The 72,089-nt window shown below is 37.2% G+C and overlaps 2 protein-coding genes across 5 annotated transcripts; both read right to left on the bottom strand.

The window, feature by feature from the left end:
• Positions 1-37,779: 37,779 nt before the first annotated feature.
• Positions 37,780-45,639, bottom strand: LOC110872787 (histone-lysine N-methyltransferase, H3 lysine-9 specific SUVH6). Of its 4 annotated transcripts, XM_035976200.1 has the most exons (4): positions 45,393-45,639; positions 45,115-45,269; positions 44,366-44,546; positions 37,780-39,225 (listed from the first exon to the last, which is right to left on the bottom strand). In XM_035976200.1, exons 3-4 carry the CDS (start codon positions 44,530-44,532, stop codon positions 38,007-38,009), a joined length of 1,386 nt encoding a protein of 461 aa, XP_035832093.1. In that variant the 5' UTR covers positions 44,533-44,546; positions 45,115-45,269; positions 45,393-45,639; the 3' UTR covers positions 37,780-38,006. The 4 variants fall into 4 exon arrangements, with proteins under 4 accessions (XP_035832093.1, XP_021977353.1, XP_035832092.1 ...); XM_022121661.2 differs by lacking the exon at positions 37,780-39,225 and having other exon boundaries at positions 42,890-44,546; XM_035976199.1 differs by lacking the exons at positions 37,780-39,225; positions 45,115-45,269 and having other exon boundaries at positions 42,890-44,554.
• A 17,281-nt stretch (positions 45,640-62,920) lies between these two features.
• LOC118479262 (YDG domain-containing protein At5g47150-like) lies at positions 62,921-64,180 on the bottom strand. The gene has a single exon (XM_035975979.1). The coding sequence runs from the start codon at positions 64,178-64,180 to the stop codon at positions 62,921-62,923; it is 1,260 nt and encodes a 419-aa protein (XP_035831872.1).
• Between the last annotated feature and the right edge of the window lie 7,909 nt (positions 64,181-72,089).

The following is a 72,089-nucleotide window of genomic DNA, read 5'->3' as shown; positions in this document are numbered from 1 at the left end:
AATTCGTCAGAAAACCAACGAGCAATTCGCAAAATTCGAAAGTTTGCTAAAACAATTGCATGTCAATATTCCTTTTATCGAAGTCCTAACCCAAATGCCCAAATACTCTAGATTTATGAGGGACTTCCTTACACATAAAAAGAAAATTGAAAATTTGCAATTAGTTAATTTAGGCGAAGAATGCTCTGCCCTCGTACTCAATAAACTACCCCAAAAAAAGATCGATCCCGGAAGTTTCACGATTCCGTGCTCAATAGGGGAATCTCCCGTTCGCAATGCCTTGGCCGACCTAGGAGCTAGCATTAATCTCATGCCCTCTTCAATGTTCAAAAGGCTTGGCTTGGGAACCACAAGCCCCACAAAAATAAGCATACAACTCGCGGATCGATCGGTCAAGTTCCCGCAAGGTGTCATCGAAAATGTCTTGGTAAGGGTAAGCAGATTCGTTTATCCTGTTGACTTTGTCATACTCGACATGGAGGAAGACACCGAGGTCCCTCTTATTCTAGGGAGACCTTTCCTTGCCACCGCACAAGCAGTAGTGGACATGAATGACGGGACACTAACTTTGAGATATGGGGACGATGAGGTAAAGTTCGGAGTTGGGAAAAGAATAGAGGATGACGACCCGGTCCACTACATGAAGGTTATCGACTCAAGCTTGGATGCCGCTCTCCGACGGTGTAACTTGGGAGGCAAGGCACCCCAATCAAAAGACGTGTGACCGGGAATTGGGTCTAGCCAAGGACCCTTATAAACGTGGCGCACCACGGAGGCATTCCGCGGACCTATCCTTAGTTTAGTTTAATCTTTTAGTTTTTGCAGAATAAATCACACTCATGGTGGTAATGGATGAAAAAGGGAACGAGAAAAAATGGAACCACGCAGAAGAACAGAACAAACCGACAAAAATCTCCATAACAGAAGGCTCCACACGGGCCGTGCCCAACCAACACGGCCCCGTGCTGAGCCCCCTGCAGGAAATCACCCAGTTCAGGTAACTGGACACGGGCCGTGTTCAGCGAACACGCCCCCGTGTCCAGGCTTCTGTTTCAATTCTATAATTTTTGTTACTGGCACTTGACCACGGGGCCGTGCCCGGTCAACACGGGGCCGTGTCCAGAGTGCCAGTAACACAAATCTTTGTTTTTAAACACGATTTTACATATTCAAATCAACCAAAAACTTTATTTTTGGACACATTGAGGACAATGTGTAATTTAAGTGTGGGGGGATGCTAAAACCTTGGAATTTTGCAAAATCCTAAAACAAGCCTTACACAAAACTCTATTGGAACCGCTAAACACCCCAAATTTTTTCAAAAAACTTTTTCATTTTTTTTTATTTACTTGTCTTAGTTTAAGTTGGGAATAACAAGTTATAAAAAGGTTATATTTTTACAAACTTACAACCGATAGCGTCGTGATAAAAAGAACTAACATAAGAAAATTATGAAACGGTATAACAAGTCTAGCTAAAATTCGATTATATATGCTTGGTCACATTAAAAACCCATTCCCACAAAAAAGTGAGTTTTGAGCCTTTATTGAGCATAAAAATATACATATTTAGATTAAATGCTCATTTTTCGTTTCTTGTGTGAATAGCCGCTCGGTCTTTACAAATCTAGAACTTGCCACGACGATACATTCCCGGTCCTTACCAACTTAAACCCAAGTAAGTAAATGATGGAGGCATTAGGACTAACTATTTTTCTTTCAAAACCATTATTTTTCATTTTTTTTACCTACCCAAAATCCCCCTAGAAAACCCCTTTGAGCCTAAACCTTTCATTTCATTACCCCAAAACAATTTTTTTTACCCACCAAAAACCTTTTTCATTTTTTCACCTTTATTTTAGTGACAAACTCGGTTTTTCATAAACATACCCTTTACGTGACGAAAAAAAAAAAAAAAAAAAATGAAGTCAAAAACAAACATAAGCTACAAAAAGCTTGTTTGGAGAAATACTTCAAAAATAAATGTCACCAAAAATAAGGTATTTCACGAAAAACCGACACTTGTTACGATTTTCGCCCTTTTTACTAACCACTAACCAACCACCCACCTTTAAACCCAAGCCTTCACCCCAAAAGACCTCTTGATATTTACAAAGGTAAAAAGTTAAAAAGGAGGAGGATTGATCGCTTGGCAAGCATATGGAGAATGTAAATCCGTGCCGCTCTCGAGCGATTCACTTAAATATACACCTTCGGCCGAGTGATTGAGTGATCTCCCGTGAGGTATGTGAACTTGTATATAAATGGAATTTTAATAAGGCATGCTATGCCAAATTAAGTAGTTTATCTTATGAAAAGTTCAAAATAAACCATGACGAATAAGATTGTAAATAAAATAAAAATAGAACCTATACAAACCTTGGATTCCCGACACTCTAGGACAAGTTAAAAAACTTCTCTTCTACCTATTCCATTTGGGAGTGTAAGCCACATTAAAAGAGTTTTGCTTGAGGACAAGCAAAAGTTCAAGTGTGGGGGTATTTGATGTGTGTAAAATGCAACATATAAAACACATCAATTAAGGCATAAAACTAACCATTTTTAAGTACTAATGTTGGAAAAAGAGTGTTTTTGTCTTCCTTTTGTATTTTCAGGATGAAATGAGCTCAAAATCACAAAAGAAGCAAAAAGACCACTAATTCTACCATAAATACAAGAAAAGGAACAAAAGTAAACTGCCCGGACCCTCAACGACACCTCCCAAGACAAAGAGAAGAGAACAGATGTCTGAACACGCCCCGTGTCCAGTGAACACGGGGGCGTGCCCAGGAAGCAGCAGAAAAGACAAACCAGTAGAAGCTTCCATTGCTCACCACGGGGCCGTGCCCAGCGGACACGGGGGCGTGTTGAAAGTACAGCAGGCGCATTAATTGTAATTCGCAATTACAATTAATGAAGAGAGAGAATGTCAGACGGGCACGGGGCCGTGTTCAGCGAACACGGGGCCGTGTCCAGCGTTCTGTTCAGCCTATAAATAGAGGAGCTTGGCTTCATTCTCTCTCATCCCTTGGCACACCACCTCTCTCACACTTCATCCACCACCCACCACCACCATAACACCATCATCCACCACCATCATCCATTGTCCATCATAGAGTGTGTGAGTCGTCTCGGGATCCAAGATTGATCGTAAGAGTTCTTGACAATCAAGGCCATGTTTGCCTAAGTCTCTTACATCACTTGGTGAAGACAAGTGTTTAGTATAATACTTTTTATTTTTAATCTTTTGCACTTTTTATTTGGTTTTGTATTAATGACTTTAATAACTAGTTACTTATGTTGAAGGTGATCTTTCCTTATCGTTTGTCCGTGGTGTCTTGGCATTATTTTACTGTCTATATAAAATAAAAGATTTTCACCATTCATATCTCCACGGTCTATATGGAGGTATGTTGGCTACCTGGTCGGGGGTTAAGGGAACGGTTTGGTAAAGGTCTTGCCCTTGTTCAGCGTTTAGAGGTCCTGCTTGGGACCTGGGTCAAATTTAGTAGGATCTCCTTCAATGCCCATAGGTATTGGATGGCGGGGATCCAAACTCTTTGACCCCCTCATAAGCTAACTACTATTAACACTATAACCCGGCTATTTAGGACTGTATCCCTGCTGACTCAGACTACTTAGCCGAGGGTAACGTCACCGCCGAAAACGGGGCCTACCATAATTTGCATTAATAACTTAATTCATTATCTTTCAATAATCCGACCCTTTAGGATTGTATCCTTGCTGACTCAAACTACTGGGTTGAGGGTAACGTCACCTCCGAAAAAGGGGCCTACTACAATAACTAAGATAATCTCTTAAACAAGTGCAAAAGTGCGAAAATAATCAAAGGTTATACTAATACACGTGTCGGATCCAAGTGATTCATCTTGTCTATCTGTTTTTATTTTATTTTTATTTTTCAGCATTTAGTTAGTTTTTATTTTTCTTAGCTCAAAACATTTTTCTAACTTTTTGATTTGATTAGACGTTGAGGATAAACCGGTATTAAAAGCTCTTGTGTCCTTGGACGACCTCGGTATCTTACCAACACTATACTACGTCCACGATGGGTGCACTTGCCCATATGTGTGTTTAGTGTTAGTAAATATCGTGTTTTATAAATTTAAAACTTGGCTAAAAGTGTAAAAAGGGCTTAAATATATATATAAAAATATAACACACTTCACGCACATCAGTGGACGAACCTAAACAATGATAATCATCACTATTGGGTGAAAGGACCCAATGGTGGTATGACCATAGTCACCAGGGTGTGACACTAGACCAGATAATTGTAAGATAGTGGCAATTGTAATCGCTCTTAATCCTGTAGATTATAACCCTGTGTCGTTTTGTACAAATTGAATGAACTCACCAGTATTTCATGCTGACCAAATCTTTTAAAATGCGTTTCAGGCAATTACGGTAGATGGGAATAAGAGTGATGATACGACATCGAAAAGCTTAAAGAAGTGGCTTATTTTATCAATTAAATTAAATTAAGAAAACATGGTTTCATATATTCGGGTTAATCCCTTATTAAAGCTACCTCTGTAAAACATGGGTTTTATCCCATCTATTTAATAAATAAAAATCTGGTGTTTTCTAAACTCTGATATTTTTCCTAACTCGCGGTCCTGATGAACATTTTCGCTACAATGTTTTTAAAATAACCACCGGTACCACTGGGCTCCTCGCGGCTCCCGTCCAGGGTGTGGTCGGGGGCCGTGACACATACCCCTTATCCAAACTCTTACATACAACTTACATTCTCACATATTCATACTAACAATTCTTAGTCACAAGTTACTATACATATAAGTCTTGTACATACCAACCTACGCGTATGTTCATTTCTATTCGTGTTTACTAATGGGTTCCATCTACTATCATACAATTAATCTATTCATACACTCCTACATATTCATTTCATTCCCACACATACTTGCATACACGCCCCATTCTTACCCAAGCCTCATAAACACACTTTAATGAGTTTGAGGTACATTTCGGGAGCTTAAAAATGAGTACTATAATCACTCGTACCTCACAAAACTATTTGGTAAGGTTGGGGTACATTATGGAAGTTTAACAGGGCTTGGGAATGGGTATATGGGGTCTGGAATGGAAGAAAAACGAAGAAACGGGGCTGTTGGCGTCGGCTAGCGCGTAGACAGCAAGTTAGGGCGTCGGTGTTCATGCTTGCTTCCTCACCTCCTCTTGACCCATTAGCATTCCGTTCTTGAGTCCATGCTAATGTGATCCCTATCCTTTCATGTCATCAGAATCACATTATGGTTAGCACACATGCTCATACATACTAATATTCATTTCTTTCCATTCATACATTACTTGCATTTTTATTAACCAAATACCACATACATAAGGCATAGACTAAAAGTCACGTTGTTCCACATTCACGCAACTCAATTATCATCGTACATGTCATGTAGATCATCTAGTACATAACACATGACTTCTCTACTATTACAATTGTGTCCGAAAGGCTAACCATGCTATTCATTCATTGTTGACTTTAAGAAAGTCAACTGTCCTACTTACATACTTTCAACTTATGAGCATGTATTCATCTTAATATGGAAGACCATGGTATTAACATTATATGCATTTCATAATCGTATTGTATGACATATACAACTACATGATCACCTAATTATATACACATACACATAAACACATATACATACATAATCCATTCCTTCCACACTAGCATTTTCATATCTTCACACCTAACACCTTAACCCATACTTAGCTAACCCAACATCATTTTAACATAATCTCCGCATGAACTATATGTCACACCCTGGCTTTGCGGAAGCGTGATTTATTTGGTATGACTTCTTAATACCATAGCTTAATCATAACCAAGCTATATGAATTAAAAATATGCAAGATCATCCATTAAAATAAAAATACCATAACATTGTCTTAACGGGATAACACCCTAACAACCATAAACTTGTTCACCAAACATTACAAATTCAATCTCAACATAAACATGATTCAAGGACTGTGACTTGTCCAGGAAAGAGTCACATTCCCCGAACCCTGGATGACCTCGGAGACTAATGCAGCGGGAAAAACATGCCATACCGTGCCAGATCTTTAATTCCCTGAAATACATGTAAGTTGAAAAATCAACAATAATGTTGAGCGAGTTCATACGAAAGTGAGTAAATAAACCTTTGTATTTATCAAAAACCCTGGTATGTAGCAAATAAGGAAAAAGAGATCACCAATGGTTTGCAAGGCCATTGATATGTGTGAAGTGCAAGTAGGAAGACTCAAACCTAGCGGATTTATGCGTCGGGCACTAAGTCACCTCGAGGTCCATTATGCTGGACCTGGGGCTGGGCTCGCTACACCTAGATAGATCTACCGCTCCTGTCCCTCGGTCCTACCATGAGGATTAATGGCCTCAAGTTTCCGCCTACCCACTCACATGATCTAAGTAACAAACCTCCTTACGCTAACCATACCATGTATAAAGTATTCATAATCAATGTAACATGTATTTCACCCCCGCAGTTTAGAAAACTGAAAACAGTTAAGAGAAAAGGGGGACATGAACTCACAGTCAGTGCGTCGCTAAACCAAGTACTCCGAATGTCAGGCAGCTGTGCAACGACCTACATGTACTAATTCTATTAGACGGATGGCCGTGCCTTAGCTTTATAGTTTAGGTTTTTGGGAAATAGTTAGACAACTATTTCGTGTTTACATTTTGCATGTACTTGGTAGTTAATCTCCTTCCCAAGGATGGGGGATTTAATACATGTGTTTTTGTATTATATCATTAAGTCCCACTTAATATATTTTTACTTCTCATTCCAAAATATAAATATTTTTCTCAAAAATATTATATTTTCTCTTCACATAATACTTCCAAAAATAATACATTCACAAAATACGCGTTTATGAATATTTCCGTATAATGCGTAAGTTACATTTTAGTAATCGTGTGGTAATAGTAATTACCGTTGTAACTTATATGTTTGTCGTGTAAGCGTTTGTATTACTTTGGATTCGTCAACGTTTGCAAATATTATTTTTACTCTAAAAATAACATTGTGTATTTTCACAAAATAATCATAAACAGTGTTGTGAAAAATTTCGCCAGAGTTTCCCCTGTAACTGGAGGTGGTCACGCTTTCAAGCGTATCATTTTCTTTTACTAAATCATTTCAACACTTCTTTATTCAATCAAACAATTTTCCGACACATCAAACTAGTCGACAAGCATGTAAATCGCACAATCACATGAACTTGTAGTTTTTCCGAAAACTATAGTGTAGATCCCGTTATATTTGGTGGATCTTTGTATAAAATAGTTTAATCTCGTAAAAACCTCGTTTTTAGAATAAATCATCCTTTACAACTTCCCGTCATCTTTCTCAAAGATTGTTATTTGTCGAAACTTTTCATTTCACAAGTGTTTATACACTTGTGGTTTGTAAAAGCATATTTGTTAGTGTGTCGTCCGACTTCTATAAAACATGATTTTTCTCGACACTTGGTCCTTTGAAAATACCACTTGCAGATACGTAGATCCGCTAGTTTTAAACACTATTTTACAAGTAAAAATACTTTTACACAAGTTCATGCTTCTCGTGTGGTAGAGTTTCACCTTTTAACCCTCGTACCGTTCAAGACAAGCTTATGGCAAGACCCATGATCTTAACAAAGTCGGGTTAAACGATGATCCGAGCTACCACAACGTAGATCGGGCCTAAATAATCACATCTTCCAAGTACTACAACTTTTACACAAGTATCAAGCTTTTAACCATCAATCTTCATGTTTTAGTAAACTTTAAAGATTCAAAATGCAAGTTTCCGAGTTTTAACCGTTACAAATCTTATTAACCACTTTAGAATGATCCGAGTATGAGTTTTAAGTGTTATACCTCTAGCTCGGGGCTAGGGAAGATTCTAGGCGAAAAGGTGGTGGATAAAAGCAAGATAACGAGGTCCTTCCGCTTCCGTTTGCTCCAAGACTCCCAATACGTGACCTTGAACACTTGTGTGATGTTGGAATGGATGAACAAGAGCCGAAAATGGTGGTGGTGACCCAAGGGGGGTTCAGCCGAGAGTGAAAGGGAGAGGAGAGGAGAGAGTTTGTGGTGAATGTTGGATGTGATAATCTCATGTGTTTAGTGGTGGTATTTATAGACAAATCAAGTTCCTTAATCCATTGGTCAATGTGTCTACTAGATTTTAAGCACAAGCCAATTAAATAATCAAAATGGTACTACACTTGGTCACAATGTGACCGATCGGCCCAAGGGGGGGGGGGTTATCTAGTTCGATTTCAACCATATAGTTAGAGTTTAGTTATGTTAAACCAAGTTAGGTTTAGGGGTTAACTCGGTTAGTGGTGTGATGCGTTCTAATGCGGGTGTTAGGGTAATCAGGGACCTTAACTGGCTCAGAAAAAGACCAATAATATTTTTGTCAATATTTTCATGTTCCGGGTATAGTCCGGTTGTTCGTTTGGATAGAAATCCGTTAAAGAGCTTAAGTAAGCTTTTAAGCGTCGTTAATAATATTTTTAGTGACACCACTTATTCTATAAAGTGTCAGGAATATTTTCCTTATGTTTTGGCACTTTATCAGTTAGCCCGAAGCTAGTATGTTAATAAAAGTGCTGTGTTTCGTGCTTAGAGTACGTTTTAGGCACATCCAGTCATCATATCTTATTCCTAGAGACGCAGTTCTACAACCCTTGTATCCCTACACTCACTATGGGTGTAGTAAAATATTTCTGGCTCATACAGGCCATTAGAGGCATTGTCTGCCTGATGCTGGCTTTATCAGCTTGTTCAATAGGTTATCCGTTCTAATGCTTCTGTGCTTTAGTGCATCATGTTTGTCACTAAGGTTCAACTTGTAAATAATGTAGTGACGGAAATCAAAGTATGATGCAGGAATATACAAGTACTAGAAATCAAGTAGCAGTTTGTCAGCAATTTCAGTTAAGCACAGTAATTAAGCAGCAATTAATTATTAATTAAATCGTATGGATACCTGGTTTAGTGAGGGTTGTCACATTCTCCCCCCGTTAGAAAAATTTCGTCCCGAAATTTTAAGTTCTGCTTGTAGAAGCAGGGTTCTCAGGAAATAGGTGGGGGTATTTCTCTTTCATTCGGTCCTCACGCACCCAGGTGAATTCAGGACCATGTCTAGCATTCCAACGAACTTTGACGAGCTTGACACTGCTCCGACGGGTCTTGTTAACTTTCCAATCCGTGACCTCGACAGGTTCTTCAACGAAATGGAGCGTGTCGTCAACATGAATTTCGTCGGTAGGAATGGCAACGGTATCTTGAGTTGGACTTCTCTTCAGATTGGATACATGGAATGTATCGTGAACACCATTTAGTTCGGCAGGTAAATCCAACTTGTATGCTACTAACCCGATTCTCTCCAAGATCTTGAACGGTCCAATATACCTCGGATTCAACTTTCCACGCTTCCCAAAGCGTGCCACCCCCTTCCAGGGTGATACCTTCAACAAAACCATCTCACCAACCTCAAACTCTAGAGGTTTCCTGCTTCGATCCGCGTAGGCTTTCTGCCTGTCACGTGCCGCACTGATGCGGTCTCGTATCTGTGCGATCTTATCTGTGGTTTCCTGTACCACTTCAGGACCAACCAATTGTCTATCACCTGCGTCTGCCCAACAAAGCGGTGATCTGCACTTGCGTCCATATAAAGCTTCGAATGGCGCGGCACCAATACTGGTGTGGTAGCTGTTGTTGTATGAGAACTCAACCAAAGGCAAATGCGTATCCCAGCTACCGCCCAAATCCATCACACATGCTCTCAGCATGTCCTCCAATGTCTGAATCGTCCGCTCGCTTTGGCCGTCGGTCTGCGGGTGAAAAGCAGTGCTCAGATTCAACTTTGAGCCAAAAGCTTCCTGGAAGGATTGCCATATCCTTGACACGAACCTTCCGTCTGTATCAGAGATAATCGAGAGAGGTACTCCATGGCGTGTAACAATCCCTCTCATGTAAATTTCAGCCAATTTGCTCGTATTATCTTCTCTCGGATAGGTAGGAAGTGTGCTGACTTCGTTAAGCGATCCACTATTAACCAAATAGTGTCATGGCCTCTTGGCGTTCTTGGCAACTTCGTAATAAAATCCATAGAGATTTGTTCCCACTTCCACTTGGGAATCTCTGGTTGCTGCAGAAGTCCCGAAGGCTTCTGGTATTCCGCCTTAACTTTGGCGCAAGTTAAACATTTGCTCACATAAACAGCAACATCGCCTTTCATCCTAGGCCACCAATAATAATCTTTAAGATCCTGGTACATCTTATCCGCTCCAGGATGGATAGAGTACCGCGACTTGTGAGCTTCATCGAAAATAACCTTCCTTAAACCACCAAACAAAGGAACCCAAATCCTTTTCTCAAAACACAATGTTCCTTCCCTGTTTGGTACCAATAACTTCTCCATCCCACGGAGATACTCTTCCTCAAGATTCCTTTCTTTGAGAGCTTCCTTCTGCGCGGCACGGATGCGCAAAGAAAGATCGGTCTGAATAATCATCTCCAAAGCCCTAACCCTTATGGGCTTGATCCTCTCTTTTCGACTTAGGGCATCGGCGACCACATTCGCCTTCCCTGGATGATACTTAATCTCGCAGTCGTAGTCATTCAACAGTTCTACCCATCGTCTTTGCCTCATATTCAACTCCTTCTGGTTGAATATGTGTTGGAGACTCTTGTGATCTGTGAAGATTGTGCACTTCGTACCATAAAGGTAGTATCTCCAGATCTTTAAAGCAAAAACTACTGCGCCTAGCTCCAAATCGTGTGTGGTATAGTTCTTTTCGTGTACCTTCAGCTGGCGTGATGCGTAGGCAATAACCTTTTGGCATTGCATCAACACACAACCCAATCCTTGCCGCGATGCGTCGCAGTATACCACAAAATCATCTGTACCTTCCGGTAGAGCTAAGATTGGCGCGTTGCAAAGCTTATCCTTCAATATTTGAAATGCTTCTTCCTGTTTGATTCCCCAATCAAACTTCTTGTCCTTCTGCGTGAGGAGCGTTAATGGTTGGGCGATCTTTGAAAAGTTCTCAATGAACCTTCGATAATAGCCAGCCAAACCTAAGAATTGTCGAATCTCGGTTGGCGTCTTTGGCGTTTCCCAATCCTTGATCGCCTCGATCTTGGTGGGATCCACGTGGATTCCATCTCCATTTACCACGTGCCCAAGGAATTGCACTTCCCGTAGCCAAAACTCGCACTTAGAGAACTTGGCGTACAACTGTTCTTTCTTCAGCAGCTCCAGAATGGCTCTAAGATGCTGCTCGTGCTCATCCTTCGTCTTTGAATAAATCAAAATATCATCGATGAATACAATCACGAACTTATCCAGGTACGGCTTGCAAACTCGATTCATCAAGTCCATGAACACTGCAGGTGCGTTTGTCAAACCAAACGGCATAACGAGAAACTCGTAATGTCCATATCGGGTTCTGAAGGCTGTCTTTGGGATACTCTCTTCCTGTATCCGTAACTGATGGTATCCAGATCGAAGATCGATCTTTGAATAAAAGCTTGAACCTTGTAGTTGGTCAAACAGATCATCGATTCTTGGCAGGGGATACCTATTCTTGATCGTCAGCTTGTTCAACTCTCTGTAATCAATGCACATGCGGAAACTACCGTCCTTCTTCTTGACAAACAAAACTGGAGCTCCCCAAGGCGAGAAGCTCGGTCGGATGAATCCCTTGTCTAACAACTCTTGAAGTTGTGTCGACAGTTCCTGCATCTCGGATGGGGCAAGTCTGTAGGGTGCCTTAGCCACAGGCGTGGCGCCTGGAACTAAGTCAATGCGGAACTCCACTTGTCTCTGAGGCGGCAATCCCGGCAAGTCTTCTGGAAAGACTTCTGGATATTCCCTCACGACAGGGATGTCTTCGATCTTTGGCTCAGCAGCCTTCTTATCTACAATGTGTGCCAGAAAGGCAGCACATCCCTTCTGCAAACACTTTCTTGCCTTCAGGCAGCTAATAATCCTCAACGGCGTCTCACGCTTTTCTCCGTGAACAATAATGGTCTCACCATCATCGGTCGGGATACGAACGACCTTCTCATGACAAACTATCTCAGCCTTGTTACTCGATAACCAATCCATCCCTACTACCACGTCGAAGCTTCCCAACTGGACTGGTAGTAGATCTAGAGCGAACTCACGCTCTCCCAATTCGATTACACAACCTCGAATCACTTCGTTAGCTTCTACTAACTTCCCATTCGCCAATTCGATCGAGTATGGAGTATCTAACTTACTAGCGGCTAAACCAAGCATATTCTTAAATTCTAACGACACGAAGCTATAATCGGCGCCAGTATCAAATAAAACGGATGCATAGCGTTGGTTTACAGGGAACGTACCAGTGACAACATTGGGATCCTGGCGCGCTTCCCTTGCTTCTATGTTGAAAACCCTTCCGCGGGCTTGGTTCAATTCCGGGCAATTCCTCTTGTAACGCCCAACATCACCGCAGTTGAAACATCCGGGCCTCTGCCCGTTCCCACCATTGTTTCCAGCTTGATTGTTACCCTGATTTCGATTCATGGCGCCTGCTTGGTTTGCGTTGTTGACTCGGTTCCCATCACCTCCATGGTTTCCTTGGGGGCGGTTCCCATTACCACCACGATTATTCCTATTCCCAGATCCTCCTTGGCCTCCCCGGCCAGCACTAGCCCAACAAAAATCCTTCATATGACCAGACTTCCCACATGATTCACAAACTCTTAGCCCACAACGACCAGAGTGATGTCGTTGGCATGAGTTGCAATTGGGTTGTGCACCCATATATCCCTTACCTTTCTTCCTACCACCAGCTGTATCCTGAGCTGGCGCGTTCTGCTCTCCTTTCTTAACCACCACCCCGGTGCCCTGCTTGAAGTTTGAAAACTTCCTCTTGTTTCCTCCAGAGGACTCCACATGAGTCTCTTTCTTCTTAGGCTCCACTTCATCAAACTTGTTCAAACGAATTGCCTCCTCCGTAAGAGCCACGCTCAAATCAATGGCTTCAGTGATAGTTGCAGGTTTGGAGGAGGTCACCATGCTGATGATTTGAGGAGCTAATCCCCAAATGAAGCGTTCAATTCTCTTGAACTCAGGTGTGACCATGTAGGGTACCACATGCGACAAGTCGTGGAATCTTTGGACGTACTCAGCTATCTTTGAACCTTCCATTTTTAGATGCCAGAACTCGGTCTCCAATCTCTGAATTTCAGCGCGAGAACAGTACTTCTTGCGCATGAGTTCTTTCAGTTCAGCCCAAGTCAGCGCGTAAGCAGCAGCTTCGCCAAGTGTCTGTACTTGTAGATTCCACCATGATAGGGCTCCATCCAAAAATAGCCCAGAGATATAAGTGACTTGTTGATCCAGCGCGCATTTGCTCATGCGAAGTACGGATTCGGTTTTCTCAGCCCAGCGGACAAAAGCGACAGCACCTCCTGTGCCATCAAAGTTTACGGGCTTGCAGTCTAAGAACTGCTTGTAGGTGCACCCTGCACATACATTATAACATATGATTGGCATTAGCACTCTTGCTAAGGGGATCCATTTAGGTCATGGTATGTCTTAATGACTTAGGGTTACCATGAGGTGGATTGTTGTTGTTGCCAGTGTTGCCAGAGTTGCTTCCACTCATTCCTCCTTGAGAGGCAGCATATTGAGCAATGGCAGCAGCAATGACTTGCTGTAGTTCGTCCTGAGTAGTAGGCATTGGCTGAGGTTGACGTCTTGGCGGCATCTTCTAAAGATGTGTACGTCGGTCAGGCCATAGTAAAGCGTACGTATATAGTAATAGTAATAGCACATAACATCTCATGTTATCGATACTTCACAAATACTAATCACACAACATCCCATGTCACAAATATTATACACACAACATCCCATGTCATAAAAATATACACAACATCCCTTGTCATAATAATGTAAATAAGCAATCAAGCGAATCAAATATGATGAGAATACTGCGATTGCCATATATATCGAGACCACAACGTAAGTGTATCAGTACATCACTGTGTCATACAATCATCAATCAACTAGGGGCTACATCACCCCTGTCCAAAAGCTATATCAAATCAGTGTCAAATACATCAAATACATCAAGTATGTGTCAAAAGTCAGTATCGTCATGTAGTCTCCAAAATGCTATGCAACCAAAAGCAATCGCGGTCCTCTCACCAACGTCTACACAAGCAGTACTGATGAGCTCTATACAGATGGCGGCGGAGGAGGGGGAAAGTAAGTGTAAAGCAAGCGACGTAACTGGAGCCAGTCCTCCTCCATAGCTTGCTGAGTACGGATGACAGAAGCAACCTGCTGCTCTAGTGTAAAGAGACGAGCAGCATAATCTGGGGGTAATGATCGACATGGCTGAAGAGGAGAGTGTATCTGACCATGGCATGAACATGGTGGCAGCTGAGCTCTCTCGAGCTCCTGGAGACGCTGCGTGTGTGACTCGTGCTGATGAACGAAGGACATCAAAACGTCCTCTATGGTGTGTCCCACATGAAATGGATGGTAAGGATCAGTAGGTGGCATGACTGCTGGTGTCGACCAAAGCAAAGGCTCACTGGTGGGGTCAAACGGTGCCACATGAATCGGTGAAGTAGAGGGTGGAACAGATGACATCTGGGGCATGAAGGGAATAGACATCGGTACGTGCCCAAAAGGATGGGCCGAGGAGCCCTCTCCAGGCCTCGACGGAGGTACAAACTGAGGAACCTGAAAAGTGAAATCAACAGGTCGTGTAACAGGGATCTAAGGGGGCAAAGGTGGAACATCCTTATCAGCAGGTATCCAACCGTGCTGTGCATGCTCATCCGGTGGATCCATGTGGTCTGCAAATAGTGCGTGCTCAGGCTCAAGTGGAATGGGGTCAAATGGGGGAGCAACAATAGGATCAACTGGTGCAATGTGCTCAACAGGTATATCAACAGGAACAACAGGATCGACAACAATAACATGATCACCCTCCAGATGATCATCAACGGGCGGGTCAGCTAGAACAGGCTCAACTGGGATGCCAGCATGTACGGGGTCATGCTCAGGCATAGGATCTAGAGCAGCTGCCTGCTCAGGAGCCAAGGCAGGCTCAGGGTCATCAAAAGCCATCTCGAAATCAAAATCGGGATCAATAGGCTCAACTGGATCAGCGGGATCCTCCATGGGCTGGTCCATCGGGATAAACTCAATATCATGATCCGGGTCGAATCCCGGAGGAAAAATGGGATCAAAATCCTCTATGTCGTCATGCTCAAATGCAAAGCTCGGGATAGGTGCAGCAGAGGATGCCTGGTCAGGGTCCGAGTCGTGTGCAAAGTGCTGTGCGCTCACCTCGTGAGAAGGTGCGGATGCCACAGACTCAAAGGAGTCTGGGACCGGTGAATGTGCGGGTGTGTCCTCAGCAGGAGCACCAGCGATCATCAGAAGATCGCCAGTGGGAAGAAGGGTTGCATCCGGAATCTCATCCTCAATAGGCTCGTCCTCAAATAGATCAACATCGCTGTCAGCCTTGGCGTCGAGAAGTAAGTCATATGCGGGATAAACGGCTAAAGGTATAGGAGCCGGAATCACTACTAGGGGTAAGTACTCAGCAGGGGGGCCATCCGCAGGCTCATCAGCACCCTCGGGTAGTGCGAAGGGCTGGAAATCGTCGTAGTCCGTGCTGGTGGAATCAGATGTATGCACCTCATGCTCCGAAGATGGAAGGTCATCAGATACAATAGGTAGGGGTCCGGTGGTGTCCGAGTCACCTGTGCCTGGTGAGTCCATGTGTCTGTAACAAACACAAGTATGCACAAATAATCAGTCATACAATCAGGTAATCACATAAGTCACCAAGTAAAAATCACATAATTCTCCTAGTCCCACTAGCCTCCCAGCCTCCCAGACTGCTCTTCCTAGTCCCACTAGCCTCCCAGTCTCTCAGAATGCTCTTCCTAGTCCCACTAGTCAATTCTCCCAGCCTCCCAGACTGACTCCCTAGTCCCACTAGACAATTCTCCCAGCCTCCCAGACTGACTCCCTAGTCCCACTAGTCAATTCTCCCAGCCTCCCAGACTGACTCCCTAGTCCCACTAGACAACTACCTCGATCCATTGGATCGAGCCTCGGCCTCCCAGACCGAGCCTCAGCCTCCCAGACTGAGCCTAAAAATAATAAATAAAATGCGCTCAACATTTGTTTATAAAAAGGTTTTGGATCTGGACTTAAGTGGTATGCAGTAAAAAGGTTTTCGTGAGAGCCCTAGTGATCATAGTCTAGACTCGAGAAGGAATCCTAGTTCGCTATGATCAGAGCTCTGATACCAAGCTGTCACACCCTGGCTTTGCGGAAGCGTGGTTTATTTGGTGTGACTTCTTAATACCATAGCTTAATCATAACCAAGCTATATGAATTAAAAATATGCAAGATCATCCATTAAAATAAAAATACCATAACATTGTCTTAACGGGATAACACCCTAACAACCATAAACTTGTTCACCAAACATTACAAATTCAATCTCAACATAAACATGATTCAAGGACTGTGACTTGTCCAGGAAAGAGTCACATTCCCCGAACCCTGGATGACCTCGGAGACTAATGCAGCGGGAAAAACATGCCATACCATGCCAGATCTTTAATTCCCTGAAATACATGTAAGTTGAAAAATCAACAATAATGTTGAGCGAGTTCATGCGAAAGTGAGTAAATAAACCTTTGTATTTATCAAAAACCCTGGTATGTAGCAAATAAGGAAAAAGAGATCACCAATGGTTTGCAAGGCCATTGATATGTGTGAAGTGCAAGTAGGAAGACTCAAACCTAGCGGATTTATGCGTCGGACACTAAGTCACCTCGAGGTCCGTTATGCTGGACCTGGGGCTGGGCTCGCTACACCCAGATAGATCTACCGCTCCTGTCCCTCGGTCCTACCATGAGGATTAATGGCCTCAAGTTTCCGCCTACCCACTCACATGATCTAAGTAACAAACCTCCTTACGCTAACCATACCATGTATAAAGTATTCATAATCAATGTAACATGTATTTCACCCCCGCAGTTTAGAAAACTGAAAACAGTTAAGAGAAAAGGGGGACATGAACTCACAGTCAGTGCGTCGCTATACCAAGTACTCCGAATGTCAGGCAGCTGTGCAACGACCTACATGTACTAATTCTATTAGACGGATGGCCGTGCCTTAGCTTTATAGTTTAGGTTTTTGGGAAATAGTTAGACAACTATTTCGTGTTTACATTTTGCATGTACTTGGTAGTTAATCTCCTTCCCAAGGATGGGGGATTTAATACATGTGTTTTTGTATTATATCATTAAGTCCCACTTAATATATTTTTACTTCTCATTCCAAAATATAAATATTTTTCTCAAAAATATTATATTTTCTCTTCACATAATACTCCCAAAAATAATACATTGACAAAATACGCGTTTATGAATATTTCCGTATAATGCGTAAGTTACGTTTTAGTAATCGTGTGGTAATAGTAATTACCGTTGTAACTTATATGTTTGTCGTGTAAGCGTTTGTATTACTTTGGATTCGTCAACGTTTGCAAATATTATTTTTACTCTAAAAATAACATTGTGTATTTTCACAAAATAATCATAAACAGTGTTGTGAAAAATTATATTTACCAAATATATATTTATCACGTTTAGTTTTGTGAAAGTCCCACCTCCGAATATTTGTAAATAAAGTCGTGGCGAAATATATTTTGAAAACATATCAAAATAATTCTAGCACTTGTAAATAATTCTAAGTGTTAGGTTTTAGAAAAATTTCGCCAGAGTTTCCCCTGTAACTGGAGGTGGTCACGCTTTCAAGCGTATCATTTTCTTTTACTAAATCATTTCAACACTTCTTTATTCAATCAAACAATTTTCCGACACATCAAACTAGTCGACAAGCATGTAAATCGCACAATCACATGAACTTGTAGTTTTTCCGAAAACTATAGTGTAGATCCCGTTATATTTGGTGGATCTTTGTATAAAATAGTTTAATCTCGTAAAAACCTCGTTTTTAGAATAAATCATCCTTTACAACTTCCCGTCATCTTTCTCAAAGATTGTTATTTGTCGAAACTTTTCATTTCACAAGTGTTTATACACTTGTGGTTTGTAAAAGCATATTTGTTAGTGTGTCGTCCGACTTCTATAAAACATGATTTTTCTCGACACTTGGTCCTTTGAAAATACCACTTGCAGATACGTAGATCCGCTAGTTTTAAACACTATTTTACAAGTAAAAATACTTTTACACAAGTTCATGCTTCTCGTGTGGTAGAGTTTCACCTTTTAACCCTCGTACCGTTCAAGACAAGCTTATGGCAAGACCCATGATCTTAACAAAGTCGGGTTAAACGATGATCCGAGCTACCACAACGTAGATCGGGCCTAAATAATCACATCTTCCAAGTACTACAACTTTTACACAAGTATGAAGCTTTTAACCATCAATCTTCATGTTTTAGTAAACTTTAAAGATTCAAAATGCAAGTTTCCGAGTTTTAACCGTTACAAATCTTATTAACCACTTTAGAATGATCCGAGTATGAGTTTTAAGTGTTATACCTCTAGCTCGGGGCTAGGGAAGATTCTAGGCGAAAAAGTGGTGGATAAAAGCAAGATAACGAGGTCCTTCCGCTTCCGTTTGCTCCAAGACTCCCAATACGTGACCTTGAACACTTGTGTGATGTTGGAATGGATGAACAAGAGCCGAAAATGGTGGTGGTGACCCAAGGGGGGTTCGGCCGAGAGTGAAAGGGAGAGGAGAGGATAGAGTTTGTGGTGAATGTTGGATGTGATAATCTCATGTGTTTAGTGGTGGTATTTATAGACAAATCAAGTTCCTTAATCCATTGGTCAATGTGTCTACTAGATTTTAAGCACAAGCCAATTAAATAATCAAAATGGTACTACACTTGGTCACAATGTGACCGATCGGCCCAAGGGGGGGGGGTTATCTAGTTCGATTTCAACCATATAGTTAGAGTTTAGTTATGTTAAACCAAGTTAGGTTTAGGGGTTAACTCGGTTAGTGGTGTGATGCGTTCTAATGCGGGTGTTAGGGTAATCAGGGACCTTAACTGGCTCAGAAAAAGACCAATAATATTTTTGTCAATATTTTAATGTTCCGGGTATAGTCTGGTTGTTCGTTTGGATAGAAATCCGTTAAAGAGCTTAAGTAAGCTTTTAAGCGTCGTTAATAATATTTTTAGTGACACTACTTATTCTATAAAGTGTCAGGAATATTTTCCTTATGTTTTGGCACTTTATCAGTTAGCCCGAAGCTAGTATGTTAATAAAAGTGCTGTGTTTCGTGCTTAGAGTACGTTTTAGGCACATCCAGTCATCATATCTTATTCCTAGAGACGCAGTTCTACAACCCTTGTATCCCTACACTCACTATGGGTGTAGTAAAATATTTCTGGCTCATACAGGCCATTAGAGGCATTGTCTGCCTGATGCTGGCTTTATCAGCTTGTTCAATAGGTTATCCGTTCTAATGCTTCTGTGCTTTAGTGCATCATGTTTGTCACTAAGGTTCAACTTGTAAATAATGTAGTGACAGGAATATACAAGTACTAGAAATCAAGTAGCAGTTTGTCAGCAATTTCAGTTAAGCACAGTAATTAAGCAGCAATTAATTATTAATTAAATCGTACGGATACCTGGTTTAGTGAGGGTTGTCACACTATATCTAAAATACACTTCTCATGTTAGTTTACTATCAAATACATTATTATCACGTTCTATATATAATTACCTATTACTTGCATACAATTTCTGTAGGATCGCGATCTGACCCGAATGAGTCGTTCAGAGGTGTTCTACTCTGTTTCAGGTGCGGAATAACAAGAAACAAAGCTAGGAAAAGCTGATTCTTCACTTAATCTACTGATTGTATTGATATCACAACGATTACAGCTCAATCTTCACACTGGCAGCACTTCGGTATGGAATACAAGGACTGATCATGATTTCGCCTATAAGACCCCTATATATACTATTCTGATTTCGCCCATATGTACATGTACATATAAGCGAAACCCCTACATGACCATATAAGCGAAATCCCTTCCTAAGACTCTATGAGCGAAATCAGCCCACTAAACACAATACTCTTCCTATTTTCTCGTAAAATGTGCCCTAATCTATACAATGCAATCTAAGACTCGATCCAAGACGAAGTCGACAGATGTAGTGCACCAACAGACTCCCCCTCAGATGTTGACGAGTCGACTATCGAGTCACGACAATGCTGTGTCTTCACATCTTCAGTCTTGATCAGTCTCTGGGCTTCTCTCTCTCTCTATCTTCTTCAACAGACTCCCTTTTAACAATATCTTCTTGAATATCTTCAGACTCCCCCTCTCGATTTGCTGGCATTTCTTTGTTCTTCAGCAATATCTGATACAGGATCGTTGTCTGTCTTTCACAGGTCTAAGATTGATGTTTGGCTTTAACTTTCATCACAGAATCTGAAACCTGGCACTAGCTCTGTTCACAGTGTTTAATTTCCAGGATCGAAACTTGGCTTTCTTCAATCAGAGTCCTCAGGTATTGTAACCTGACTCTTTATCTTTAGGTCCAAGATCGAAACCTGGCGATTCCTGCACATTCTTAACCCAGAAGTAAATTTTCTAAATTTAACATTTCAACTATAAACATATGCACCAACATGCTGAAATAATCAGATGCCTCCCTCTCATAAACATATGCACCAACATCATGTATGCACCAACAACAACTCTCCCTCAGATCACACATACATGATGAACCACTTGTTGATTTAAAAATCATATTTTGACACTCAAAACACACTCTCCCTCACAACAATGTCATCATGTTTAGCACTTGGAATTTTGAAAATCAGCTTTCCAACATCAGTTGTCGAAAATCTTTTTGATTTTTTCAAAAGTCTATGCTAAAACACACACAAAATCTTTTTGGATTTTCTGAAGGAAAGTAAATGACACCACTTATAGAATCAACAGAATGCAGAATTGAAATATTTACAAACAATATTTTTGTGAGTTTGTGTAAGAGGATCATATCAGTTATGAGACATGTCACCAACACCGTTAAGCTGCATTACATTTTAAGTTCTAAACAATTCACCTAGATTGTCAGTATATTTGTCCACTTAAATTTTCACACAAATTTCAACTGATCAGAGATACGATATTAATGTTTTAAGCACTTGAACTTATTCGTGTGTCCTGCTACTTGAATATACTCCTGTATCCAGATCCCAATATTCAGTCTTACAGGTGAGTATACCACAGTTGATATATGTTCAGGGGTTAGATGCGAGGGCCGTGAGAGCTCAGGTTGATACTTCCGTATACGCAAAGAGATGACGACTTCGACTTTTCGGTGTGTCCCCTTTAGAGGATCTTTTGATTACAACAGCAGCGACTATCAATTTTATTGTTTCATCAGCATGCTGAGGGCGAATCTATGTTTCAAGCTTTTGCAGAAAGCATTATCCGAGGACTAGGTCAGTACTTCCATACAGCAGAAGTCCCGGGATAATACCCCAGATATCACTGAGCATAAAGACCTAGTATCTCAGAATAAGGGACCTTTCAAACAAGATTTCAGGGGTTACCTATATATCCAAGAAGTTTGTTAACCCACAGAACAAGCAAGTTTGAAATTTTTATGTTTATATCTCGTCACAATTTACTAAATGTGTAAAAACCTACTGGCATATCCTTAGTGAGATTGTTTATTACATTTTCACATTACAATTCTTTAGCATGTTGTGACAGCCCACTGATGTACTATCATTTCCTCTCTTCACAACAAAACTCGTTTTTGGATTTTATCATGTTTTTGTATTTTTCAAATTTTCTAATGTTTTTGGATTTTCTGAAAATTTTCTACTCCCCCTAAAATGCAAACACATTAAAGAAAAATTTGAAAACACTAAGCTCTTGACCCACTTGCAGGAAAAAATTCAAAACAAACTGTACAGAAACCTTGACAACTGATATCGAATCGCATCAAATCGCCATCCACTAGGCATAAACAATCTGAACTCCCCCTTTCACAAATCATTTTCTCATTTAGATTTCAAAACACTTAAGTTTGTTTTAATCAAAATGATTTTTTCGGAAAATGAGTTTGTGTTTACCACTTGTAGGTTCACCACTTGTTAAGAATGGGGATATGGTTCATCATCTTGTCTATCTTTATCATGTTTAGTAAATCAAGTACAATTTAATGTCCCTGATTTACCGTTTTACATTCAAGCAACCTCTGTACCACTTGTAAAGAATAACCATTTGTAAAATCACAAACAATACCACTTGTAGGTATATCTGAACAATTACCAACTGTAGGAATGTTACGTCTACATTTACCAATCAGGATGCCGATTCCTGCTTCACACTTACCAACCTGGAAGCTCCGGCGTAGTCATTCAACCTATAAAATTTAAAATCATTCAAAATTTCTCAAACAAACTTTTCAAACACTAGAATGATGCCGATTCCTAATCCACGATATAAACTTGGGATCTCCGGCATAGTCCTAAGACTTCAAGGAAAACAGACTTCCATCCAAGTCTTTTCAGACTTGATGGCTTTCAATTCTTGCGCAGTAGGGTTGTATGTTGCCTTTTTAGTCGCATAAAAATCTTTAACCCCCTTTGCTTTCCCATTCAACATTTTCCCAAATATTTTCTTAACACTTCCATTAAATGTTTTCTCGACATCAAACTTTGTTTTCTCGTTATAAAATTGATTCGAGATATCAATCTTCCCAATCTTCTGTTTAACTTCTTCAAATTTCAGTGATGGAAACTCATCATCATTCACTGAAATTTTTACCTCACCTTGTGGCTCCTCTGGCTTTGTGGAACCAGATTCATCGCCGACATTCACATCAATTTTCTTAACAACCCACATTTGGTTGTCATTCTCTTTCTTTTTATAAAAATTCTTTTTAGAACACTCACCAACCTCATACGTTGAATTTTCAAAAATTTTAAGTCTGTCGGTTGGTGGTTCAACATCAACAACCTTTTCTTTCAATTTCTGAGAAACTCCCTGTTTTGTTTTGGCGTCTTTCTGACAGTTCCATGCAATGTGACCAACTTCATTGCATCTGTAACAGGTTCGAGTTTCCTTTAGATATGACACTTCAGTTCTATTCTTCTTCTTTTCAGCAAGAAACTCCTGGTTTGACTGTCTCCAGAACGGTTTCTTCTGTTCATCTTCTGAACTTCCACCTGACACAAATTCTGTTTTTGTTTTAGAATTTTTCACGTTTTTATGATTTTCTGGTGAAATAAAACCTAATCCTTTCTTTTTGTAGCTACGATTTTGGTTAGGTTTCTTTTGAAAACCAGAACCAAAATTGTAACCCTTTTTCTTGTTTAGACGTTGTTGAACTCTTGAAGTGTACTTTTTGGGTTTTCCAGTAAGATCTAAATCTTTTATTTCAGAAATGTTAATTTCTGTCATTTTGAAAACCTTTTTGATCATGTCAAAACGAACACTTCTTATTGGAAATTCTTTGTCAGAATATAATTTGTCCGAATCATTTAAAGTGTATACTACTTCAAATGTTTCATCATCCAAATTTGCTTTCGATAACAAAAATTCTTTACTGTAAGACCGTTTGACCGACGATTTTGGACTGTTGACTGACGAATTTGACCCTCCAGACTCAGACTTTGACTCATCCTCATCAGTATCCAACACCTGATCAACCACCTTTTTGATTAACTCAGACTCATGATTAGTGTCAGACGAGGTGAACATGACATCAATGTTTTCTGGTAATTCATCAGTTATGTCGGTTTTTAGCTTTATATTGACTGCTTTTGCAAGTTGCTCCTCGTTTGGTTTTCTAGGAGAATACTATTCCCAAATCGGAGGCGGACACTTGTTATAGCTAACAGTCGGTTTCTTACCACAATTTTTCTTCTTTGGCTTCTCATCTTGAAAAGCTTCCATACCTGCAACAGTTGGGTAAATACGATCAATGAGATAATCAGAACTAGAATAACTTTGTAGTAAACGTCTAATTCTCTCATTCTCAATCTTTATTGTCTCCAACTCTTGCTTCCACTTAGCACTCTCTTCGATGTAGAAATTGATAGCTTTTTGCTTTGTCATCATGACCGCATTCATCATCGTTAGTGCTTGTTCTCTTTCTGAGTTTGTCTTTTGAAGACCAGTTACTGTTTTGTTCAAGACATCATAAGATTCTTTTACATAGTTGAGATTGAACAGTAACTGCTCCTTCTTCTTCTCATACTCAGCTATTATGTCGTCTTTTGCTGCACATTCCTTGCATGCTTCCAAACACTTCTCGCAAGGCTTGATGACTTCAACAATATTTTCTACTTCGATTGTTTTCACTACTTCAACCACTTTTTCTTCTTCTTTCACCTTTTCTTCTATCTTCACTTGCTCAATCTCAACCATCTTCTCAGCAACATTTTCAACATTCTTGTTCTCAACAACATCTTCAGTTTTCTTTTGTTGTTGTTCTTTTGCAGCTCGTTTCTCCTTCAATTTCTCCAAGCGATCTGCAAAATAGAAATGAAAGCTTTCAGGAGAAAGATGAGATTTTGCAACATTAATATGTTTTTCCTCCTCATCATCACTACTGCTATCCTCAGTTGGTGACTGATCAAACTGTACAGATTTTTTAGAACTAGCATCTGATACACCAGAATCAGATGGTGTTTGATCAAATGCAACTTCTTTTTCTGAGCTAACATGATTATGTACACTCTCTTCTGAACTCTGTGAATTTTCATCAACATTTTCAGAACTTTCATCAGACACAACAGACTCTTCATCCACACTCTTCACAGTCTCACCAATCGACTTCATCCATGTAGCAAACATGTCTGGTTCTCTGACAATTTTAGCGATGAAAGCTTTGAATTCTCCCTTTTCATCAACAAACATATCCCAGCTGAAGCCTTCAGGTAGTCTTTCATCATCTTGATCGACTATACATGCTTTGCTTTCAGGTGATATGTAGTTGTTCCAGTTGAAGTCTACCAAACATGCTCTCTTAGAATCCTCAATCTTCCTACCATGAGCCGTCTGTGAATCTTGTGATTGACCAACCTGCTGATAAATGGCTTTCCGGTAGTAATCATCTTTTCCAAACGGATTCTGAGCACCACTAGCTTCCTTGTTCTTGCATTCTCGCTTGAAATGGCCTTTCTCCCTGCATCGAAAACAAGTAACTTTAGATTTATCAAAACCTAAAGTAGATACATGAGCATCAAGAAAGTCATTTCTCCCAGTAATTGTCTTGAACTTTTCAGCACGCCTAAGAACACTCGCTAGACACCATTTGATATCCATCAATTCCATCTCTTCGGCATCTATTTGATCGTAATCCTCTTTGGTAAGCATAGGATTTCCGATCCGACCGGCCACTAGACCCTCATAAGATAACAACACAGAACCAAGTAGAGCCATGTGGTCTTTAGCAGTGTCTTCTGAGAAACTTTGACCTTCTGGAAGATTTAGAGCAATGTTGCACTGAATCACGTAACCATTTCCTGTCTTTGTGCTCTGAGAATGAAAACTTGTATTTGACTCTTTAGGATTGACACTTGGAAATGATGAAAATCCACTGCTGCTTTTGTTTGAACTCTGATCAGCTTTTTCCGTTGAATCTCCAGCACTAAACGTAGTCTGGATTTTCAGACTTCTCTCAGCTTCTGGAACTGGAACACTACCTTTGTAGTACATTTTTACGTCCTGTTGACCACTTGGACTGTTCATCCTTGAGATCTTCTGCTGTTCCAAATCCTGACTCTCAATCTTTTCGATAAACTGAGAAATAGTTAGCCCATCATAAACACCGGTATTCTTCAGAATCATCAAATACGTTCCCTATTCTTTCTTGCGGTAACGCATCGGCTAACTTGTCTACCCACTCTTCACGATCTTTTGTAATGCTCAACATTGACATGGATCGCACTAAGTGGTAGTAACGTTCAATCAGCTTCTTTGTGTCTTCTCCCGGTAAACTACTAAACAGATCAAACTCTTTCTTAAGCAACGCCTTTTTGCTCTTTATCATGTTCTCACTACCCTCAAATTTGACTTTAAGTGCATCCCAGATTGATTTTGCAGTTTTGTCATGCTGTAGCAGAATGAAGATGTCTTCTTTGATTGCTTGTTGAAGCAGACTGATCATCATTTTCTCAGCTTTGTACATAACCCGTTCTTGATCTGTAAACTCTGATAACTCTTTGAGAACTTGCAAATCTGTTCGAGGCAGCACATATTTCTTCAGTATGCATTCCCAAGACCTGAGATGATTTGCCTGAACCCAGTTCTCGAATCTGTCTTTCCACCCGTAGTATTCTTCGATACTCATCAATTTCGGGGGCTTTTGGGTGGTTCCCGTCTCATTTTCCAAACTCATGGCTTGAACAATAGCAGCTGGACCAGATGGTGTTGCAAACGCGTTATAGAACTCGGTATCCATGATGACTTAGCACGATTTTCAAAATCAGTGACAAATAAGCGAAATCAGGGATTCTGGGTGTCCTTATGAGCGAAATTAAGGTGTTATGTGCCACAAGAGCGAAATCTGATGTTCTTAGGAGCGAAATTAGGGTTTTGGATGTTCACAAGAGCGAAATTAGGGTTTTGTGGTGGACATATGAGCGAAATCAAGCTGTTTGGATGATCTTGGAGCGAAATTAAGATGGCATATAAGCGAAATCATGAAATGTCTGTATGAGCGAAATCAAGTCCGAGGTCAATTTTGTCCATTTTTACTTTGAATTTCAGTGTCAAACTTTCAGGGATTTGTCTATGTCCAATAACACACAGTCTGTGAAATTTTGAGCGAAATCCGACCGTTAAATCTTGATCTGATGAAGAAAGAAGGTGTAGAAGTAAGAAAACAAGATGAAATCCAGCTAATCTCTGCAGAACTCCTCCTCCTGAAGCTCTGATACCACTTGTAGGATCGCGATCTGACCCGAATGAGTCGTTCAGAGGTGTTCTACTCTGTTTCAGGTGCGGAATAACAAGAAACAAAGCTAGGAAAAGTTGATTCTTCACTTAATCTACTGATTGTGTTGATATGACAAGGATTACAGCTCAATCTTCACACCAGCAGCACTTCGGTATGGAATACAAGGACTGATCATGATTTTGCCTATAAGACCCCTATATATACTATTCTAATTTCGCCCATATGTACATGTACATATAAGCGAAACCCCTACATAACCATATAAGCGAAATCCCTTCCTAAGACTCTATGAGCGAAATCAGCCCACTAAACACAATACTCTTCCTATTTTCTCGTAAAATGTGCCCTAATCTATACAATGCAATCTAAGACTCGATCCAAGACGAAGTCGACAGATGTAATGCACCAACAATTTCACATATCATTGCCATTTAGACATTTCATCAAACACTTGGTGTGCGTACTACTTTCTAAGCCTAATGTACAAGTAGTTCATGCTTTTCTTTATACTTATCACTTCTATTCATCAACACAAGTAAATATCCAACAAATTTCCATACCATACTCAATCTAAATAACAAGTATACGTCACATACTACAAAATACATCAATTTGAACAAGAATTAGACATGGGTGATTCACCCATGTCGCCACCTTTACCACCAATGGTGGGTTTCATCTTTAAACATCAAATTACTCAAAATCCTTCATAACCCATGTTTTATATGGTGATTCTAATACATATACATGATTAATTTCATTCAATTTCGTGGATTAAACATAAACTCACTTCATTCAAGATCACCAAATCTCAAATTACAATTTACCACATGTTTTTAAGGTTGAGATGATGATAATTTTTCATTCATGCATAAGATTGGATCCTACATTCATCACCAATTTGGTGATTCTTGATGAATAAGGGTTTTGGCTCCCCTTTGTGTTTCTCCTGATGCTCCACGCACACACACGCATACATTCATTCTTATAAAATCTGAATTTTTATAAAGTTTGCCCCACTTGCTACTTTTAGTCCCTCTAATTAGGCCTTTGGTTATTTACAACCAATATCACCATTTCATTTATACTTAGTCTTTATGTATTTAACTAAGTTAAATAACTTAGTTAGTACATTTCACACCCTACATAAGAAGGCATACTATCAAATTATCAATTTGAGTTTTGGGGCGTTACAGTTTGGGGGCGTTTTGAAGAAAAACGTCTCCAACTTTGTTACTAAGTCGTTTCTCATTATTTTTGAATGTTAAGGAATATAGCTTATAACATGGGTGAAGCTTTGGAAATAAAGCTTCACCACAACTTTATTTAGAAAAGTGATTGCAAAATCAACCTTATTATTCTGCTTTTCTTATTCAAATTAACTTTTTTATATAACAAAAATCGATAACTGACAATATTTGTTATCGTTTTCCTAAATTATTTTTATAGTTGGATTCTTAGTTCTCATAACCAATGAGTCATGTTTAAAGCTGTCACAAGCTGATCCAGAATCAACTCATGCTCAGATTGGTTTGTAAACAAGGCGACCTGAACTGGTTTGGTATGTAAAGGAGCTGAACCAATATCGACTTAGGCGAGGTTGGTGTGTAAACTATCTGAGCCAAGCAAAGCTGGGTTGGTTTGTAGAAGAATGTTAATGCTTTTTAGGGTTTTCTCACTTTCTATGATCAATTCCATAGATGGAATTATTAGTTTTCACAATTACGGTTGTCATGAGCCGAGCCAGGGTCAGCTAGTGCTCGGATTGGTTTGTAAACAAGCCAAGTCGAGATGGCTCGGTTTGTAAATGAGCCGAACCGAGTCTTAGTTTATAAACATTCTGTTGGCTTGGTTTGTGAACGATGTCAAAGAACTTTAGAGGTTTTCATTTTTCATGAACAATTCCATTGTTGGATTCTAAGTTCTCACAGTTTGCCATTCTGGCTAGTTCACAAGTCGAACCAAGTTGAGCCTACCGAGGTCTGCTGGTTTATGAACAATCGGGGTTGAGTTGCCTCGGTTTATGGACAAGCTGACAAAGTTAGGCTTAGTTATGTTATGGTGTTTTATCTCCACCTAATGATCTTTATATACACACCCAAAGGGGAAACCTTATTTATGATACTTAAGGATAATTATGTCCATCAAACAATTATCTATTATCTATTAATCCATAGAGGTATTTAGGTCAATGATGATTTAGTTAGATAAATGATAACCTAGGCCATTTAAATAATATATATTAAATATTTAGTCTTACATTCTCCCACTTGGTCGTGTAATCATTTATAAGTAAACCTAATCAGGTTTTAATACTCATTTTAGTTCTAAACTGAAACTGTAGCAGAGAAATACAATCATTGAATCCACATTTAACCCAAGACCTCCGTTAATCATACTACAATCCAAATTTAAAACTTAAGTAAACTTAGGATCAAATTGACAAATAAGCCTTTAACGTTAATTTGTATAATTATTGTCTAAATGTCTTTAGGCATGCATAAATGTGTTCATAGTCTCATAGACAAACAAATCTTAAACGAGCGAGGAAAAAATAATAATTAATCATTCATAGTACGATATGAAATTTAAACATGGTTGTTGGGAAACCAATTTTTATTATAAGCGCTTACATAAAATTTGTGGGTAGTAGACCTTTAGTTATCGAATCTATAAGCATATCATAATGTATTCAATACAAGATTTAGTTTCCTCTGTTTATTCATAAGCAAACAACAATTTCATATAGCTTCACTCAAACTAACTGCATAGCGTTTTACTAGATGGCATTATTGACTGATTCGTAAAAAGCACAAGCCTGCCTTTTGACTAGATCCGACTAAAAAAACATACGCGAGGCCATGCGGGTCTCCACGCATGTGGCACGGAGTGATCTATATGAACATGCAAACGAAAGTTATTTTAAAGATTTATCGAAGGATCAATCCGATTGGTGCATGAACAAAGTAAAAAAAATGAAGATTGAAAAAGAGTGGAAGTTGAGAGATAGGTGAATGGATAAATACAGGTGAGTAAACAAATCACCAACTGCCACGTTTCTTTTTTCTTATTACAACACCTGGGATAGCTAAAATAGGTAGGTAAATAGCTATCACAAAAATATAACATTTCACTGACACGTATTTCTTTTACTTACCGCCTCATATCAACTTGCTTAGACTAGAAGGTATGGGGGCCGGCTTGGCCCGGCGCCGGACCCCCACACCGCCCCCTGGCCCGGCAAACATCACAACCGGCGAGCACAAGACGGGTGTGCCGCCCCAAATTTCAAACCATATAGCCGTTGAACGGCTAGTTTATTAATAAAAAAAAAAAAATTCATTTTTTCCTATAAATTCAACCACTTTCAATATTATTTCCCCACTTTCAACCCAAAACACTCTCACTTTTATACCAATTTCTCCCTACTTTTATAAAAAAAAATATCCTTTTACCCACAATGGCTTCTAATCCTTGGTGGCCCTCGTCTTCGGATGACGAAGAGGAGATGTTTTTCGCAAACGCTGTTCTACGGGCGGGACAGATTTTAATCGAAGACGAAGAGGAAGAGGAAGAAATTGGTGAAAATGTTATTACCACACGAATACGCATTAACAGAGACCGCCAAGGTTTTCATTACAAACGACTTCACGCATGCAAACCTTCAACAAGATTTGGTAGAACATATTTGGAACAACGTTAACATTGTGGAGGGTGACGGAGCCGAAGACGAAGACGAAGACGAGTAGTGTGTTTGTTTTAAATTTTTAAATCTAGTCTTTTTTTTCCAAATTTTAGGTAGCGTAATTTTTTATTTTTTAGGTTATGTAATTTTTATTTTTTTATGTAATGGATTTTATTATCTTCCTTTATGTAGTATTTTTATTTAAATGTTGAATACTATTTATAAAAAATAAAAGTTAAAGAAATAAAAATTAAACAATTAAAATGACTTAAACAATAAAAAATATGTGGTGGGGCCCCATCCTCCATCCCCCTCCATCTTCATTTTGGCTCATCCCATGCTAGCCGCCTACGTGGCGCCTATGTGGAGGCTCATCCCCGTGGGGATGAGCCAAACCATACCTTCCAGCCTTAAGGGGGTACCGGGCACCATGAGGGGAGGCAAGCGGTGACCTCATTCCTAGAGCGGGAACACCACCACCATCTCTGCGGTGAGTGAATTTGGTGACCAAGATCGGGGTGTAGTTACCGCATGAGAGAGAAGAGAGAGAGGGGGTGATTGGTTGTTAATGTGGGTCCACTCTTTTTCTACCTATCATATTTTTTTCATCTTTTTTTATAAAAAAATAATTGTGTGAGGGGAGTGCCGCCATCAAATTAAGGGTGTGAAGAGAGTTTAAGAGGGGAGTTGACGTGGAATAACCTGATTGGTTGTGTGTAAAAGAGAGGACTCCCCTCCTGATTGGTTGTGTGTAAGAGAGGGGACTCCCCTAAGAGGGGAGTGCCCCTCTCACCCTAATTGGCTACCAAGAATCATAGCTTCATTTGTTTTAGTCTAAGGGCATGTGTAGTCATAAAGCCCTCAAAGGGGCGTTATGCGCCATGTGGCATGCCACGTCAGCAAGGGGCTTTATGGGGCTTTATGCAATTTGAGGCCGTAGTCATAAAGCCCCTGTGTAATCATTACTCAATTAATTTAATTTTCTATTTTTTAAATAATTTAATGCGCAAAAATAACCTTTGGCTCATCCGAAAACGTCGTCTAAAAACATTCGGTCCGTGAACCGGTGCCGCGTCAAAATAGTCTTTCATCAAACGCTCGTTCGCGGCTTCACGATCTCGCAAGATATAGGTGCGTCGCAAGATGGGTCGTGGAGGGGGAGGTGGCCGAATGTGCTCAAATGTTTGTAGCACAAAAGTACATGCACTCGTAACCGCTTCTTCCTCGGCCGCGTCTTCGTCGGGCGAAAAATATCTTCGGTAAATTTCGGTGAAAGACTCTTCCGACGGGGAACCCATTTTTTATAAAGTGAGACTAGCTTTTTTAAAAATATATGGAGAATGAGAATGAGAATGGTTTGAGTTGTAAAAAAAAGTGGAAGAATATGAGGTTTTATAGTGTGAAAAATAAAAAAAAATTGAATTTTTTTTTTAATATATGACCGTTATCAAACGGTCAAAAAACATAAAATTCCATCTCCTCGCGCCGCGAAATAAATCACGCCTTTTCTTTTTTTTTTTTTTGATCATGGCGCCCCGGGGGGCGGTGTTATGGGCGCCGTAGCGGCGCTATGCCCAGTTCTCACGCCCCATTACATATGACCTAAGAAATAAGAAAAAAAAGTAAAAAAAAAAGAGCTTGATAGTAACAATATCGTACTTTTAACAATTAATGAAGTTGGTGAATACGTTTATTGCTTTCAAATTTATATAAATTGTTTTGATTATAATCAAACACAAATTGAATTTAAATAATCCAACTTTTTCAATTTGGTCAATAATAATTCTAACTTAGTTATTTGCTGATAATAATCCAAACTGGTCCACTTTTGGCCGATAATAGTTTTCGTTAAAAATAACTTAACGGAGTTAAGTTTTTTTTTTTCCGAATTACAAACCGATGTTTTAGAGCTTTTAATTAGAACGAGGACACGAGTTGATTGATGTAGAATTTACCTCGAAACACTGCTACAAACGACGAAAACGGTGCTTCAATTTGGGTGTTTAAACTTCTGATTAACAAAAACAAGCCGTTTGAAGCACCGTTTCAAGATAAGTTTTACATAAATCGACCCGTATCCACGTTCTAATCAAAATCCATAAAATATCCGTTTGTAATTCCGAAAAAAAAAAACTTAACCCCGTTAAGCTATTTAACAGCGGACTATTATAAGCCAAAAGTGGAGCAGTTCGTATTATTATCTTCAAATGACTGAGTTGGGATTATTATCGGCCAAATTGAGAAGTTTGGATTATTTAACTCCAATTTGCCTAATCAAAACCTGCATATGAACTGTTATATATTTAAACCATAAAGGGTATTCTGTAGAAAGCATTCAAGCTATAATGTATACGTATGATTTGATCAAATAATACACGCACGATGATTATGATCTAGTGGGTCTGGCATAAATAATTTTTTAAGACCAGGGGATGTAAAATACTTAAAGACACCAATAGTAGTGTATCTGTTGTGGTACTATTGAATGTTTATGGCAGTGTATAGGATAGTTATTCTGAATGTGTAGATTACTAATTCCAACCAACAATTTAATACGCTGCATGCCTAAAATGATGTGTGTCACGTAAACGTTATTCACCAGCTCATTGCTAAAGTAAAATTTGTAAAACTTTTTCAGGTAAAGAATAAATATATTTTAGACACAGGTGCATGTCAAAAGGGTATATAGATTCCGTAGGCATAGATACCTGGTGGCTTATAATATATTAACAGGAATAAACGCTCAAGGGATATATCGACTCTTCAGGCCTAAGAAAGTTTATTTCTTTTTATACTGTAAACCTGTTTGAGAAATGATGTTTTCATAAAATATTTTGTATTGTGAACATGTGGGTTTTAAATCCACAAATATAAATAAATGTTCATTTATATTTATTTGGGAACAACAAATTCCGCTCTAAGGTTTTTTTAAACATATATATACACACACACACATACACTCACGTATATCCAAGTACCAACACGTCACACGCTAGGGGCCAACGCAACTCAAAACGATTTAAAGACATAGAAAGAGCAGTGATCTTGTGTTGGCTTAGCCGTGATACGTACCAGGGTCTTGAGAGCAGTGTGCATGTAACGGTGTAGTCATGAAGCATGTCATGTTAGTAATTGTGTTTGCGAAATTGATGAATGAATTAACAAACCTTGATAGTTTTAAAGCTTTTTTAAAGAGGAGGTATTGAAATTAACATGTTTGCGAAATTGGTCAAGGTGACAAATTTTTGTAGATGTGTCGTTTGCTAGTGATGGGTATATTGGTCATTTGTTTGCGTATTGATAAGATGGTATTAAGAGCATTTACACTTCAACTTCAATAATTGGATTTTTTTTGCGTATCTACCAGAATATTCCTCTCTATCCATAAAATTACAAGTTTTATGAATACTAAACATCTTTAACAATGAAAAATAACTTAGCTAGGGATAAAGGACATAATGTGTAGGGGGTTGCAAACATCAAGTACGTTTTTTGTACTTTTTGAAAATAAATGACACACTTTGTAATCTAGTGTCAACATAAAGGACGATTTTTGTAATTTACTTTTAATTTAAATCTAGAGATAGATTCTAATATGAATGCCCTTAACAAATTTATGAAAATTATTAGAATATATAAACTTAATTGTATTTGTAGTATGTATGTATTAGGATATTAAACTTATACTTATATATGTGTAATGAAAATATTCGAATGGTTGTGACGGTTTGAGAGACACCGTTTCAATGACGGTTGTTCCCTCCTAAAACAACCATCATATAACCGTTATGAATTATGTGTATATATATATATATGTCTTGCCGGGAACTATTACCGGTACCAAGACAATTCCCTCTCAAAATTGTCCATTATCACAAAACTACACAAACTCGATCCTGTTAATACTCAAACATGAATCCTAAAAATCATGGTTGTTCCGCTGCAAACTATTTCGATAATCAACAAAGTGGTATCAGAGCCACGGTTGAAAGTGATGAAGATCTCAAACCAACGTCATCTATGTTGCCTTGCAAACACTGTTCTGATGGAAAAAAGGAACGACGGAAGATGCAGAGAAGATGTTACTATTGCAACGAACCGGGACATCAGATTGTTTCATGCAAGACGAAATAGAATGATGAGACGACACAGTTAATACGTTTGGCCATCAATACCGGAATACAACAACAAGATGCGGATGATGATCACAGAATGGAGTTTATTGTCACTGGTACAGATGGAGGATTATGGTCCGAGATCTGGTATGTTAACACACACTTTAAACATCACTACTCAGGTAATTTAGATATGTTTAAAAGAATTAAGAGTATGTTCGGTGTGGAAACAAAAACGGGAGAAAACAACTTCTTTTTCATAAGAGGAATAGGGGTTGTGGAAGTGATGTCTAGGACTGAAAAAATTCAAATTCAGAGTGTTTTCTACACTCCTGAATTAGATCGGAATGTACCGAGTCTGGATCAATTAGTGACTCAAGGGTATACGGTGAAGTTTATAGGAGATAAGTGCAAAATCTTTCCAACAATTAGTATTCCTGTAATTAACAGAAGAAGCGATATTTCTGGGTTAACTAAAGAAGATGAGATCGGCATGATGGAAAAACAATCCATAATCAACAAAGATCGGATCATGATAAGTATAAAACAGATTATTTGAATGATTATTTCGAAAATCTGAACTTATCTTCGAATGAACCCGACTGGAACATAATGATACTTCAAGCAATGTAGTTCAATGAATATCAGGACTGTAAAGCATTGTTTGAAATGTTAGATGATGTTGATTATGTCCGGAAATATAAGTTCAACTTGGAATCAAAGTATGATGAAATGGTGGATTGGTTCTTGACGAAGAAACTGGAAATAGTGACAAGACCAATCCCTGCATATGATTCAGATAATCGAAAAGTCAGTCTGTTAGAATTATATATGGTAGTCAAAAGAGAAGGAGGACAAAGGCGAGTTACAGAAAACAATCTATGGGTCATGGTCGCTAAAGATATGGGATTCGAGTATCATGATGGAGAATTCATGAGATTGATGTATGCGATGTATTTAGACGTTTTGATTTATTACCATAAGTTCAAATCGACTCAGACAAAGGTGTTCGAGAAAGAGATGGTGAAGAGTGTAGTGGATCCGAGAAGAAGCCGAAGTGAAGGTGATGACAAGCAAGAGACTGTTGCGGATCAAATGGAGAGGAACACAAGGAGTGATGATGCTGCAGAACATGAAGGAGAGCATTATGCATTTTATGCAGGAAAGGATTGGCAAGGAATGAAAAAGCTGCAAAAGAGGAGAAAAATCGACTTGAAGCAAGTGAAGATGGTTGTGGATGATGTAAATCGAAGTGTTTTAATGCACTCTCACAAATATAATTATGTTTAGGGGAGTGTATTAGAATATATAAACTTAATTATATTTGTAGTATGTATGTATTAAGATATTAAACTTATACTTATATATGTGTAACGAAAATATTCAAATGGTTGTGACGGTTTGAGAGACACCGTTTTAATGACGGTTGTTCCCTCCTAAGACAACCATCATATAACCGTTATGAATTATGTATATATATATGTCTTGCCGGGGACTATTACCGATACCAAGACAATTCCCTCACAAAATTGTCCATTATCACAAAACTACACAAACTCGATCCTGTTAATACTCAAACATGAATCCTAAAAATCATGGTTGTTCCGCTGCAAACTATTTCAATAATCAACAAAAATTTTGTGGAAAGTTATAAATGTTGTTTGATAGTAAATGTTTTTAAAGTCTTAGCTAGTGACCAACTGTGAATTCTTGTCCAGTTTTAGTATGTGCTATATTGTGAAAGATGAAATTTAGTTTAAATATAGAGATAGATTCTAATATGAATACTCTTAACAACTTAATGAAGATTTTGTTGAAAGTTGTAAATGTTATTTAATAAAGTAAATGTTTTTAAAGTCTTAACTATTGCCCGACTATAAAAAATTGTCCAGTTTTAGTATGTGCTTTATTGTGACTAAGCATCTATACCTATACGCAATTAGTCACCGACTCAAGTTTACTACAGCAATGTTTTATAAGCCTTGTGATGTGCATGAAAAGTCTCACGGGTTTGACAAAAACATGGCCTCATAGAAAAGCATTAATATGGTTCAAGTTGAAACAAGCTATGAAGCACTGGGACGGGTACGGGGACGGGTACGGGAATGAGAAACGGCAAAACTAAAAAATTCAAGAAGCGGGGACGGGACAGGTACGGGAATAAAAACATATAAAAAAATAAATATATATTAAAGATAATCATCTAACACAAAACAAAATATAAGGTAGTTTAAAATTTAAGAAATAAAAATAGCTATCTATATAATTTTTTTTATATATATAATGTTATTTTTATACCTTTTTATGTATAAATTTATAAATTTAAGGACCAAATGTAAGCTACTGAAAATAGGGGGGTTAAATGTTAAGATACACAAACTAATTTTATACTTTTTATGTATATTTTACAAGTTTTAGGGAGTAAATGTAACTTAATGAAAGATAGAGGGGTTAAAAGTTAAAATCCATAAACTTATTTAACCCTAAAAAGGCTCAAACGCAACAAACACGCAGCCACTCTTCTTCTTCTTCCTGGTTTCCAACAGGTTTCAGGCGAAAATTGCAGGTTTCCGGCCAGAAAAATAAACGGAAACTTGACGGAAACGTTTCCTGCACGTCCCCAAACCCCCTCCCCTTCTGCAACACGTTTCCAGGCCGTACCCAACATGCCAGGGATGTTTCCCAGCCGTCCCCGTGCCGTTTCTGTCCCCTAGCAGTCCCTTCCGGGGAAACAAGACCGTTAAAATGCAGCTGGATTGAAATGAATTGTTTAAATAAATAGGTCAACTTCATCCCTATATATTGTTATAGGTTCTGCCAATTTTAGTCATGCATCTCAGTTCTGGTCCGTTCAAAATCCATATGCCAACAACCTAATCACTCTTAATAACATATAATTATATAAATTAATGCATTTTAGTTTGTTTGTACTTCATCGGTTAAAACTAAGACGTGTCACGTCTAGCTTACCAATGTCACCATAAGTTAAAAAGGATCTACATTACATACGTACAAAAGAGATCCGATGAAGCTACCCCTAATGAGATTTCGATGCATGACTGACTACTTATAACAAGAAAATATCCAACTTTACTTCATCAAACAGCAGAAAGGTGCATAGATGTTGCAAGTGACCTCATCTGTTACCATTTCAGCATACTGTGTAGCGCAGGCTGCCCAGGTACTCGCTTCAGATGAAATTTGAACTCGATATTTCTTTCTGCATTTTTATTGTCAGTGTAACGGTCCACGGTGTACAAACCATCATAAACAAACACATCCATCCCAAACGAGGCAACTTTCCTTATCACCCGAACCGGTGATTTCTTATCCATACTGTTTTTCATAGCCATATTCCCACTCACAAGTTGTTGATCTTTGGGTGGTGATTTACTCCCAAACAAACCAAGCCCACCTTGACCAGAATAGATAAGCGTATCCCTCGATCTACTTACATTCGAATAACGGTGAGAATCCACAATGCTTATGGCCAGATTCTTTCCTTCAATCTTGGCAAAATCAATGCCTGCTTGTGGTTGACTGTGAAGACCAACCATCTTAAGCAATACCCTGTATTTAAACTTATCTCCGATTTGAACACCACATACGGATCCCACTACCTTTCCCGGATCCATCCATTTCAGCTTTTGTTTAACGATTTTTGCAGCTTCCATAGGAATTCTCCACGAAGGTATCTTTTCACTCTTTGGCTTCCTTCTGTTCTCTTGGTAAAAAGGTTCGTAAACCTGATCAAAAACGTCCAATGCTTCTTTTATCTTTTCGCGTCTAGTGTTTTCCTTTTGCGATACAACAGTGGTTGTGTCTTCTGATTTCTTGACTTCTTCACACATAGGGTCCCAATATTTCACTTTAGCCTCTGATCTTGAGCCCAAATAAGTTTTGCTCCTCTCCAATTCTTTGGGTACAAAACTTTTGAGTTTACTATTCTCAACAGGGTGAGAGGCAACCAGCTCATCCATGTCATCCGGAGTCATCTTCTTAACATTCGAGTCAGCTTTGTTAACATTCTTAATAAGCTTCTTCTGTGGTTCATGAGTGATGGTGACTTTTGGTTTTTGGTCATAACCGGCCTTCGAGCAAGAAGGATCCCAGTATTTAACCTTTCCAGCTGGCCTTGATACAACATAAGACTTGTTTCTCCCTGATTCTAACGGTTTTGAGCTACTGAATTTATTATTTTCGACACGATTCAATTCTAGAATCTTATCATCTCCAACAGAAGTCATCTTTCCTAGATCAGCCTTTGTTAACGTCTTCAACGGCTTTCTTTCGGCTTCGTTAACTCCACAACCCGGAGGAAAGTCACGAACCGCGGGAACCGTTTTTCTATATTTTCTAAATTTCTCATGCTTACAACCATTTGAACCGTCTAACGGTCGCTTTCTAGAAATCACAGACTGAGATGTCATCTCCATTGTTCAATCAGAACCTTCAATTCTAGGTTTAACAAGTTCAAAACAAATCAAATGCACATCAGATCTTGAAAAATTAAAGGTAAACTCAACATAAGAAAACCACAGGTTTGCATGTATCATGTATGTGCAATTAAACAATTAATACAACATAATTAATAATCATCAACATAACGGTTAATGATGAATTATTTACTATGACTGTTCGACACGATTTACGCACTAAATTCCTCGTAATCACTCTTCAAAGCAATAATCAAACACGAACAAATGGATCCGTACATAAAACTAAACGCGATTTGAATTTATTTTTACGTCTGTAAACTTGACCTTACGCCATTGTTGATGGCGATTCCAACTTCCAAACGAAATCTAACTACAGATATCACATTATTAACGAAATCCTTACATGAAAACTAAAAAAGAGATTCAAGCAGATTGTAAACAAAATCATTTCTACGAAGAAATACACATTACAGACAACGAATTGAAGTGAAAAACTTACTAAAAAATGGCGTTTAAGGATTTTCCGGCGAGAAACACACTTGGTTACAGTGAAAGTGATGATTTTTCAGGCGAGTGAGAGACGGTTAATAAATACAGATGAGTAAACAAATCACGAACTGCCACGTTTCTTTTTTCTTATTACAACACCTGAGATAAGCTAAAAATAGGTAGGCAATAGATACGACAACAAATCTAAGCTTTCACTGCCACGTGTTTCTTTTCATATCAACTTGCTTGGCTACCAAGAATAATCATACCTTCGAATTGTTTAGTCTTTTTTTTTTTTTTTTTTTTTTTTTTGAAAGGAGAATTGTTTAGTCTAAGAAATAAGAAAACAATCATAGCTTCAAATTGTTTTGTCTAAAAAATAAGAAAAAAAAAGTAAAAAAAAAGCGTGATTGTAACTATATCGAGACTTTAACGGAGTTTGTGAATTTGTTTATTGCTTTCAAAATTATATAAATTGCTTTGATTATAATTAAAAGACAAATTAAATTTAAATAATCTCAACTTTCTCAATTTGGTCGATAATAATCCTAATTCAGTTATTCGTCGATAATAATCCGAACTGGTCCACTTTTGGCCGATAATAGTCTGCGTTAAAAATAGTTTAACGGAGTTAAGTTTTTTTTTCTGAATTACAAATCGATGTTTTAGGGCTTTTAATTAGAACGAGCATACGAGTTGATTGATGTAGAATTTACCTCGAAATATATTAACCCAAACAACGAAAACAATGCTTCAATTTGGGTGTTTAAACTTCCGATTAACAAAAACAAGTTGTTTGGAGGATCGTTTCGTGGTAAGTTTTACATAAATTGACCCGTATCCTCGTTCTGATCAAAATCCATAAAATATCAGTTGTAATTCAGAAAGAAACTTAACTCCGTTAAGCTATTTTTAACGGCGGGCTATTATAAGCCAAAAGTGGACCAGTTCGGATTATTATCGGCAATAACTGAGTTAGGATTATTATCGACCAAATTGAGAAAGGTGAGATTATTTAAATAATTAAATCCAATTTGGCTAATCAAAACCTCCATATGAACTGTTATATATTTAAACCATAAAGGGTAATCTATGGAAAGCATTCAAGTTATAATGTATACGTATGATTTGATCAAATAATACATGCACGATGATTATGATCTAGTGGGTCTGGCATAAATAAATTTTTAAGACAAGGGGATGTAAAATACTTAAAGACACCAATTGTAGTGTATCTTAAAGTTGTGGTACTATTGAATGTTTATGCCAGTGTATACGATAGTTATTCTGATTGTGTAGATTACTAATTCCAACCAACAGTGTAATACGTTGCATGCCTAAAATGATTTGTGTAACGTAAACGTTATTCACCAGCTCGTTACTGAAGTAAAACTTGTAAAACTTTCTCAGGTAAATAATAAATATATTTTAGACACAGGTGCATGCCAAAAGGATATATAGATTCCGTAGGCATAGATACCTGGTGGCTTATAATATATTAACAGGAATAAACGCTCAAGGGATATATCGACTCTTCAGGCCTAAGAAAGTTTATTTCTTTTTATATTGTAAACCTGTTTGAGAAATGATGTTTTCATAAAATATTTTGTATTGTGAACATGTGGGTTTTAAATCCACAAATATAAATAAAAGTTCATTTATATTTATTTGGGACCAACAAATTCCGCTCTAGGGTTTTTTTAAGATATATATACACACACACACATACACTCACGTATATCCAAGTAACAACATGTCACACGCCAGGGGTCCTCTGATCGGGTGTGACAATGCAGGATTTGAACTCCTAACTTTTTATTTTGGAAAACGAGTCATATGCGGGGCATGATAGACTATCGAGGTTTAGAAGATAAAGTATTGTGCATTGATTCTAGTTGAAAGTTCAGCGCGACTCAAAACGATTTAAAGACATAGAACGAGCAGTGATCTTGTGTAAGTTTAGCCGTGATACGTGCCGGGGTCTCGAGAGCAGTGTGCATTTAACGGTGTAGTCATGAAGCATGTCATGTTAGTAATTATGTTTGCGAAATTGGTGAATGAATTAATAAACCTTGATAGTTTTAAAGCTTTTTTAAAGAGGAGGTATTGAAATTAACATGTTTGCGAAATTGGTCAAGGTGACAAACTTGTGTAGATGTGTCGTTTGCTAGTGATGGGTATATTGGTCATTTGTTTGCGTATTGATAAGATGGTATTAAGAGCATTTATACTTCAACTTCAATAATTGGATTATTTTACGTATCTATCAGAATATCCCTCTCTATCTATAATATTTTAAAGTTTTATGAATACTCAACATCTTTAACAATGAAAAATAACTTAGTTAGGGATAAAGGACATAATGTGTAGGGGTTTGCAAACATCGAGTACGTTTTTTGTACTTTTTGAAGATAAAGCACACACTTTGTAATCTAGTATCAAAATAAAGGACGATTTTTGTAATTTACACTTAATTTAAATCTAGAGATAGATTCTGATGTGAATGCTCTTAACAACTTTATGAAAATTTTGTGGAAAGTTATAAATGTTTGATAAAGTAAATGTTTTTAAAGTCTTAGCTAGTGACCAACTGTGAAAACTTGTCCAGTTTTAGTATGTGCTTTATTGTGAAAGATGAAATTTAGTTTAAATATAGAGATATGAATGCTCTTAACAACTTAATGAAGATTTTGTTGAAAGTTATAAATGTTATTTGATAAAGTAAATGTTTTAAAGTCTTAACTGATGACCGACTATAAAAAAATTGTTTAGTTTTAGTATGTGCTTTATTGTGATTAAGGATCTATACGCAATTAGTCACCGACTCAAGTTTACTACAGCAATGTTTTACAAGCCATGTGATGTGTATGAAAAGTCACATGGGTTTGACAAAAAATGGCCTCATAGAAAAGCATTAATATGGTTCAAAGTTGAAACAAGACCGTTAAAATGCAGCTGGATTGAAATGAGTTGTTTAAATAAATAGATCAACTTCATCCCTATATATTGTTATAGGTTCTGCCAATTTTAGTCATGCATCTCAGTTCTGGTCCGTTCAAAATCCAGATGCCAACAACCTAATCACTCTTAATAACATATAATTATACAAATTAATGCATTTTAGTTTGTTTGTACTTCATCGGTTAAAAGTAAGACGCGTCATGCCACTAGCTTACCAATGTCACCATAAGTTAAAAAGGATCTACATTACATGCGTACAAAAGAGATCCGATGAAGCTACCCCTAATGAGATTCCGATGCATGACTGACTACTTATAACAAGAAAATATCCAACTTTACTTCATCAAACAACAGAAAGGTGCATAGATGTTGCAAGTGACCTCATTTGTTACCATTTCAGCATACTGTGTAGCGCAGGCTGCCCAGGTATTCGCTTAAGATGAAATTTGAACTCAATATTTCCTTCTGCATTTTTATTGTCTGTGTAACGGTCCACAATGTACAAACCATCATACACAAACACATCCATCCCAAACGAGGCAACTTTCCTTATCACCCGAACTGGTGATTTCTTATCCATACTATTTTTCATAGCCATATTCCCACTCACAAGTTGTTGATCTTTGGGTGGTGATTTACTCCCGAACAAACCATGCCCGCCTTGACCAGAATAGATAAGGGTATCACTTGATCCACTTACATTCAAATAACGCTGAGAATCCACAATGCTTATGGCCAGATTCTTTCCTTCAATCTTGGCAAAATCAATGCCTGCTTGTGGTTGACTGTGAAGACCAATCATCTTAAGCAATGCCCTGTATTTAAACTTATCTCCGATTTGAACACCACATACGGATCCCACTACCTTTCCTGGATCCATCCATTTCAGCTTTCGTTTAACAATTTCCGCAGCTTCCGTAGGAATTCTCCAGGAAGAAATCTGTTCACCCTTTGGCTTCCTTCTGTTCTCTTGGTAAAACGGTTCATAAACCTGATCAAAAACGTCCAACGCTTCTTTGATCTTTTCGCGTCTAGTGTTTTCCTTTTGCGATACAACAGTGGTTGTGTCTTCTGATTTCTTGACTTCTTCACACATAGGGTCCCAATATTTCACTTTAGCCCCTGATCTTGAGCCCAAATATGATTTGCTCCTCTCCAGTTCTTTCGGTACAAACCTTTTGAGTTTACTATTCTCAACAGGGCGAGAGGTAACCAGCTCATCCATGCCATCCGGAGTCATCTTCTTAACATTCGAGTCAGCTTTGTTAACATTCTTAGTAAGCTTCTTCTGTGGTTCATGAGTGATGGTGACTTTCGGTTTTTGGCCATAACCGGCCTTCGAGCAAGAAGGATCCCAGTATTTAACCTTTCCAGCTGGCCTTGAGACAACATAAGACTTGTTTCTCCCTGATTCTAACGGTTTAGAGCCACTGAATTTATTATTTTCGACACGATTAGATTCTAGAATCTTATCATCTCCAACAGAAGTCATCTTTCCAAGATCTGAGTGAGCCTTTGTTAACATCTTCAACGGCTTTCTTTCGGCTTCGTTAACTCCACAACCCGGAGGAAAGTCACGAATCGCGGGAACCGTTTTTCTATATTTTCTAAATTCCTCAGGCTTATTATAGCCGTTAAGTCCACAACCCGGAGGAAAGTCACGAACCGCTGGAACCAAATTTCTATATTTTCTAAATTCTTCATGCTTACAACAATTTGAACCGTCTAACGGTCGCTTTCTAGGCATCACAGGCTGAGATTTCATTTCCAGTATCTCCATTGTTCAATCAGAACCTTCAATTAACAAGTTCAAAACAAATCAAACGCACATCAGATTTTGAAGAATTAAAGTTCAAATCAACATAAGAAAATTACAGGCTTGCATGTATGTGCAATTAAACAATCAATACCGCATAATTAATAACGAGACGGGTTATAATTTATAAATTAATAATCATCAACATAAGTTAATGATGATGAACTGTTTATTACGAATGCTTGGACACGATTTACACAATAAACTCCTCATAACAATAAATCATAATCACTCTTCAAAATTCAAATCCATAATCAAACAACAACAACAGGCGGATCCGTACACAAAACAACAAAAAGCGTATTTAAACTTTTTTTCGCGTCCTCGAGGTGTAAACAGTGGAATAAAGTTAACCGTACATCACTATTGGTGAATATTTCAGCTTTCAAACAAAATTTCACTACAGCGATCACATTATTAAAGAAATCGGTGCATGATCGGACCTAAAAATGAAACCTAAACAAGCGATCCATGAATATTCGTCAACAAAATCAGTTCTACGAAGATATAGACATTGTAAACAGCGAAATGAAGTAGAAAAGTTACTTGAAAATATCGTTCGAGTAGTTTTCCGGCGAGAACACAAGTGGTTACGAAGGGTGACGATTTTTTACGGCGAGAAACACAGGCGGTTACAGTGAAGAGTGATGACTTTTTTGGCACAACAAAACCTAACTACAGCGTCACGTTATTAACGAAACCTGTACACAAAATGATCTAAAAATGAAAACTAAACGAGAGATTCATGAAGATTTTTAAAAAAAATCAGTTGTACGAAGATATATATGCACATTGTAAACAACGAAATGAAGTGGAAAAATTACTTGAAATGGCGTTTGAGTAGTTTTCCGGCGAGAATATAGCCGGTTAAGAAGAGTGAGGATTTTTCCGGCGAGAAACACAGGCAGTTACGGTGGAGAGAGGAATACGCCAACGTGAAACAATGTGGTTACGGTGAAGAGTGGTGATTTTTCTGGCAAAAGAGGGGTGGTTACAGTGAAGAGTACAGGCGGTTAGAGTGGGGAGTGGGGATGGACGAAACGGTAGGGAGTGGGGGGTGTGTGGAAATGAGGGGTGTTTGATTATTTTCATCATGTTATTATAACTTATCAACTTTTTGAAAAGTTAATTTTTTTAAAAAAAACTAAAAAGGACTTATAATTTTTTTAGAATTGCTTGAGTTATTAGATAAAAAAACTTTTTGAAAAGTTAATTTTTTTTTAAAAACTAAAAAGGACTTATAATTTTTTTAGAATTGCTTGAGTTATTAGATAAAAAGTTAATAAGTCATAATTTCTAGAGTAAATTGCCAAATCGTCCTTAAGGTTTGAGTATATTTGTCTTTTTCATTCAAAACAACTTTTTTTGTACCATATAATCGTTCACTTTTAAGATTTTTTGTCATTTTCATCCAAATGTCAGACTTTTTTTTTGTTGCCAAAATCGTCCTTGAGATTTGTGACTTTTTATCATTTTCATTCAAATGTTTGATAGAAAAAATAAAACAAATTAGATATTTGAATGAAAATGATAAACATACCCAGACCTCAGAGACGATTTTGACAATTTACTCTTATTTCTAACTTATTAACCTTTTAGAGAAATAAAAAAGACTTATAATAAGGAATCCCAAACACGCTCGACGTTTTGAGTGTTTCACGCTCCTATTCAAAATTTTAATATTCTTTTTTATTATAGGGTTATTGGATTTTATCATCCCAAATTATTGGCTATTGGCCACTACCACCCCCAACTATCACTTTGACGTCCGTCACCCCCAACTTAACACTTAGTGTGTTCTGTCACCAAATCGTTAACTGATCACTAACTTTAGATCCCGTTACTATACTTTTGGGGGTGTCATGGGTATCTTAGGAAGGTTTTAGGGATCTTAGGACACCCCAAATGTATAGTAACAGAATCAAAAGTTAGTGATCAGTTAACGAAATGGTGACAGAACACACTAAGTGTTAAGTTGGGGGTGTCGGGCGTCAAAGTGATAGTTGGGGGTGACAGTGGCCAATAGCCAATAATTAAGGGTGATAAAATCCAATAACCCTTTATTATATGATGTTTAAATGTATTATATATTTTTTTTTACTTTTAAGTTTTTCGTCAACAGCTTTATATATTTTTACTTCTAATTTTTTCGAATAGACTTTATAATTATACTTATATATTTTATTTTTAATTTTTTTCATCTTCAGTTTTATAATTATACTATAAGTCACTACATTTTATTTTTCGTTTAACTTAAATAACACTTTTTTTATACTTTTATCATTACTTTTTCTCTATTCTCAACTCAGAATCACTTTCAAAAACATTAAAAAAATATAAAAATTGAACAATGTTTTCTTCAAATTTACTAATAAACAGTATTATTTTATCTCGGCTTCAATGATAATCATTCTATATAATATAGAAAACTCACTCGTATAATTATCGAGAACCAAATATGAATACTCTTATGCATATTAGTTAATGAGTAAACTACCGTTTTGCTCCCTATGGTTTGGTTATTTTAACGGTTTTGCCTCAATCCTTTAACGAGAATGGCATTTCGGTCATTTTATATGGCCAAATTGACATTCTAGTTAACAGAATTACATATAAAATGACCGAACTGCCCTTCTCGTTAACAGAAAAAATGGATGAAGTTGACCCAGTTGACTAAAATGGCAACGGTGAAACCTTTTTGGACCCACATGCGAAAAATGAAACCGTTGGACTAAACTGTCAAAATGACCCAAACCACAAGGACTAAAATGACATTTAACTCTTTCAGTTAACATTAAGTTTTTTTTTATTTTTTTCCTCCATTTTTATGAATGACAAAATGTTCAGATTTTTTAATTTGTTATAATAAAACGTTAAAAACCCATTTTGTCCTTTAAAAGGGAGGAACAAAACAAAAAAAAAATATTAATTGAAAAATCTGACCAGATTTTGATTTTGAATGAAAATGACAACAAAATTGAAATTAGGGGTGTTCAAAATCATCCGAATCCGAATTATCCGAAAATTCGGATATCCGAACATCGGATGATCCGAATTTTCGGATTCAGATTCGGATAGTGATTTCAGAAAATTTCGGATATTTCGGATATCCGATATCCGAAACATTTTTTTAATATATTTTTATAATATATATAAATACCATTTTAAAGTTATAACCTAACCCTAATCTATTCTCCACTCCAGCCGCTCTCAGTCTCTCACACCCCACGCCCTCATCAGAATCGAAGATCTAGATCTGCTGAATCAAGATACGAAGTCGAATATTAAAGATCGAGATCTGAAAGTCGAAGATTCAAGGTTTGTTTCCATATCAAATCTGATTTGTTCAAATCTGATTCCTACAATACGAACATCAAAAGGTTCCTTCAATATCATCGTTCAAATCTGTTCAAATCTGATTCACAGTTTCTTTTAAGTTTATGATTAGTTCAAATCTGATTCACGGTTCAAATCTAGATCAAATCGAAGATCTAGATCTGCTGAATCCTTCAATAGTTTATAATCTGATTTGTTCATCAGTTTATAAGCTGTTTTATACGATTTGTTTGTATAATATACATCAAACTTCTACTTTGAACAGATTTGTTTGTATAATATACATCAGTTTATAAGCTGTTTTGTTACAGATTTGTTAACAGTAGATTAGTTTAGTACTTTTATTAGTTAACAGTAGATTAGTTTAGTACTTTTATTAGTTACAGATTTGTTTGTATAATATTAGATTTGTTACAGATTTATTGATATAAACATATTTGTTACAGGTGAACTTTAAACATATTTATTGACTGTTGGTTTTAGGCCACATAAAAACCTCACTGTTAGTTCCATAATTCCATTGGTAACTAATATAATTATTCCATCATCTTTTATTGATTTCTATTTTGTATTACTTTAATACATATGAAGCAAAAAACATTTGTTGACTCGTTTCGCATTATATTTTTGCGCATGTTTCATATGGTGCCTTGGAAGTTTGAAGGATGGATTGGAATCGGATGATTGGATTTGGAAGATTATGTGTTTATTTCGACTTTTAAAACTTTGAATTGTGTTGGTTTGAATTGTGTTATGTATTATTTTGGACATGTTATGCGTTATTTTAGAACTTTGAATTGTGTTGGTTTGTTTCTTTTGAACATCAGATCTTTTTATTATGTTGGAAAAGACAAAGTTTGTATTTTTATTTGATTTTTTTTTGGTTTTAGAATTTCGGATATCCGTTTCATTATCCGTATCCGTATCTGAAATTTCGGATACCCGACTTTCGGATACGGATTCGGATAGTGAAATCTACTATCCGAAATGTTCGGATATCCGAAACTCCGGATATCCGGTTTTGAACACCCCTAACTAAAATCACATGAACCCAGATTCAAAATGTTTGAAGTTGAGTGGGCTACCACTGGGGTGGGATCTAGCATTATTAGTAATTTCTAGCCTCGGATATATAGTAAAACGTTTGAGATACAGAATTAGACAAAGAAAAAGAAAAGCAAAACATGTCATGTGGCAGGCTTTGATTGGTGAGAAAGGTCACCAACAGGGGGGCGTCATCCTTCTTCCGCTAGCATGTTAACGAGCAACCTTGGCATTTTCGAAGTTGATGATGGTTAATGGGGGCGCTATAGTGTAAAGTGGGTAGTTAAACCATACCCTTCAAGTTAAAGGAGGGGGCTTTAAAGCCCCCTGTGATAAAGCCCTTAGGGGATTTATACCACATCCTGTAGCCTAAGAGTATACTAGTAATAAGACCTACGCGCGTTGCGGCGCGGGTACTTGCAAATATCGAACGAATTAGTCTAAACGTTATGTGATGTGTTAACCATATGAAAACACACGTTTTTACGTGTCCGATTGAACTCAATGTATTCTATAGTTGCATTGCGATTGGATCAAAACGTAACGTAAATCGAATTTATATCGTACAATCATAACGTATTATACGCGACCCGTCTAACTCGAACTTATATAGTCAAGCCAAAAATTCTCGAGAGGGTCAAAGTGGCATTTACAAAGTTTATAAAAAGTTAAGTGGTATTGCATTTTCTAAACTTAAGGGCCAAGAAAGGGTAAAGATAAAATTCGATAGAGTTTTGGGGTAAGAAGGAAACTATAACAAAGTTGGGGGTAAAAAGGAAACTACCACAAAGTTGGGGTGTTAACAACAAACTATTTGTAAAATGGAGTAGTAGTTTAGGGACTAAATTTGTCATTTTATGAAACTTTGAAGATATCAAAGTTAAGGGGCTAAAACTGCAACATCCGTGAAAGTATTGGGGGAGGAAGGCAAAGCTGGTGGGGTTTCCTTTGACTTTGTCTTTTAAGATAGTATAGAATATATAAATATACTTTTTATTTCTTTATATGGTTGTGAGTTATTTTATATATATACCTTTTTATTTCTTTATATGGTTGTGAGTTAAGTTTATCATTCAATTTTTTACACAAAATTAAATGGCTAAAAATGTAACATTCGTAAAAGTACTGGGGGAGGAAGGCAAAGCCGGTGGGATTTCCACCGACTTTGTCTTTTAAGATAGTATAGAATATATAAATATACTTTTTATTTCTTTATATGGATGTGAGTTCTTTTTTATATATACTTTTTATTTCTTTATATGATTGTGAGTTAAGTTTACCAGGTAGAGGTTCCTGTAAAAAAAAAGGGTTTTTTTGTGAGAAAGGTAAGAAAGAATCTACACCATTAGATCTTTGATCTAATGGTTGAGATCATAATGGCAAAATTGTAAATAATGTTTACTATTAAACATATTAATTTTCTAGATTAAGGGTATATAGGTAAATTTAACATTTTTAAATTAAGAAACTAACATTAATGCACATGTAACTCCCCCCGTCTTTTTTAAACGTCAATAACTTTTTATACGTAACTTTTTAAAAAAAATTACACCATAATAACGAGAGTTTTTTTTATCTTTAATATGAGTACCATATTGCTATACTTATATAGAGAAAAAAATATGTTTCGATCAGATGTTTAGTCCATGAATGGTGTTATATACTTACTGAATGGTGTTATATACTTGCTGAATGGTGTTATATGCTTGTTGAATGGTGTTATATATTATATACTTGCTGAATGGTGTTACATACTTGCTGAATGGTGTTATATACTTACTGAATGGTGTTATATATTTGCTGAATGGTGTTATATACTTGCTGAATGGTGTTTATAGAGATCTTTTAAAAAAAATCAGTTCCTATAATTAAGGTGGCGGTTATGAAAAGTTTTTAATTAATTGAATTAATGATAAAATTACTTGTTTACCCTTTTAAATTAATTTAGATTTAGGACACATGTCATCTCCACAATATTTCTCACATTTCTCACACTTTTAACCTTTTTACAATAACCTTACCCGAGTTTACCATTCAACTTTTTTTTTTATAAATTACAAAGAATCGATTAAGCCAACAATGTATTATATTTAGAGTTAAATGCCATTTTAGTCCTTGTGGTTTGGGTCATTTTACCAGTTTAGTCTAGCGGTTTCATTTTTCGCCTGTGGGTCTAAACAGGTTTCACCGTTGCCATTTTAGTCCACTAGGTCAACTTCATCCATTTTTTCTGTTAACGGGAAGGCAATTCGGTCATTTTATATGTAATTCTGTTAACTAGAAGGACAATTCGGTCATATAAAACGATCGTATTGTCCTTATCGTTAACAGAAAATATGGATGAAGTTAACTCAGTAGACTAAAATGGCAACCGTGAAACGTTTTTGGACCCAAAAACAAAATGTGAAACCTCTGAACTAAACTGTCAAAATAACTCAAATCACAGGGACTAAAATGACATTTAACTCATATTCTTTATATATATTAATTAATTCATAACAAGGTGATGAATAGTACCCTTCTTTTGTCCTTTGTGGGTGTTTTTATTTATTTATTTTTTTACAATAAAGTGTTGGATTCTTTTTTATTAGTTTTTGTTTTACGTTTTTTTTTTTCTAATTTGGTCACCATTTGTTTACCACTTAGCATGGGGTATAGTAGTTACATTTGGTTTCTTAGATTTTTTTACCCCCCGACTTTCTAATACGTGTCGATATAAATTCGACTTTATATACTATAACAAAATTCAACTACATGAACAATGATTGTTACATTTATTTGTTTATTTTTAGTATTCAACTATTTTATTCTTATTGTTACTATTATTTATATTGCTTTTAGGCATTTCGTTTTTCTTAATTTCGTATATACCTTTATGACATGCTTATATTTTGTCTATTATTTGATAAAAGTGTAATTCGAACGTGTTTATATAGTTGTTCTTTACCATGACGAACTGAACCGTTGCCGTCTTGAGAACATCGTTATTGGTAGAGTATTTGTTAACATGGTTTTTCTGATGTATCCCAATAGAACATTTTTTAGTACCGTATGAAGAACATCATTATTGGTAGAGTATTTGTTAATATGGTTTTTCTGACGTATCCCAATAGAATATTTTTTAGTACCGTCTGAAGAACATCGTTATTGGTAGAGTATTTGTTAATATGGTTTTTCTGACGTATCCCAATAGGTCATTTTTTAGTACCATAAGCTATAGTATTTTTTTGGTTTTCCAGACCTGCATGTATCTTCGCTTGCTATATTGAGTGGCGAAATCATACCGATACTTTGACGAACCAAACCAAACCGATATCGACCGAAAGCCCGCAGCAAAGCACGGGGAACACCACTAGTTTTTATTAAGTTCGAAATTGCACCTTTTTAAATTTACACTTACCTTTCACATTTACTTTTACACCCATCAAGTTTCTAACTTTTTTTTTCTATCCAATAAGATTATGCCACATGTTTTTTCTTTCTTTTATAATTTTTAAAATATGATGTTTATAAGAGTTTAAAACTACCATTACGACATAATTTAAAGTACAAGTCGTAAGCATAGACAAAAAAGTGATTATAGTTGTTTTTATTTTTATCGAAAACATTATTGATATTCGTTTAAAGGTTTTTGGTTAATGGAAAACATGCATCATCATCCTTTTGGACATGTCGCTAATTAATTTTTAATATGACATCTCTTTCGTTCTTTAAATTGAGTGCTCGGTGCCGTATCGATATTGTAATGAACTGAATCGGTACCTACTGGATTTGAATATCAACATACTTTTTTTGAGATTCAGGCATAAAATTTTTAATTTATATTTTTAAACTTTAACTCATTTAATTTTGGTTTTTTTAATAACTTGCATTTTTAACATTTTATAAAAAAAGAAATAATAAAAAATAAAAAAATCTCGAAATTCAGGCATAAATTTTGTTGAAACGGAGTTATTTTGAAGATAAAGTATTTTTTGTTGGTATTGTAATCATACGAATGTTGGTACCGTGACAAACGAGATCAAACAACATTTGTACTGGTATCGGATATACTTGGGCATATCATGGCTGTATATTTTGGATTTTCTCATCATCTCATGTAGTTGCTATAGTGTATGTCAATACCATAACAACTCGAACCAAATTCGATGGATTTCTCGCCGCGTAACGAAGGAAAATTCCACTAGTTATATGTATTTATACGATATTAAAAACCAAATACATATATAATTGTATTTTTAAATAAGTTTGATATTAAAAACCAAATACATATATAATTGTATTCTTAATAAGGTTGAGACGAGTCAAATCTTCGTCTCTTCATCATCATCATTACTATTATTTTTTATTTCATTCAATATAATTACGAGTCAAATCTTGTTGCTCGTCTACCTGTCATTAGTTTGTAATTGTTTTGAGTTTGAAGTAAGAAGATATAAACAGAAAAAAAAAGTTATTTAAAAAAAAAATTACAGAGCTAAAAACGTGTATTCTTCAATATTTCTTTTTATATAAGGCGTTTTACATATATAGGTTGTAACTTGTAAAGCATACGTAAGACTTTATTTATGACCGTCCTTTATATTCGTTTCTTGTAAATTTCAAATTTTCTAATTTTGGGTCGGAAATATTCGTTTCTTGTAAATTTCAAATTTTCTAATTTTGGGCCGGAAATAAGTTTATTTCAATTGATGAAAATCACTTTAATTTAATAAGAAAACACCATCGGTTTCAATAAAAGACTCAAAATTAGTGTGAGTTTCCTGTAAAAAGGACTTTTTTCATGAGAAGTGTGAGAAGACATAGAAATTGGCATGTAGGCCTCATGTTTTGAACTTAGGCATGATGTTTTGGGTTGTTTTGACAAGAAAAACACCAAACATAACAATTTAAAACACAATGCAACATTTTATGGACATGAAATTTAAAAACACTATTTAATACTTAAAACACACTACTTAACGTTCTTGACATGGTGTTTTAAGTTTTAATCTTAGAATTCATTGCATTGTGTCTCAAATTGTTATGTTTAGTGTTTTTCTTTCCAAAACAACCCAAAACATATATTATGCTTAAGTCCAAAACATGATGTCTACATATAATTTTTTATGCTTTCTCACACTTCTCACAAAAAATATCTTTTTTACAGGATCCTAAGACTCCCTCTTCATCACTTTTATTATTGAGGACATACCTTATTTAACAAAAAAATATTTGTGGTGTTAATAAACATATACCATTTCATTTTCGGTTGTAGTTAGGGGTGTTCATCGTGTTAGTTCTTTGTTATCGGGTTATTTGGGTCGGGTTCTTCGAGTTTCAGTGATAAAAATATTATCTGATAACCAACCCAATTAACTATATCGGGTTCGGGTTTAACTGTTAATTGGGTTCGGGTTTATCGGGTCGGGTTTAATGGTTATCGGATAACTTTTAACACCCAAATAGTAGAACGAAAACTAGGTTGTCCTTAAGGCTTAAATCATGATTCAGGTTCTTCAGTCAGTTCTAGTTTGAATCAAAGGTTAACACATATTGCATTGATACTTCACATAAGATTAAACCATTTAAACGTTACTTAATTTTTATTATTTATCATATTATAACAACCAATTACTTCTTTTATAATCATTATCATGACGTTACTCTTGGAGTAACCTTTTTGGATTTTATATTATTAAACCGAGCCAAGCCTGTTGGGGAATTTTTAGAAAACCGGATGATAAAAGAGGCATGTAATCACTCTCAGATCAAATTATTTCGCTGGTTCTCTCAAATAATTTAATCGGATACAACTCTGATTTTCGAGAAATTGAACAAGTGTATGTTTGGAATTTGTCTGAACCACGTAAAAAAATATGATCAAAAACTGTCTACGAATTTAGGGGTTGGGGATGATTAACTGCCTAATGGCAGTTATCTCAATTTTAAATAAAACTGTCACTAAACTACATTATTTTGATATTTCGAAAATATGACATTTTCCAGAAAATAAATTTTCAGATGCAATTTTAGTAAAGCAATTTAATTAAAATAAAATTTTTCCAAGCTGACCCCAGGGGGTTGCCGCCCATTGGACCCTGCTCCCAGGGGCGCTGCCCCGGACCCCCGCCGAATATGGGCTCCGCCCGTACACTTCAAATTATAATAACTCAAACAAGCGTGTACTCCCGTACCCCCTAACATGCTTGATGTGTATTATTATTCGCTTTGATCACCAAGTCAATCCCGATTATATCTAACAAAGCCGACTTGTTTACAACCGAGCCAATTTCTACCAAAACAGATTCGGGTTAAAATGATTATCACCAATAGAAGTCTGAATTTGTAAGTGACTTGTTTAGCAAACAACAAAAGGGACCATAAGTTTTTGAATAGCCAAAAATCCTACTAACTCAAAAAAGAAGGGAAGTTTAGTTTTTCAATCATTTTTATGTTCTGGAGAATTTAGAGAGAGATCGGAGGATCCTCAAAGAGATTGACGATCACAACAAATCCAAGATCAATTATGGAGGTATGATTATACTCATTTTAATTGCTATATTTGGGGACTTTTTGGTAGAGCAGAGCAAAGCAGCCATAGAGTGTGGTTTGCGGGACTTCAGTTTGAATAGTTCGGGGTTTGGTAGGTAGTTCGAGTACAGGCAAAAGGATTGCGGGCTTGTGAGAAACGCGTTAACAATGACTAAGGTGAGATCCATGTTGAGTGTGAAGCCAAACCACTTGACAACTTGTTCAGCTAAGGTCACAATGCTGATCAAGTTGATAAGATGATAAGGGGGCAGGGGTGAACCAATAATGCCTGTAACCCATTTCACAGGATAATGTTTTGGTTCATTCATCTCTTTCTTCAATCTCTATATAAGAGATTCATTTGTATTGTAAACTTTGTACCTCACCAAGAAATATAAACTCCTAGTTACCACCGTGGACGTAGGTCAATTTAGACCGAACCACGTAAATCCTTGTGTTCTTGATTGTGGCAGAGTGAGTGAGAGCAAAGTGTGTGTGTGGTCCGAGTTCGTGTGTGAGAGTCCGATCCTAACAACTGGTATCAGAGCTCAGGCTCGTGTTGTTGAACCGAACAGAAACCGAACATAATGAATAGAAACCGAACAGAAACGAAGGTGTAGAAGAAGAAGATACCTGAAGGTGCAGAAATCTGAACTAGGGTTCCGATTTGCATCAGTTTCTATCGAATTGTTCACGTCAGCCATTTTCTGTTCGAAGCCGCTGCCGCCCACACCGCCGGATTCCGTCAGAATCACGGTCACCGCCATCATAATCGCCTCCACCACCATCAGAAACGCCTCCACCGCCATCAGAACCGCCGGCAGAACCGCCAGTCATCTTCCGCTGCCAGCTGCCGCCGCTGTCTAGGGTTCCGATTGAACCCAATTTGGCTCTTGTTTAACACACGAACAGGAGAGAAGAAGAAGCTGAACCAGTGAGATCAAACTAGGGTTCCGATTGAACCCAGTCTCCTGTTCATTGCAGGAAGAAGAAGAAAAGAGAGAGCAGACTCTTTTTTTTGTTCTGGTGGAATTGGGGAAGAAGAAAAGAAAATACGTGCTTTTATTTTCTGGTGGAAAATTGAGTTTCTCAATTTTATCAAAAGGCCCCTCAACTTTAAACAAAAATTGGGTTTAGTTCTTTTTATTTAATCCTTTGGCAGTAGTAGCCAAACTTTTAATTGTCAAAGAACTAAGTTTTTTGGGGCATTAGGCAGAAGGTTTAAAAATTTCAAGATCAGTTTTTTGACCGGTTAAACCAGCAAATTTTCAGAGTATCGTTTCGTTGAAGATCGAAGAAACAGAACCATAGACCAGTGCTTGTTTCGGTTGTTTCAGTTTGATTTTTGGTTTATTTTTCGATTTCAAATTCGTTTAGTCGTGTTTGAGTTATCATGGCAGAAGACAGGAAGGTGCAAATCGACAAGTTTAACGGTACAGATTTTAGCTGGTGGAAGATGCAGATTGAGGCATTATTGGTTCAAAAAGATCTTGATATTGTGTTAACAGGAGTTAGACCAGAAAGGGTGGAACCAGCAGATTGGGAATCAAAAGATAGGAAAGCCAGGGCAGTTGTTACATTGGCGTTATCAAAGACTGTGGCATTCAATGTCATGAAGGAAACCACAACTAGTGGCATGATGTTAGCCCTATCTAACATGTACGAGAAGCCTTCGACAGCTAATAAGGTCTTTCTGATTCGAGAGCTGGTGAATACTAGGATGAGGGAAGGCAGTTCAGTCACAGAGCACATCAACAAGTTGAATTCGATTTTGGCCAGACTTGCGTCAGTGGGCATCAAATTCGAAGATAAAGTTCAAGCTTTGCTACTGTTATCTTCTTTGCCAGACAGTTGGTCCGGAACTGTTACAGCGATTTCCAGTTCATCAGGTACCAGCGGATTTACTTTTGAAGGGATTCGTGATCTTATTCTGAGCGAGGACGTCAGAAGGAGAAGTTCGAGTGGATCATCGAGTGAATTACTGAATGTTGGCAGAGGAAGGAAGAATAACAGAGATAGTCGAAGCAGGAACATAAATAGGAGTCAGTCTAGGACTCGAAGTGATGTAACTTGTTGGAACTGCAAAGAGGTAGGACATTTTAGGAATCAATGTCCAAATTAGAAGAAAGAAGTTAACGCTGCAGTAGCCCACTCAGATGATGATGTTTTGATCTGTAGTGTGGAGAGCAGTGTGGATTCCTGGGTTATGGATTTGGGTGCTTCATTTCACTCTACCCACAGCAGTGAAGCACTGCGAAATCTGAAAGAAGGTGATTTTGGTAAGATAAGACTGGCGAACGATGCGGTTCTTGATGTGACGAGCATGGGTGACTTAGATCTGAAGACTCCAGTCGGTTCATGGACTTTGAAGGATGTCCGGGTAATTCCAAGTCTGAAGAAACAGTTAATTTCTGTTGGGCAGTTGGATGAATAGAGGCACGAGGTTAAGTTCAGGAACGGGCAGTGGAAGGTTCTAAAGGGAAATCTAGTCGTATCTCGAGGAAAGAAACGGGGTTCGCTGTATATGGTCAGTTTACCATCTGAGGGAGTAACCGTCCCAGTTCAGAAGAAGACCAAGATCCGGTTCACAGAATCTCGTGGGCAGAAGAAGGTTTGTTTTGCAGGAGACAAACCCAGAGCCACAGGTCAGATTCAGGTTGAACGTGCTAGGAAAGGTTCAGAGAAACCAGTCAGAGGTTTTCGTGGCAGTGGGAGCACAGGTAGTGCTTGAGTCAGAACTCCCAGACGACAGTGGGTTAAGAGAACCAGTATTCCAGCGGTAAAAGTCTCTCCAGTGAATTACCTGCTTTATTCGGAGAGTGTTAGTTCTCAGGTTTTCTCAGAATCCGACAGTTCGTGTCAGTGGGAGCCGGTAGAGACAGAGAACGGGTCAGGGGCAGATTTAGCCATGACTGATGAGTTGAGGCTCAGTGGGAGCTTCAACGGGCCTTCAAGTTAATTGAAGAAAAGGCCGGGGTAACTAGGAAGGAGCTAAGAGCTAAAGTTTTTACAGAGATACAGATGCACAGTTGAAGCACAGGTGAAGATTATCCCGTGGCTTCAAGTGGGAGATTGTTGAGTGTGAAGCCAAACCACTTGACAACTTGTTCAGCTTAGGTCACAATGCTGATCAAGTTGATAAGAGGATAAGGGGGCAGGGATGAACCAATAATGCCTGTAACCCATTTCACAGGATAATGTTTTGGTTCATTCTTCTCTTTCTTCAATCCCTATATAAGAGATTCATTTGTATTGTAAAGTTTGTACCTCACCAAGAAATATAAACTCCTAGTTACCACCGTGGACGTAGGTCAGTTTAGACCGAACCACGTAAATCCTTGTGTTCTTGATTGTGACAGTGTGAGTGAGAGCAAAGTGTGTGTGTGGTCTGAGTTCGTGTGTGAGAGTCCGATCCTAACAATCCATTTATCCACTATTTATATTTTTATTTTAGATATTGATGTTTGATAACTGAAAGTTGAAACTTACATTTTTATAGGAGCCCCCTTTTTTTCACTCGCCTCAGGCCAAAACGTTTTAAGGATTCTCGGGGACAGCCCTGCTCTAGATGGTCCAACCCTGGAATATGTTGGGTACATGCATGATTATGTAATTTCTTTAGTGATAGGATGTGATTATGTGTGGGCCGGGAAGATCATACGAGTTTATGGAATTGGGGCTTACATGCAATGTTTATCGTATAGGTTATGGGTTATGATTTCATATTTTCATGTGCTTGTATTTTGTTTTCATTATGAGATGTGTCAAGCCTTCAATTTGATAAGCTTTTACTTGGGCTAGGTTGTATAAATAAATTTATATAAATAAAATTTTCAAACGCATTTACGTGAAGGAATATATATAAATTAGTTTCTATAAACAAGTTTAAATTAAGGAACACATGTGAATAAATTAGAGATGGTTGATTAATGGTTTGGGTTAACACAGTTGCTATGTAACGGGGCCGGGTGAATAGTCCTTTTGATTGTTATTCGTAGTGGCGGAGCTTGACTAAAAGTTTCGAGTGGGCGTAAAGTGATGGGACCCAAATTTTTTTTCCTATCGTTATGTTTCGGGTCAGGTCGGCTATCGATTCGGGTCAAGACAAATAATAATAGTTCAAAATAAAAATAAAAATTTTCATTCATTCAAATGACCCGTTCTTGGTAAAAAAAAATTGTGATTAAGTTTATTGTGTGGCGGGTAACCTAGGGTTAAACAAATAAGAGTTAAAATATATTTACAAAACTACCTATCACTTATATAGAAAGTGGTAACAAACTTTACTTTAATTTATATATTGTATAAATATTTAGGAAAAATAATTGGGGGGAGAGGCGATCCTATATAATTTTTAAAATTTCCGGACGAAAAACCGGAACCTATACATTTCTAACCGAAATATTGGGGTGGGCGGGTGCACCTCCGGACACCAACAAACCTTCGCCCCTGGTTGTTCGGTCAAGCTAGATTATCACATTGGGCCATATGAAGGCATGGTAGATTACCAAGGTTTAGGTGCTAAAGTGTTGTATGTTGGTTATAGTTGAGAATTGACGTAACTCAAAATGATTCAAAGACACAACAATTAGTGATTCAGTATCGGTTTATGTTGATCAGTTCTGTTTAGACATAAAGGAAAACATGAAAACATACCTGATTGCAGCAGTACAGGCCAACAGAGAATCCAGATGGAGACACAGCAATAAGGTTTGACATGATTGTCATCTTGGTCTGGTTCCTCCTTAGGGTGCAATCTAATGATGGTGATGATAAGAAACCGACAAGGGAGGGAGGCGAGATTGATGTTATGTGCTATTAGGGTTTGTGAAATTGTCTAACCCTTTAACCTCCACATTATTCTCCTTATATATGCACCCATGAGGAAACCCTAATTAGTTAATAAGGGTAATTAGGCCCATCAACAATTACCAACTAATTATTTAATAGGATTGTTATATATTTTGATCCATATAATATAAATGATTATAATGGCTACTAGATTAAATATAAAATATGTTATTAATAGTTTAATGGATGTTTTGGAAATATATATTATAAAACATTAATGGTTTTGAAGTTTCTTTTAAGGGAAGGTTTTGGAATTAACATGTTTGCGGACTTGGTCAAGGCTGCCAAACTTTTGTAAATGGGCGGTTTACTTGTGATGGCTATGTTTTGATCATTTGCTTGAGTAGTGATAAGATGGTATTAACAACATTTACATTTTGGTCTTCATCTTTATCTTTATCTTCATCTTTAAAATTTGGAGATTTTCACTATTTTGCATCTTCATCTCAATATGAATCTCTATTTTTTAAATTTAGAGTTTTATAAATAGTAATTCTCTAAACAAATAGATTAACTATTCACCGTCTCTTTAAATGTTTGTATCTAATAAAGAGAAAAAAAATAGGAAAAGGAAAATTGGTATTTAATAAACCAACCTTTAACCAGTTGGTAAATAATAATCCAACCTACAGAATTGGTATATAATAATCCTACCTATCAAGATGTTGGTACTCAATGAACTTTCGTTAATTTTTTTTAACTGAAGTTAGTTTTTAAGTTTTATTTATTACACAAACAGTCCCTGTAGTTGTAATTTACTAGTTTTAACTATTTTATGAAACAAAAAAAACACTCGAAAATCCTCCTTTTCCTCGATTTGAGGTTTATAAAATAGTTAAAACTAGTAAATTATAACTACAGGGACTGTTTGTGTAATAAATAAAACTTAAAAACTAACTTCAGTTAAAAAAAATTAACGGAAGTTTATTGAGTAACAACATGTTGATAGGTAGGATTATTATATACCAATTCTATAGGTTGGATTATTATTTACCAACTGGTTAAAGGTTGGTTTATTAAATACCAATTTTCCTAAAAATATCATCTCTTTAGATGTTTGTATCTAATAAAGAGAAAAATAATCTTAAAGTAAGTGTTCGAGTGAAATAGGGATTGATAATGAGACGTGGTAGGTTTTTATAACGAATTTGAAATTTTGTTAAGTTATATAGATAGAATTGGAGATTCTACTACGAATGCTAAACAATTTTATAGATTTTGTGGAAAGTTATAAATGTTGTTTGATAAAGTAAATGTGTTTAAAGTCTTAGCAAAAGTTAACTAGTTTTAATACGTGTTTTAAGATGAGTCATAGTTAGTTGTGACCAAGATCTGACCAAAATGTAGTTAGATTGAAATGAATCATTAAAAAGGAAATAGATCAACTTCACTCCTGTATATGAAAGTTTACCTTGAGAAAAAAAAAAAAAAAAAATCACCCCTATACATTTTTACAGTGTGTCACAATTTCAAAAGTGGTGAAACCTATATAAATATAAATATAAATTGATGAAACAATAGAACCATATTTTATTCATTTAATGGCTGACATCAATTCCAAATTCATTCTTAGCAATAAGGCTTTGCGGTGTCGCTTAGCGTCACCCGCCACATCGGCTATTTATGGCGCCCTTGTCCACCATCGACCACCCTCATGTTGTTAAAAGGGGGGCGCCAACCCTTGTTCGCCACCATGATAACGAGCAAAAAGGGGTGTGCAGGTGGGGCCCACCTCTTTTCAACCAATAATTTTTTTTTTTAAATTTTGTTTATAGGGGGCTTTATACCACACCATACAAGTTAAAGGGAGGGGCTTTAAAGCCCCCCCATATGACGTGACGCCTAGGTGGATCTGACGTGGCGTGATAAAGCTCCTAGAGGCTTTATACCACACCCTCCAGCCTAATAGATTACTTAAAGATTCGTTTGGTTCGAGCAATTCAAGAGAATTGGAATGGAAAACATATATTTAACAATCGATTTTGGTTGGCAAAGATGAAATTTGATTAGAAAACATTCACTCATTTATGGGAATTCAAGTTTGTATAAGCTATGCAATTAAAAACATTCCGTTGGAATGTACCAAAAAAAACCCCTGAACTTCTTTTACACAAATGCATATGCACAACTGTAGAGGAAATCAATTGTGAAAGGGTTGATAGAAAAGGGTAATTTTGTAGAAAAGTTATTTAATTTCTTTAAAAAAAACGTCCCCAAGATAATTACAATATTACATATAAATTAATATGTTTCAGTTTATTTGCCCTTCGTCTCTTCCTCACATTTCGGGTGGTCAAAAGTAAGACTCTTCACATCACTAGTTCCATAATCGAAAAGTATACTTTTGTGATACGGTGAGACTAAATGTACTTCCCTGTATGCTTAATGCACCCTCTATGAGTAAAAGTAGAGAAATGATGTAATCAATTTTAGTATAAGAACTCCCGACAAAAAAAAGGAACGTGAACATGAAAAAGTGAAAAGTGAATACAAGCAAAAATAAAGAGATTCCATGTTAGGAAACGAAGCTACCCCTAATAAGATTCTGATGCAATGACTACAGATATATAGACATATCTAACTGCACTTAGTTCATCAATCAACATAACTAAAAAGGTGCACAAATGGTGCAAGTGACCCACCTACTCATCATATTGTGAAGTGAAGGTTGCCCTGGTACTCTTTCAAGATGAAATTTGAACACAACCTTTCCTTCTTCACTTTTTCCTTGTGTACATTTCTCCACAACATACAAACCATCATACACAAACACATCCTTTCCAAACCCTCCCACTTTCCTCATCACCCGAACCGGTGTTTTCGCATCCATACTATTCTTCATAGCCATATTACCTCTTACTAGTTTCTGATCTTCGGCTGGCACATTACTCCCGTACAAACCACTCCCACCATGACCAGAATAAATGAGCGTATCACTAGACCCACTTTCATTTGAATAACGACGAGCATCCACAACGCTTATAGCCACATTCTGTCCTTCAATGTTGGCATAATCAATGCCTGAATGCGGTTGACTATGAAGACCAACCATCATAAGCTGTGACCTGAACTTAAACTTATCTCCAATTTGAACACCGCATACAGATCCCGCTATCTTTTCAGGATCCATCCATTTCAGCTTCCGTTTAACTATTTTCGCAACTTCCATTGGCACGCACGATGGAGGAATCTTTTTGCTGTCTCGCTTCATTTTGTTCTCTTGGTAAACCGATTCATAAACCTGATCAAAAAGGGCCATCGCTTCTTTCATCTTTTTGCGTCTAGTCTTTTCCTTATCCGATACAACAGTTGTCGTGTCTTCGGATTTTTGCACTTCACAAGTAGGGTCCCAAAATATAACTTTAGCCGTCGATCTTGCGCCCAAATATGATTTACTTCTCACCAATTCTATTGGTTCAAAACTTTTAACTTTACTATTCTCAACAGGGCGAGCGCTCACCAACGCTTTCTCGCTATTTGGTGTCATGTTCCTACTACTCGAGTCAACATTATTGAAATTCTTCGTTCGAATCGGGGCCTTTGTGCACGTGGGGTCCCAGAATTTAACCTTACCAGCAGGCCTTGAGACAACATAACTCTTGTTTCTCTCAAGTTCTTTTGGTTTAGTTTCATTTCCATGGGACGTTATGTTTCCAAGATCCGAGTGAGCCTTTGCTAACGTCTTCAACGGCTTTCTTTCGGCTTCATTTATTCCACAACCGGGAGGGAAATCACGAACCGCTTGCACCATTGTTCCACAACCGGGAGGGAAATCACGAACCGCTTGCACCATTGTTCTATGGTTACAACTGTTTGAACCGTCTAACCGTCGCTTTCTATGAATAACATTCTCAGATGTCATCTTCATTGTTCAATCTGTATGTGTAATTAATTATAGACAGCAATTAGTACTGCAGAATTAACCAAGAGAACGGTTATGAATTATAATCATCAAAATATAACGGCTAATCATCAACTATTATTTATTATGACTCTTGGACATGATTTAAGTAGTAAATTCCTCATAATTACTCATAAAAGTGACAATTTTTTTTAGTAAATAGTATTTGTTTTAATATGCCAAAACAACCAATTACAAACAAGTGGGAGGTAAACAGGTAACAAGTGCGGCAACTAACTTTTGAATAGGAACACCGATCCTACTAAGAATGAAACGACTCGTAAGTGTCTAGAAATTACTATACGCGACCCGTTGGACCTCATTTAGGAATTCCAACTGCCTCCGAGGCTATGGAACCAAAGTAGAGCTGCAATTGAGCCGGGCCAGGCTGGGCTTGAGCTCGAACTTAAACGAGCCAGCTCGGCTCGGACCAATTATTTTTTCTAGGTGAAAAGTCGAGCTCAAGCTTGGCTTGTAAAACTTTGAGCCGACTCATTATTTTTTTTACAAATATTGATAACATAAAATAAAAATATATAACACACATTTCTAACTTCTTAAAGGAAATTAGTTTTCTAAATATTAATTACATTTTAATTCTCTTATCTTAATTACATTTTAGTCCCGTATCTTTATTCAAATTATACTTATAAATCAATTAGGTAACCTTTGGTATGAATGAATGAGAGGCGGAATGAAATAGATCATTACAGGGGAATGAAAAAAAGAGTGTTTAGTTGGTCAATCGAATGAAATCACCCATTCCATAAGACATTCCATTCCCTCAAATCATTCCATCCACCCCCTATGTTTTTTTTTTTTTTTTTTTTTTTTATTCCATCCCTTTTTTTTCATTCCATCCCTTTTTTTCATTCCATCACCTCTTGCACGATTCATCAACAACACCACAACTCACCATCACCACTATCGTCACCACCACCCGCAACCCGTCACCGCCTCCGCCATTACCCCGACAGCTACCGTCGCTGCCACCACGCACCCGCCACCATTGCTACCCACCGCCGCCACCATCCACCACAGCCGCCAACGCCACTCCCCACCGCCTCCACCAACCACCATAGCCGCCAACGCCACTCACTGCCGCCACCCACCACCACAACCAACCACCACCGCTGTCGTCACCTACTGCTACCGCTACTTCCACCGCCACTTGCCGCCACCACCCATCGCCGCCTCCGTCGCCACCCGCCACCCGCCACCTATAACCACCCACAATCACTACCATCGACCACAACCACTCACGGCTGATTTTATTCTTTCGTTTTTCTTGCCTGCCAAACAATACACAATAATAATTCATTTCATTCCCACATGGTAACCAAACAAGACATGGAATGGTAATTATCCATTCCGTTACCTCGTCCATTCCATTCCCTCATACCAAACAGACCTTTATACTAATAACACTTTATCCCTTTATAAAAAATTAACTATTCCACGATTTTTAAACGATCATAACTTTTTCGGACGTTAAATTAACTATTCCATGATTTTTAAACGATTATAACTTTTTCGGACGTTGATATTTTTTTAAGTTACACCATAAAAACGAACATCCCATTCTCTTTAATTTGAGTATAGTATTGCGATGGTTTTTAATTAAAAAAATGATATGTTACGTGATTAATATTGTCTAGGAGTGATCAATGACTGAATCGTTAACCGAAAACAAATGAAAGCGAATCGAAATCAACCAAAAACTGAAATAACTGAAAGGATTAACCGAAAACCGAATTTCAGTTTTTTTGTACCCTCGTTAACCAAAATTAACTGAACTGTTCATATTTTTTATATATTTCTTACATTTACCTCCGGTTCATGCATGTATTTATACCTCAATTTCATGTATTTATATATCGGTTTCATGTATTCCTAACACAGAAGTTTTAGCCCAAGTTTGGTCTTGGTAATATATCGAAATTAAACAAACCGAATAAAAAATTGTCTGTCTACAATATAAAGCAAACTCGTTAATTGAAATCGATTGGTTAATAAACATACTAATTTTGGTTGAAGATACACCCTTTACAATGACTGAGTTTCTCACCACATCACGTGGACACCCCTTTAGTGTGTTAAAATATACCTCACTTTTAGTCATTTCATGAAAAAGTACTCAAATCCCTCGGGTGGTATTGCAATTCACATTACCCATTTTCACCTCACTTTTCACAAACAGTTACGTTAAATAATAGTCATCAAATTATAAACCAATACGTTAAAGGCGGTGTTACCGCACAAATCAATCAAGCCGAAAGCTGAAACCAAGGGTGCCCAAGCGCCCTAACTTTTAGATAACTATTATTAACTACTTAGAGGGTGTTTGGGATTGCTTATTTAACCTTAAATGTGTTTTTATCAAAAGTGTTTATTGACTTATTACTTTTCCAAAAGGAGTTTCTAAAAAATTGTTTGAATAACTTGTATGGTGGAAAATAATAAAATGACAATGGTAAATTTCCATGTTTAGTTGCTATTTTAAGGGTTGAGTTCTTATATAAAAGAAATAAAAATAAAAAGTTTAAGAAGCCACAATAAAGTGACAAGTGTCTAAGAAGCAATCAAATGAGAAGGGTAATGTTGTCACGGGAAAAAAAAAGAATATGCACATGCATGTCACATGTTGTCCCCAGACATTTTTTAAACGTCCGTAACTTTTTTATATGTCATTTTTTTAAATTATACCATAAAATCAAGCGGCATTTTATCTTTAATATGAGTACCATATTGTTACACTTAAAAAAAATCCGAAAACCTAGTTGTGTATTACACAATGGACATAATGTAAAAAACTGAGTATCAAACTAAATACAAAATGGAAAGTAAACAAAAAACACAAATCACACTAAAGCACAATGGAAAATAGACTAAAAACACAATTGATGACAACATATAAAAGACACAACTGATGATAACAGATAAAAAACACAATGTACAACAGACTAAAACAAAATGGACTAGAACTAAAAACACAATGAACAACACACTAAAACATAATGGATAACAAAATAAAAACGTAATGGACAATAGATTAAAACACAATATATATCAGACTAAACATAATAACCAAAACCAATAACACAATGTACAGAAAACCCAAATATAACACCATCTTCATTGTGCCATACATTGTGTTATAGGTTCTCATAAAAATGCAAGGGACAGAACCCAAATTAACATTGTGTTACAAGTTTTGATAGTAACAAAATGTATAGAAACCATAGTAAAAACGTAATGACCAAAACCTAGTTGAAAGACATAATGATCATAACTTTTAACACAATGCAAAGAATATCCAGTTAAAATGAATTTTGTTTGTTTTATTTTTATATCGCAATATCAAACTCATATTAAAGATAGAAACCTTTAACACAATGCAAAGAATATCCAGTAAAAATGTTTTTTTTTTGTTTTATTTTTATATCGCAATATCAAACTCATATTAAAGATAAAAACGCTCCTTATTATGGCAATTTTTTTTTTAAAAAATAACGTTGTATGAAAAAGTTATGGACATTTTAAATTGATGGGTGAATTAGCATGTAGAAAGTCAATAAATAAATGTAGGATTCCCTCTTCTACTATTTTCTTTTTCCTAAAACTAATCTCAACCCTTCAAATATAAGATCAATGGACTAGAATCCTTCTTACACGTCGTATGAAAAAGTTATGGACATTTTAAATTGATGAGTGAATTAGCATGTAAAAAGTCAATAAATAAATGTAGGATTCCCTCTTCTACTATTTTCTTTTTCTTAAAATTAATCTCAACCCCCCAAATCTAAGATCAATAGACTAGAATCCTTCTTATTTATTCTATCCTTTGTATTTGATCCTAATCCGCTATTTTAAAGGGTGATGTTAGATTTGTAATTTTAAGTTCACAAAGTCAAAAGTTATTTAAATAGCAAGATTTTGTGTCTTTTAAAAAACAACTTTTCTCCTTCTCAGTAAGCCAAAACAAAATTTTGTCAATGTCAAAAAAACCAAAAAGTTATTTTTAAACTCAATCCCAAACACCTTAATAATATTTTATTTAAGCCATGTAAATACACAGGTTTCTAACACAATTATTATATAATATTTAAGTATAAAATTTTATACTTTTTAATATAAAAAGCCAAATGTTATTAGAGTCTATTTTGTATGAGGTTGTGGAATGAACAAGGTAATATAATGGATCATTATCATACCATGTCTTGTTTAGTTACCTTATGGAATGAAACGAATTAGTATTTTGTGTTGTGTGGTAGGAAAAGCTAGTGAGTGGCGGTGGTGGTGTGAAGGTGGGTGGTGATAGGTGGCAGCGGTAGCGGAAGTGGGAGGTGGTGGCAGTGGGCGGTGGTGGGTTACGCTGTGTACGTCGGTGGTGGGTGGCGATGGCGGGTGGTGGCGGTGGGCAATGGTGAGCGTTGGTGGTGGCGGTGGAGGGAGTAGGCGGTGGGCGGAGGCGTTGGGGGAAAGTGGCGGCATCGAAGGTAGGTGGTGGCGGTGGTTGTTGGTGGTGGCGACGACAAATAAGGGTGACGGTGGTGGTGGGTGGTAGTGGCGGCGACGATGGGTGGCAGTGGTCAGTGGTGGTGGCAGTGGTGGCGGTGGTCGGTGGCAGTGACAACGATGGGTGGCGATAGCGTCGTCAGTGGTGGTTGGCGGTGGTCGAGGTAGCGGTGGCGGTGGTAGCGGGTGGTGACGACGACAGGTGGTGATGGGCGGTGTCAGTGACGACGATAGGTGGTGGTGGTGGGTGGTGGCAGGTGGCGGTGACGGTGAGTGGCAATGGCGGTGGTAGCGAGTGGCGGCAGCAATGATGGGTGGCGTGGCAACACCGATGAATGGAATAAAAAAACAAGGGGTGAATAGAAAGAATTTATGGAATATGTTATGTAATAGATGATTCCATTACATTGAACAACTAAACAATTTTTTTTATTTCTCGCAATAGCCCATTATATTTTGGTTCTTATTCATCCGTATCAAACACTAACCAGTTGTTTTAAGAAACTTATTTTCAAGATCAACCTAATGTTTTATAATTATTACCATCTTTTATATTTTTTTATCCCAAAAAATTGCATAGTAAAGCAGAGAAACTTCGTTTCAGATCATCCTTTTTATTTGTTTATTGTAAATTTTTAGATTTTCTATTTTTGGGTTGGATATAAGTGTGTATCAATTGAACAAATTGAAGAGTCACTTTAAATAATAGACCTAAGATAGTTGTTTCCTATTCTTTCACCTTTATTAAGCACTTTCCTTATAAAAGATTTTCATGGTTTCTGAAGACTTTTTGTTAATTTTGATTATGAACGTATCATATACTTATGCAATGAAAACTATTTTGTGAATATCTTTTTGACTCTGATCATCAAAAAAGAAGTCTGGTTCACGGATTAATATTTTTTTTATTTATTAATTTGTTTCGCTCTAGTCTAGTGCAGTCTTATTCATACTTTGCCCATGGTGAAACGTGTGTATAAACTGATCTAAACCAAATTTTGGATTGCTCATCAGGAATCCAGATGCAAATACAAATATAAACTCAATCATAAGATGTTAAACAAAACATACCTTTTCTCAGAAGTCGACTAACCAAGTTGGAACACCTTGAGATCAATGAACGGGTCACTAGATATGTTAGCATGAAATAACCCTGAAACCTGAACACCTTCGATTTTTACTCGCGCAACCACTCGAAGCAAAACCGGCTTCGACTGATGGTGGCGACGGACCGCACCACAGGGGCAACGATCCGTGTGTGAGTTGGTTGTCAGCGGCGTTGATGGGGCTGATGATGCAGGGAGAGGGGAGGGGAGGGGAGGGGGTGGGGGGTATAGGGAGCGAGTGTTTTGAGTTTTTGGTGTGTATTCTCAATAACCATGTCCCTATTTATAGACCATATTTACTTAGGGAAGAAGTTAGGGTTTTGGATTCAAAATTGGTAATTATCTTATAAAATAATAATTTAATTTGAATCCAAATTTATCTTTGGATTCAAAATTGGTAATTATCTTATAAAATAATAATTTAATTTGAATCCAAATTTATCTATACATATATTTTTTTTTTTTAAATTTATCATAAAGATATTAATTTTTTAATAGTTTCAATCTCTTCGGCACAATTTATCTTCACAAATCTTCCGAATTCCATTTTCTTCACCTTCACTAAACATGATGTACGTGTATTTGACGCTTTTGATGACATTTGAATTTTTTAATTACCTTCGCATTTAAAACTACAATTTTATAAATTTATTCAAAGTTGTCACATGAATTATTAATATATGAAGCAATTGCAATTTCCTTCCTATGGGTTGAGGCCTCTAACAGGTTCAGTCAACCTTTAACATCTTTCGTCCTCGACTTTTCATAAGAACTTTTCGCCATATTGTTTAGTATGTACAATCGATGACTGGTTTTGTAAACTGTGTATACTTGCAACTTTAGAATTTAATCTCATCTATGAAACAACCTACGCAACTAGGGTTTCGACGAGCACCGTAATCCCAAGAACTGGCGAAGCTTGAGATTTCCAATCGGGGGTCGAAAACGTATATACCAAAAATTTACATAAAACCAGGGGGTCAAAAACGTATATACCCAAAAATTTCTATACGAAAACTACATAATCTCCACTAACAAGCGAAAAGTTCGGGGGTCGGCCGCCCCCTCCCGCCCCTACAAAGCTACGCCATTGATCCCAAGTATGATCACGACCTTAACCGGTCCTATGGTTTCGTTTATGGGAGATAACCATGTTTGTGTTGTGTAGGGTTCGCCAATCCATCACGAAGAAGAAGGAGGTGTATTATCTAGAAAGAATATTATTTCATGTAAGGTTTTAATGATGAACATGCATGCATGTGAACAAATAAAAAAAAAGAAGGGAAACGAGTCTGGTTGCGGGTGGTTACTTTGGGATGAACAATTCCCATGAAAACTTTCATATTGGAACCGTACAGTGGCTAGTTTTTTTTTTTTTTTTTTTTTTTTTTTTTTTTTTTTTTTTTTTTTTGCATGCATGTGTCTACACCGATTAGGGTTCTCGTCGGTTATCACAAAGATCACCTCCATGGTGGTTGGTTATTATTTTATGTGATCACTACTTTGTGGTGGGACCTAGAATGCAGGTTATGATATCTAATTCTAAATGTCTTATTTTTTTATACTTTGCAATTAATTGGGATGAGACCATGCATGCATGCAAACAAACAATTTGGTTGGGGCTCGGTCAGGGGCGGATATAGATAGAGGATTAGATGGGTGGGTGTAGTTTTTGGAAAAAAAAATTAGTGTATTTTTTAAGGCAAAATTCCAATCGCACTCCTTAAAAATTTGGTTTAACCTTTCGTTTGCACCTTCAGAAAACAATTCCTCAGTTTATCATTGGGCTCGGCTTGGATTCTTGTAGTGTTAAACCATTTTTTAGCAAAACTTCATGTGGTTTAAGTAGCACAACTACACAAGTCAACCATCGTGGTTCACAACTAAAGGGGCATCCATATTCGAGGTGTTAATCGGCAACATGTACGGTTTCATGGGAAATCAGAACAAAACCTAGTTGATGATTTTTTTTCTACTGTGGAGGAATGACCTGGTCCGGTCATTCCCGGTCAGGTAACCATCATTAAATACGGAGTAATAATAATAAAGATACGGAACATATTTCCATGCAAATATAATGTCGGTGCAATCTCCGAAAAGTTAGGAGATGCGGCTAACCGACTCTCCAACTGAAGGGGAAACCCTAATTTGCCAGAACCTATAAATAGAGGACGAAATCATAAGGTACATTCATTCGATCTCTCTCTCTCTGTCCTAAACACTTATTCTCTCATCTACGAGTACTTATTCTC

This window comes from Helianthus annuus, chromosome 8, assembly GCF_002127325.2.
Source record: "Helianthus annuus cultivar XRQ/B chromosome 8, HanXRQr2.0-SUNRISE, whole genome shotgun sequence".
NCBI classification, from domain to species: Eukaryota; Viridiplantae; Streptophyta; class Magnoliopsida; order Asterales; family Asteraceae; genus Helianthus; species Helianthus annuus.
Note: the sequence above shows the minus strand (reverse complement) of the source record. Positions and strands in the feature narration are given on the sequence as shown.

What these genes read in the sequence shown, in the direction of transcription:
- LOC118479262 (XM_035975979.1), bottom strand. Translation starts at nt 64,180, where the DNA reads ATGAAGATGACATCTGAGAATGTTATTCATAGAAAGCGACGGTTAGAC.
- LOC110872787 (XM_022121661.2), bottom strand. Translation starts at nt 44,532, where the DNA reads ATGGAGATACTGGAAATGAAATCTCAGCCTGTGATGCCTAGAAAGCGA.